The sequence below is a fragment of the Nicotiana tomentosiformis genome, chromosome 12 (genome assembly GCF_000390325.3).
Source record: "Nicotiana tomentosiformis chromosome 12, ASM39032v3, whole genome shotgun sequence".
In the NCBI taxonomy this organism is placed as follows: domain Eukaryota; kingdom Viridiplantae; phylum Streptophyta; class Magnoliopsida; order Solanales; family Solanaceae; genus Nicotiana; species Nicotiana tomentosiformis.
Genome location: NC_090823.1, coordinates 102,893,098 through 102,965,186, shown reverse-complemented (window position 1 = coordinate 102,965,186; position 72,089 = coordinate 102,893,098). Strand labels below are relative to the sequence as shown.

General features: G+C 39.5%; 5 protein-coding genes across 7 annotated transcripts; 2 read left to right on the top strand and 3 right to left on the bottom strand.

The window, feature by feature from the left end:
* Positions 1-16,596: 16,596 nt before the first annotated feature.
* On the top strand, positions 16,597-23,472 carry LOC104098421 (cell division control protein 2 homolog A-like). The gene is made up of 9 exons (XM_009605146.4): positions 16,597-16,737; positions 17,789-17,819; positions 17,904-18,088; positions 20,387-20,507; positions 20,751-20,924; positions 21,317-21,480; positions 22,181-22,268; positions 22,372-22,425; positions 23,072-23,472. The coding sequence occupies exons 2-9, from the start codon at positions 17,811-17,813 to the stop codon at positions 23,159-23,161; spliced, it is 885 nt and encodes a 294-aa protein (XP_009603441.1). The 5' UTR covers positions 16,597-16,737; positions 17,789-17,810; the 3' UTR covers positions 23,162-23,472.
* Positions 23,473-24,308: 836 nt separating this feature from the next.
* LOC104098420 (tryptophan--tRNA ligase, chloroplastic/mitochondrial) lies at positions 24,309-36,510 on the bottom strand. Of its 3 annotated transcripts, XM_033656699.2 has the most exons (16): positions 36,337-36,510; positions 36,096-36,245; positions 34,824-34,911; positions 33,051-33,092; positions 31,481-31,570; positions 31,277-31,399; positions 29,911-29,982; positions 29,562-29,674; positions 29,406-29,427; positions 29,243-29,308; positions 29,060-29,116; positions 27,439-27,485; positions 27,138-27,219; positions 25,893-25,982; positions 24,674-24,806; positions 24,309-24,603 (listed from the first exon to the last, which is right to left on the bottom strand). In XM_033656699.2, coding segments are annotated over exons 1-16 (1,245 nt in total). In that variant the 5' UTR covers positions 36,405-36,510; the 3' UTR covers positions 24,309-24,601. The 3 variants fall into 3 exon arrangements, with proteins under 3 accessions (XP_033512590.1, XP_009603436.1, XP_009603437.1); XM_009605141.4 differs by having other exon boundaries at positions 24,309-24,806; positions 36,337-36,509; XM_009605142.4 differs by having other exon boundaries at positions 24,309-24,806; positions 36,096-36,242; positions 36,337-36,509.
* Positions 36,511-41,383: 4,873 nt separating this feature from the next.
* LOC138903147 (uncharacterized) lies at positions 41,384-44,369 on the bottom strand. Its single transcript, XM_070191068.1, has 3 exons — positions 44,243-44,369; positions 41,648-41,863; positions 41,384-41,538 (listed from the first exon to the last, which is right to left on the bottom strand). The coding sequence occupies exons 1-3, from the start codon at positions 44,367-44,369 to the stop codon at positions 41,384-41,386; spliced, it is 498 nt and encodes a 165-aa protein (XP_070047169.1).
* A 7,899-nt stretch (positions 44,370-52,268) lies between these two features.
* On the top strand, positions 52,269-52,664 carry LOC138903146 (uncharacterized). Its single transcript, XM_070191067.1, has one exon. It carries the CDS (start codon positions 52,269-52,271, stop codon positions 52,662-52,664), a length of 396 nt encoding a protein of 131 aa, XP_070047168.1.
* Positions 52,665-59,425: 6,761 nt separating this feature from the next.
* Positions 59,426-61,986, bottom strand: LOC138903145 (zinc finger BED domain-containing protein RICESLEEPER 2-like). Its single transcript, XM_070191066.1, has 6 exons — positions 61,951-61,986; positions 61,043-61,104; positions 60,670-60,911; positions 60,357-60,507; positions 59,780-60,204; positions 59,426-59,517 (listed from the first exon to the last, which is right to left on the bottom strand). Exons 1-6 carry the CDS (start codon positions 61,984-61,986, stop codon positions 59,426-59,428), a joined length of 1,008 nt encoding a protein of 335 aa, XP_070047167.1.
* Positions 61,987-72,089: the final 10,103 nt, after the last annotated feature.

Sequence of the window (72,089 nt, the reverse complement as noted above, 5' to 3'; positions counted from 1 at the left end):
TATGGTGCAGAAGCTCTAATCCAGGTGGAAGTAGGGGAACCAAACTTACGGTTTTTCCGAGCAAACGAAGAAGCAAATAATGAGGCATTGCTGGTGAAGCTGGATCTACTCGATGAACGCAGGGACTTGTCATATGTGAGGATGGTGACTTAGAAGCTAAGGATGGAGAGATACTATAATCGGAGGGCCAATCTTTGGTATTTCAAAGTAGGAGGACTAGTCTTGAGAAATGTGACACAGAGCACTCGGGAAGTCAATGCTAGGAAGCTGGGTCCAACATGGGAAGGTCCCTACAGGGTTTTAGCTATCACCGGTAAAGGATAGTACGAGTTGGAAAATCAAGATGGAGTCAAATTGCCCAGCAATTGGAACGTGACTCACCTCAAAAGGTATTACTGCTGATGGATGGTTAAATAATCTTTGGCCCGATGGCAAGTTCCTAATGGGAAACAAAACTTGACATCGAACCAAAGACTATTTAATCGTTCACGAGTTGTTTCCACCAACGAAGCAAGACTTCTAGTGTTCTAATTTGCATACTTCGCATTCGAACACTAGGGGAATAGTATCAAATACGGAAACAAGAATACCACGAAAAATGGGGATTGCGAACCGGGAACGATAATGGCTCATCTGGACCAGGGACTGCATGGTCAGCACCACAGAAATAAGTTGTACATGTTAGACACGTGTATTGATAGTGCCTTGTTTTAGCAAAGGAATGCTTATGTACTTTTAAAGATAGAAGGAACAAAATAAAGTCCTTTATTTTTATCTTGTTTCTTGTCCAAACGATGAGTTGATTTTATCATTTGAAAGTTAACAAAAACTTCAAATGCTTGTGTCGGAATAAACAGAAAACGTCCTCTTCAAGAGCACCATAAACATAATAGGTCCTTCTCTTATGAAACCTCATAGTAAAGTGTTGATTCCGGAAGAATTTATACCCAGAATCAAAAGCTATCAGATGAAAATGTGCTCGAAGCTCTAACTAATTCAATGCAAAGAAAATATATCTTGCACAACACTTAAACAGAATTCTCATTTATTTATAAAAGTGCCAAACTCGACGAAAAGTTTGGCATAAATACAAAAGTACAAGAAAAACAACAAAAGGAAAAATCGAAGCATTATCACCGTTGGATCCCGGGGGTAGAGAGCCCCCCCTCCCCCCCAGTGGAAGAGGGAGGATCAGCTGCCGGTTCGGAGCCTGGACCTTCATCATCATTCTCTTAAATTTCATCCTCGATTTCTGAATACTCAGAACCGATGCTCGAAGAGTCAGTTGTAGCAAGCTAAGCAGGGAGACATTCTCGGGCAGTTAGCTCCAGTTCTCGGGCCTTGGTGATGCAATCATCAATATCAACGATGCCCGCTTTAGCCTCTTCCAAGGTTTTTCTCCCCCATATGATATATAGCATACGTTTTCTTAAACACGAGGGAATCCCTTTGGTACTGGAGCTTTGCCTTAAGTCTGTCAACCTCGGCCTGAAGGTTGTCCCTCTCGGATCTCATGGCACTGAGGCTAGGATCAATATCACAGGTTGTAGATAGATGAATTCGGTTTTTCTCCATATTTCTTGAATCTATCCTCCAACATGGCCCTCTTCTCCTTGGCGGCATTGGCCTCCTCGGTTTTAGAGCTCAAGATTGCCTTAAGTTATTCACTTGTTCCTCGAAGGCAGACTCGCGCTCGGTAACAACAAGCACAGTATCTTGAAGCTTAGCCCACTTAGTGTCACGACCCAAAACCCCAACTAGTCGTGATGACACCTAACCCAACCCGCTAGGTAAGCCAATTAACAGTTATCCAATTTAATGAGATTTATTAAGAGAAGAAATGATAATACAATTGCTTTTATACAAGAATTTCCCAAGGACTAGTAATACAAATCATGAGCTTCTAAGATTTAGAATTTACAAAGCTGGTATGAAATAAAGTACATCTGTTTGAAATATACAGGAACAGATTAAAATTCTAAAGTTACCAAGATCAAGAGGCAGCTATGACCGAAACGCAGGTACATCTTCAAATCCAGCTCCCGCCGTGCACAGTAACATCAACATCCAACATATGCACGCAAGGTGCAGAAGTGTAGTATGAGTACAGCCGACCCCATGTACTCAATAAGTAACAAACCTAACCTTAGGTTGAAAGTAGTGACGAGCTAGGACAAGGGTCAGAGTCCAACTCCAATAACCAGCCACAGTTCATAACAATATAATAAAAATGGTATAAGAAAATAACTCAGAGATAAGATGTTCAACTCGTTCATAGTTACGGAAAATAGGCATGGTTTTCAAGTACAATAGTAAATTCCAAATCTTCCACCGAAAACACCAAAAACCATATGAGTAAGCTCGAAAACTGTGATTTTTCCCAAAAACCTTTCAACAATAAATAAGATGTTTCATTTTTCATATAGCATGAGTAAAGTACATCTCTATGCCTATATGTCAATACGCAGGTGAAATCATGAATGTCACCAAAACCGGGTAGTAGAAGGAAATACATCTCTATGCATGTATCTCAAGTACGCATGTCAAATGCAATGTATCTCGGTGATGAACTCATGTACTCACACTCTCAGAGTACTCAATCTCACTGTCTCGTATTCTCACTCTTCGTGCTCAATACTCAGCACACTCAGTCACCTAGTACTGTATAGGGCAGATCCAGCCCAATGCGAATGAACCAAAATGCAAATAAAACAGGGCAGATCCTGCCCAATGCAAATGAACCAGGGCAGATCCAGCCCAAATGTAAATGATTGCTAGCAATTGCACCCAATGTGGATATGCAGACTCCGGAGGGGCCAATCTAGCCCAAGCACTATAAAAGCCAAATCTTGGCATGAATCAATAAAGCCTGCTGCAACGTGCAGCCTGATCCCATAAAAATATCACTCACAACAGGCCCTCGGCCTCACTCAGTCATCAATCTCTCCAGTCTCTCGGGCTCACAACACTCATGCTAAGCAGCCCAAATCAATGATATGAGATGTGACAATATACAATAACAAAGACTGAGATATGATATGTAATGATGAATGCGACTGAGTGCATAATTGCAATTAATCAAATAACTTATCAACAAAGAAAGACCATTGTGGGTCCCAGTAGTACCAGTATATAGCCTAAACGTGATTTCTAATATGAATCACAGCTCAAGTGCCCTAACACATAGAGTATAGTAAAAATGTTCAGAAAAGATAGTTATATAGTTCCATGGAATCGACTAAATCACCATTCACACGATGCACGCCCACACACCCGTCATCTAGCATGCGCGTCACCTCGACATCAATCACATAACACGTAATTTGAGGTTTCATACCCTCAGCACCAAGTTTAAAAGTGTTACTTACCTCGAGCAAGCCAAATCCAATATCGAGCAAGCCAAATGAAAGTCAAACCCGAGCCCGCACCTCGGAACCCGATGAAGTTTATACAATCCGACAACTCATTCAATTACGAGTCCAATCATACTAGTTTCATTCAAATCTGACTCCAAATCGGTGTTCGAAACTCAAAAACTCACTCTATGAAACTTTAGGCACCCCCCCCCCCCCAATTTCTCTTTAAAATTCATCAACCAATTGCCAAAAATGAAGATAGATTCACGAAATATAATCAAAACCGAGTATAGAAAACTTACCCCAATCCTTGTGATCAAATTTGTCTCCAACATCGCTTCACTCCGAGCCCCAAATCTCAAAATATAATAAAAGAACCAAAAACCTCAATTTTTATAGCTTCTGCCCAGAAATTCCGCATATGCGGTCACACTGTCGCATCCGCGACCCCCGCTTCTCTGATAAGATTCTTCGCTTCTGCAAAAACAGATTGGCCCAGTACCCTTCGCACCTGCGGTAACAAAACTCCGCTTTTGCGAAGACCTTCGCACCTGCGTTTCCAATTCATCTCACCTGCGCTAAATTCTCCGCTTATATGATCTTCCTCACCCAACCTCTTCTCGCTTCTGCGACCAATTGTCCGCATCTGCGGACTTGCATCTGCATCCATTCTTCCGTAGATGCGGAGGCACCAGAACGAGCATACCTTCAGCAATGCAATATGAAACGAAAATGATCTGAACCTCGTCCGAAACTCATCCGGGCCACTCGGGACCCCGTCCAATATACCAACAAGTCCCATAACATAACACGGACCTACTCGAGGCCTCAAATAACACACAACAACAACAACAAAATGACAAATCGCACCTCAATTCGAACGCAAATGAACTTTGAACTTTCAACTTTCAAAACTCGCGCCGAAACATATCAAATCAACCCGAAATGAACTCAAATTTTGCACATATGTCCCAAATGACATAATGCAGCTATTCAAATTCTCAGAACTACAATTCGAATCTGATATCCTCAAAGTCAACTCTCGGTCAAACTTATAAACTTTTCCAAACCTTCAAATTCTAATTTTAGCCAATTTATGCTGAAACCTTCTAGAAACATCCAAATACTAATTCGGGCATACGCCCGAGTCCAAAATCACCATCCGGACCTAACGGAACCATCAAAACTACAATCCTAGGTAAATACTAAAAAGTAAAACTTGGTCAACTCTTCCAACCTAAAGCTTAAATCATGAAATTCATTCTTCCAAATCGATTCTGAATAGCCTGAAAACCTAAACTGACAATTCACACAAGTCATAATATATCATACGGAGCTACTCACGCCATCAAACTACTGAGCGAAGTGCAAATATTCAAAACTACAGGTCGGGTCGTTACACTTAGCCTTCGCATCTTGAAGTTGTGCATGCAATTGAGTGGCTTCTTGGTTGTGGGCCATCACTTCTTGCTCACTTTGCGTCAATCGGGACACAAGCTCTCCTGCCTCAGCAGCTTTTGCCTCCAACACCGGAAGGCGCGCAATAAATTGGTCCCTTTCGGCCAACAATTGATACCACTCGGAGGCGAGCCCTTGCTTATCAAGGATCAATTTCTACAGGCCTTCGAAAGCAAGGAAGTTGGTATGTAAAAAAGGAATATCAAGGTTAGAAATCTCATTACAGCAGAAAAATAGAAAACAAATTATGAGAAAGCAAGTACAGTACCGCTGTCGCATTATGCACTGCATTGTTCAACAAACACTCCCCCGAAAGGGAGCGTATTTCCTTCCTATCTTTCTCTAAAGGCAGCGGCTTCAGGTAATTAGCAAGCTCCACCGGCCTAGACAGCAGATGGCACTCTTTCGAGACCGAAAGAGTAGCACTCCTCCTCCCTTGGGGATCTGGGGAAGGGGGTGAGTAATTGTTATGGTTGTTAATCGGACGACCTGGTCCGGGATGGACACGAAAAAAAATAGCCCATCCGGTTAGTGGTCCGGGCTGGTAACGGGTTGGGAAAATACGGGTTAATTATGACCCGTACGGGTTCAGGCTTAACGGGTCCGGACCGGGTCGGGTTACTTATTTGTTTTTTTAGTTTATTATATTTTTTTTATTCAATGTTATTGATACTTAAGTGTTTGCAAACTTTTAAGGCTTAGAATTAAACTTTAAAGTTTTAAATTTGAAATTTGAATTTTAAAATTTTAAAATTAAAAGTAAGTGACTACAAAAAATTACTTAATAAGACCAATATGTAAGGATCAAACTACGAAGGATTTCATTTTATATTTTCACTCAATAATAAATAATACTTCAAATTAATTTGCAAGTTCTATTTTGATTTGTTTATTTTTGAACTTATAAAAAATAAGAAAGAGTACATCACATGCTTTGCATCATTTTTGTAAGTTCATCCATGTCAACATGAGGTTCTTAATTTTTGGCATTGCTTGAATCGGAACCATAAACTATTATATCTCCAATCTCTTGGTCCTCTGTTTCATCTAACTCTCCACGCCCTTGATTTTGCCATTTTGATCTTATCCAATCTCTGAAGCACACTAAAATTTCCAAAGCATTGCTGCCCAATGAATGACGGGTATCTCCTAGTTGCTGTCTTGCTTGGCTAAATGCGCTCTCTGATGCGACTGATGAAATCGGCATATTTAGCACGTCTCCATGGCCGAAAGAACAGGAAATTGATTTGAGTTGCTCCTCTACCAACCCAGTGGTAGAAATTCCTTTGTGCGGGGCTCTGGTGACTTTTGCAAGTAGAATTGGAGTTCATCAATATTCCTGCTACTGGTTTGTTGATGCTCTCCTAGTGTAGACCAAATCAAATAATCTTCAACACTATCATTATCCTCCAAAACACCAGATGCAGATGTTGAAACTGAACTTGAAGGAATATTTGCATCTACAGCAGCAGAAGCATCAACAATGTTAGCATAATAATTAGATAAAGTTTGTAAATGTTTGTGTAGATCAGAAATACAAGTTTCAATATCAGGGGTTTCAGTTGGTCCAATATCCATATAAACATATAAAGTGATGGTTAACCATTTTGATAGAAGGGTTTAAAATAGCACCAATTAGGTAAATAGGGAGAATTGGATAGAAATATTTCCTAAATTTATCTAGCATAGATTCAACAACATAAATATATCCTTCTTTCGTCTTCAAATTATGGAGTAAAAGAGAAATTTCAGCAATATAAACTAAACCATTTGCAATAGTAGGATAATAAGCTCCAAAAAACTCAAGTGTAGCCACATAAAAATTTTGTAAAAAATTTACAACATCTGCAATGATATCCTAAGTTCTAGATGTTAACAAACGGTTAGGATCGGTACAAATGAGAATTAGCAACTTCAGTTATAGGCATTTTATATTTATGAAAACATCTTAAGAGTAAATAAGTATAATTCCACCTAGTAACTATTTCTTCAGGCATGAGTCTTGGTTTTAGTCCATACTCTTAAATGCATTTAATCTAGCACTTCTATTATTTCCTTGAATTACACCAACAGTTCTTCTAACTAAAGTGATCTCATCTCTAAATAATTCAAGGTTGCTCTTCATAATTAAATTATAAATATGACATGCACACCTAACATGAAATATTTCAGGAAGTGGAGGGTGTTAATGCAATTTTAATATTGTAATAGCAGAATTGTTGTTAGAAGCATTATCAAATGACATACACAACTTTTTTCTGAAAAATTGTAAAATATAGCAACTTTATGGATAGTATTATTTATAAATGCACCAGTATGACTTTGATCTTCATCATATTTAAAAGCAATAATACGTTTTTGCATACAAAAATTATCATCTATCCAATGATATGTAACAGTCAAATAATCATTTCCATTAACAGCACGACCAATATCAAAAGTAAGAGAAACTCTACAAGAAAGACTGACGAACAAATAACGGATATATATCTCATATTGTCCAAAAAGCCGAAATATATCAGCTCTACAAGTAATTCTAGGAATACCTTTAAACAAAGGGTTATAAATTCTTTGAATATAAGTAACAAAATATGGTGAAGCAGCAAAACTAAAAGGTAAACAACCTAAAACAATCATTTTAGCTAATTCTTTCTGATCTTTCGCTATATCGTATTTACCCATTAAACCGCCAGTACCCGGGTTAAGTTTTTGTTTCCCACCTTCCTCATCAGCACCCCATGCAGTAGGATGGTTATCTACCATGTGCCTAGGAAGTTGACCCGTTCCCCCTTGCTTACCTCCGGTCTCATGTTTATAAACTTCCTTACAAATTTGACATCTTACCTAATTTTTTTCTTCTTCTAGTCTTTCAAAAAAATTCCAACACTTACTTCTTAATTTTTGATTCCTCTTAATAGGGAGGGGAGGCCTACCTGTATTACCACGACCTCCACCCCTAGTATTTTGAGTTTGACTAGCATTACCAGGTGTAGCTGGTGGTGTTTCAAGATTATCAAGTGATTGAATATCATCTAAATTATCATCTATACCATAATTTTTTTGAAGTTTCTCATAATCTACATTTAAATTTTAAGGTAAACTTTCAGAAATATGTGTAAAGCTACTAGAAGAACCAACACCACCTCTTGATCTTTTAGGAGTTTTACTCTTACTACTACCATCCCTACTAGTACACTCTTTTTGGCTGCTCTAAATATATCCATTATGAAAATTAAATTAAGAAATTAAATTAATAATTTTAAATAATAAAATAAAAATATACACCAAAGAAGAGAAAGAGATGGAACGAGTGTACCGGGATTCCAGATGCCGCACTAAATTTGATATCACACTTCAGTTGATATTTGATGATATTGAATATTGATACCACACTTCACTTGAATACTTGATATTTGATAAGTATAGTTTTATTGTGACTAAAGTAAATATTTGATGAAACTTGAAATAATAAGTAATTGAGAATTTAAGAGCAATAAGCAATATTATCAAGAGAGAATTGAGAGAGAATTGAGAGAGAATTAGAGTAGTATGTGTAACGACCCGACTGGTCATTTTGATCTCTAACACGTCGTTCGGCGGTTTGAGGCCTTGATTAGCTTCACTTCATGTTTTATGACTTGTAAGCGTAGTCGGAATCGAATTTCGGGAAGTTTAGAGTTGATTCGGATGAAAAATTCTAATTTCGGAAGCTTTAAGTTGAAAGAATTGACTAAGGTTTGACTTTTGAGTAAACAACCTCGGAAACAGGATTTGAAGGTTCCAATAGGTTCGTATGATGATTTCGAACTTAGGCGTATGTTCGGGTTGAGTATCGGGTCGCCCGGGAGCATTTTGACGCTTATTATGGATAGGTGGCATTTTGAAGGCTTTAGAATTTTCTAAGTTTTGTTTGAGGTAGATTTTGGTGTTATCGATGTCCGTTTGGGGTTCCGAGCTTTGGAATAGGTTCGTATCGTGATTTGTGATTTGCACGCAAAGTTTGGCGTCATTCTAGACTGTTTTGATATGGTTCGAACGCGTTCATCGAAGTTTGGAAGTTTAAACAAAGGTTTCGATTGTCAATTCATAGTTTTGATGATGTTTGATGTGATTTCAGGCCTTAAGCAAGTCCGTGTTATATTATGGGACTTGTTGGCAAGTTCGGGCAGGGTCCCGGGAGCCTCGGGTGTGTTTCGAATGAGTCGCAGATCACTTTGGAGCTTTGTTATATTGCTGAAGGGCCTGAGTACTGGTGCAATCGCACCTGCGGAAAAAGGGCTGCAGATACGACGCTGCAGAAGCGGCCAGGCAAGCGCATGAGCGGATTTTGGTTAGGCAGAGCTGGGATCGCAAATGTGGTCATTTTTCCGCAGAAGCGGAATCGCACTTGCGGAGGGGGCAACGTAGAAGTGAGGGCGCAGATGCACAACAGGCACCACATATGCGGCATGCGACCTGGCCTGGGTTCTCGCAGGTGCGAGATTGAAACCGCAGAAGCGGCTGTCGCATAAGTGACCAGGGAACCACAGATGTCACGACCCAGAATCCACTAAAGGTCGTGATGGCGCCTAACACCGCCGTCACGCAAGCCAACGGTGATTGATCAACTTGTTTACTCATTTTATTACTTTGAAATCATAATTTTCATTAATTAAATAGTATAAAATAGAATTTACAGGGTAAATAATAATATTTACACGAATTTCAATAATGAACAACCCGTAGGAACCCCCAAAACCTAGTGTCACAAGTATACGAGCATCCACTAGGAAATATAACAAAATACAACATTTGTATGTAATACCAATTAGACAAGAGAATATAATTAACTCTGATGGAGACTCTGGAGACTGCGGATCATAACATGGAATGCAGCTCACAGTAAAGTCCCCGCAATAGTCGCGCCTTTACGCCCCAAAGACTACCAGACATATATGTACCTGCACAGTAAGTGCAACAAGTGTAGCATGAGTACGTAAATCAATGCGTACCCAGTAAGTATCTAGCCTAATCCCAGAGAACTAGTGACGAGGGGTCGACATCGACACTTACTAGTGGTCCAATTAGAAAGATACAGTAGAAGTATACAGATGTGAGGCAGAGTAAATAAACGAAATAACAAGTATAAATACGTGGTAAAATCATACTCTCAGCTAGTAGTTACCTCCTCAATCGGAGTATATATATAATGGACCTCACCAGATATGTCGTCACAATTCAAATCAGGAAAACTCACAGATATACTGGCTTCTTTCCAAATATTACGCACGATTTCATAAGGGTATTTTACAGAAATGCCGAGGTGTACGGCCCGATCCCATCATAATGTGTGCACTGCCGAGGGTCGAACGACACGAACCATAGATACATCTTTACATTGCTGAGGCGAGCGACCCACTCCCTTGAGAGTGTGATACATAATCTTGCCAAGGCGAACGACCCGATCCCATCATAATGTGCATGCTACCGAGGGTCGAACAGCTCGAACCATAGATATATCTATTATACTGCCGAAGCGAATGGCCCGATCCCATTAGAATAAGAAGCTTTAATGGGTCCTTGACCCTACTCACGAATATACGTGTGAGATATAAATTTTTAAGGAAAACGCATAGCACGAGAAAGTTTGTAAGAGGAGTACAATTATTCCGCAACTAATCATGAAGCCCGTCAAATCTCTACAATAGCAAGTCTATCACTCTACGCAAATCTAATCTCAAGTCGTAACGTAAAATAAAAGAATTTAATATGCAATGGACAAATTAAATAGTACAGTTATAGCATGGCGGGAACCTAAGTCTACCCGGACATAACATGAATCAAGCTACGCACGGACTCTCGTTACCTCGTGCGTACGTAGCCCCCGCAACAAGTAGCACATAACAAATACATAACCTAGGGGTAGTTTCCCCTTCACAGAGTTAGACATGAGACTTACCTCGCTCCGAAGTTCCATAATCGACTCTGACGCCACTCCAACAACTCAAATCGATGCTTGTCTCTCCAAAACTAGTCAAATAATATGCAAATCCATAAATATATACCCCATTACCCATAATTAATCAATTTATAACAATCCCAACTCCACTCGAAAAGTGGATAAAGTCAAACCATCGGGCCCACGTGCCTGGATTTCAAACGTTTTCGAAGATAATCATTACCCATAACACCACGAACTCAAATACATAATCTATTCTTAATTCCGTATCCGATTTTGTGATCAAAATCCAAAAATACCAAATTCTAGGTTTTCTACCAAAATCCCACAATTTCTATAATTTTTCATGCATTTACCAGCCCACATTCATATATTTAACTTAGAACTTGTAGAAATTACTTACCTCATGATTGGCGATGAAAATGACGCTCCAAATCTCTCCAAGGCCGGCTCCCATGGAATAAATGAAATGAAAATGAGCCAAACCCTCTCACTTAAACAAGCCCTCTGCCCAGCGATCATCGCACCTGCGGCCAAAAGTTCCGCTTCTGCAGTCCCCCCTTCAGCCCTCCTGCCTTTGTATTTGCTCACCAAACTCCGCCTCTGCGGAGTCGCACCTGCGACCAAGGATTCGCTTCTGCGGAAACAACGAACCCACACCCCCTCGTACCTGCGTACCCCTTTCCCGCATCTGTGATCTCGTAGGTGCGGCACAAACCTCGCACAGGCGCATCCAACCATCCTCACTCCCTACCGCTTCTGTGACCCCTGGGCCTCTTCTGCGGTCTGCATCTGCGGCCATAACCTCGCAGGTGCTATCGCACCAGAAGCCTTAAGCTTCAGCAGTTCCTCCAAGTCCAAACTCGATCCATTTCCAATCTAATTCAAACTTAAGAATTTCTTAAACTTCCAAAATGCCAACCTTCCATAATAGGCGCCAAAATACTCCGGACCACCCGGTACTCAATCTAGAAATACGCCCAAGTCCGAAATCATCATATGAACCTATTAGAAACTTCAAATCCTGATTCCGAGGTCGTTTACTCAAAAGTCAAACCTTAGTCAATTCTTCCAACTTAAAACTTTCAAACTTAGAATTTTCTATCTGAATCAACTCTGAACTTTCCGAAATTCAATTCCGACCACACGTACAAGTCATAATACTTGAAGTGAAACTACGCTAGGACTCAAACCGCTGAACGACACGCTAGATCTCAAAACGACCTATCGGGTCGTTATAGCAGATGCGAGGAAGCGCTGGGCAGACTTGGTTTTATACGGGAATTGGGCCCATTTTCTTTCATTTTCACTTGGTTGGGGCGATTTTTGGAGAGCTTAAAGGGGAGATATTCATTATCTATTGCAAGGTAAGTAATTCCCGCATAATGTAAGTTATTCTATAAGGATTTAACATGAAAATTTATGGAAAATTGTGGGATTTTGAAGAAAATCTAGAATTTGATATTTTTAGATTTTGACCATGAAATTGGACATGGAATTTGGAATAAATTATATATTTGAGTTCGTGGTGTTATGGGTAAAGTTTATCTTTGAAAAAGTTCGAAATCCGGGCACGTGGCCCGAGGGTTGACTTTATTGACTTTTAGAGCGGGGTTGGAGATTGTTATGAATTGATTTATATGCATTGGGGTATATTTTGATTGAGTTACACATTGTTTGACTAGTTTCGGATTGTTTGGCTTGAATTGAAGAGTTAGAGAGGCGTTGGAGCCGGTTATGGAACTTCGGAGCGAGGTAAGTCTCCTCTCTAACCTTGTGAGGGGGAAACTACCCCCTAGGTGATGTAATTGCTATGTGATACTAGTTGTGGGTGCTACGTACGCACCAGGTGACGAGAGTCCGTACGTAGCTAAAGCATGTTTATGTCTGGGTAGACTTAGGACCTTATCATGTAATATTTGAATTATTTGAACTCATTCGGCTAGGTTAATTACTTGAACTTATAATTGAAATTGATTTAGAAATAAATATATGTATACTAGGCCGAGCCTTATCACCTTGAGTTATTGGCTAGTTATTTGAGAAATGGTAAAGATTATATTCACTTTGTGCTCATGTACTGTATTGTAAGCACGTGTCTCGTGATTCGATAACTTTCTTCCTTTCTTGTGGAGCGGGCCGAACGCCTCGACAGTATAATAGATGCATCTATGGTTCGTGTCGCTCGACCCTCGATTGTGTACACATTATTCTGGATCGAGCTGAACAACCTCTGCATAATCGTGCATTATATCGCTTGTAGTCCGAACATTCACGAGATTATCCTTTCACTGATGCCCTGCATTTTACATGGTATTCCTTATCTGGTTGTTACTGGTACTTGATACATCTAAGTTGATGAGGTAGAACACAAGACTGAGAAATTCATATTTTAAAAGAAATATTTGGAAGATTAGGTAACTTACAGATTTATCCTATTATGGTTGTGTGCTACACATATGCTTATTGTTTTATTATATTGCTTGCTGGACCTCTAGTAAGTATCGATGTCGACCCCTCGTCACTACTTCTCCGGGGTTAGGCTAGATACTTACTAGGTATGCGTTAATTTACGTACTCATGTTGCACTTCTGTACTAAATGTACAGGATCTGACAGGTTCATTTGGTGATCATTTTGGCACATAGGCGCACCTGTTGAAGAGACTTTATGTGTGTTGTATTCCAGGTTACGCATCACAGTCCATGTAGTCTCCATCGTACTATTTATTTTATCTTGTCTCATTTACATCCTAGACAGATGTTTTATTATTATTGTACTCCCTAGTAAATACGCATGCACTTGTGATACCATATTTTGGGATATACTGGTTGATGCTTACGGTTCTGTATATTATCATCGCCTTTTATTTTTTCTTATAAACTACAAATTTTGTACGTCCCCGTGGATTTAAAAGTGTAAATTCCCTTCCTTATTAAAATTTATGATTTCAAAATTAATAAACTGAATAATTGAATTGATCAATCACTGTTGTCTTACTTGACGACGGCGTTAGGCACCATCATGACCTGTAGTGGGATTTTGGGTCGTGACAGTAAGAGAGCAAATTGTGAAAAAAATGAAGAAGAAGGGGGGCTATTTATAGTTTTTAAAAGGTTAAAATTATAATTTATCAATTATTAGGGGTGGGGGGACTATTTTCTTAAGGGGGTAGGCCGAAATGGCCAAATTTGCAAAAAATGGTCATTTTCTAACGGTCATTTTTGAATTTGACCGTTGGCAACAGTCAAAAAATTTTAAAAAAAAAATCAACGGTAACTAGGTTGGACCGGGTTGTAGCCCGGTAAAAACTCGGTAGTGGGTAACCGGTCTAACCGGGTTCCGGGGCACCGGTTACCAAAATATGTTCATTCCCGTCCGGCTCCCCGCCAACCCTCCCCAAACCGTCCCACCCCCCTAGCGTACCGGTCTGAACCGGGTCGAACGGGGCTATCAGTGGGTTGGCCTGACCCGATTAACATGTATAGTAATTGTGCCCCAAATTCCCGTGGTCAAGAGATCGGGGAGGAGAAGCACCCCCTCTCAAACGTCTGTTGCCGGTGGAGAAGACATAGTGGGTGTTGGTGACGAAGGTGTAGATGGTGTAAAGGGGCGTGAAGTTGTTGGCGTTGAAGGTTGAGAAGCAGCTGCAGCGGGAGCAACATTGATTATTGGTTGCTCAGTATTCGAAGGCAGAAGAGGCCCGGGGTCCGAGCTCCTTGGACCAGAAACAGCAACGGGGACAGGATAACGGAAATTAACATTATCTACGAGATCCATCTCGACCTAAAGTGCTTGGGCCTCTTCTACGGTCGAGTTTTTGAAGCACTCCCGGCTGAGCATCCAGTTGAGCTAATGAAGTTATTCTTTTTCTTTTGAGGGAAGCCATTTCATCACTGGCCTCTCCATCTTCCACAACAACCACTGTGGTCGGCTTGGTTGATGTGGCCTTTATTTTCTTATTTTTATCCCCAGCTGAGGAAGAACGTCGCATTTTTGGTTGCTTGTTCCCTGGTTGGGGATTCCGAGAGGAAGCACCTCCACCGAAAGCAGATCCGTAGGCACTATTTCGAGCAAGGGCACTTTGTATCGCCCTCGCGGCCTCCGCGGGGTCAGCCAAAATATCAACCTCGGGGTAGGTGACAGAGCCCTACGGGAGTCCTGAATCAAGCAAAAAATGGAGTTAGCAAAGGTTACTTGTGCTCGTACAAAGACTAAAGGAAGAAGGACTCGGTTTACCATGGTTCTTGGGCTTCCACCCATATTTGGGGACCATTTCCTTCCACCGATAGGTTTTCAGTGTTGTAATATCCAGAATCTTCTGAACCCACTGATCTAGGCCTTGAACTCGTGGTGGTTCCCACCGGGCAGCTGGAATAACAGAGGCAAAAAGGTCAACAATAACGGAAAATAATCTTTTTACGAAGGAAAGAGATGAATAAATTACAAACTTACGAGAGCGGCTCCACGGTTCAAGAAAAGATGGAGTTGTGGCCGGGATGATATTCCTGGTAGCGATGATGACAAATCACTTCATCTATCTAAGGTCACTGTCATCATCCACGCTTGTGAGAAGGGCGTGGTGGCCATGTTTGCTAAAATTTATTACTCCCTCACAGAAGATTTTGGGGGAGTAGAGATTCATCATATGTGCCAGGGTTAGGGTTTTCCCATTCTCCGTGCACAACTGGCGTAGGCAAGCCACCGTTATCTATATAGATGGGCCTACTTATGCCAAGAAGACATGGTACCGGTGGCAAAACTCCAAAATCACGGGGTCGAGCCCTTTGCTCGTCCCCAAGGAAAACAGACCCAAGGTGAAGGGATATGTATAGACATACGTAAAACCTTCCTTGGTGAAGGTAACCCACTCTATCACATCCGGAGCAAGGATATCAAGGTTTGGGCAGTTGCAGTCCTCCTTCATAGCAGGAATACTAGAAGGGCGAATAGAGGAAGGGTACCTGCTAACGACCCAAGTCCGTAGGGACACGGATGGAAATTTCTCTTGGAAGTCATTGGCATTGCTCATGTATTTGGGTATGATGGTGCTTACCGTGGGAAGCTCAGAATCAACGTCAGCCTCTTTGTCTTTGTTTCTCTTCGGGCCTCCACCGAAGAGAAGACCAGAGTTTCAATAGAGGAAGCCTTGGTAGTAAAAAAGGTGGTAAAGTTTTTTAGTGAAAGTTAGAGAAGATGAAAGTTTTCTAAGTAGGAGGAGGTTGAATGTAGAGAAAATGATAAACTTATGAAAGTTTTGGAGGTGAAAGAGGTAAAGTGATGAGTATAAGTAAAGATATAGACGGCAAAAATCGTGATCATGATTACCTCGAGAACCGACAAAAATATTATTGAATCATAGGGCAACACGTGTTCGGTATATCAAATGCAAGAAGACGTGCGTCTTTTTAAGTGTCTGAGACTGTTCATAAGATTTTCCGCTAAGAAAGAAGAAAATATATATCTATGTTATATCTAAAGTGAAGTAGTATCAAAATATTAAATTGATTGACAAGTTAATAAAAAGTCACATTAGTAAATGTATAGTACTAAGTACTTGCTAATTTAATAAAGAATAAATAAGGAACAAACAATTTATTTGATTACTATATAATGTGTATCCTTTAATTTTGTATAAATTTTATTATATTTGTGCACACTATATTAAATAATAAAATAACAACTAAAAGTTATTAAAATAATATGATATAATAAATCATAATTTTATAAGATTAATATTCTATTAAATTGTGATTGTAACATTAGTATAGTTCAAAACACACATTCAAATTAATTTGAGGTAGAATATGCTCGGTGAAATATCCTTTTTCTGCTCCCGCTAACAAAGTAAAGCTGACTGTAAGTCCACTAAAAAGTGTTCCCAGTGGTACATCTACAGTTACCCCGTCTCAGCCAGTGCTACTGCGACTTCTCATCTCCAATTCTGCGCATCACAACGCTGATTTCGTCCTCTCTTCCTATTCAGGTGAGTCACAATTGTTTCCCCTCTTTACCCCTACTCACATTTTCCAAATTACATCTCCTTTTTGTGTTAATTTCCAAAAAATTGGAGTTACTTGCTGCTGATAGCTGTGCCTGTTGATTCTCGGGGGGGGGGGGGGGGGGTGGAGTTGGGGTTTTTAGAGCTGATTATCTATTTAAGTAAAGTGGAGATCTCTATTTTGATTTGTAATATATGTTAAGATGGTTTTCTAGTGGAACATTAATTGGTGTTGCTTGAATTGAAATGGCTGGCTAGACACCAAAGTATGAAATGAGTGCAAAATATTTTTCCTCTTTATTTTATAACTGCAAGTATTATCCGGTAGTATTCAGTTTTTTCTGTGAATATGCCATTTGAAAATCTTGCTCGGTTCTGCATTGAATTTAAAATGTACTAAAATGTTTCTCCTTAGTGTAGTGTACATGGTCTTTGGGTATTTTTCACTTGTTGTCAATTGTTATTACTATTATTTTTTGATAACCAAGAATCCCGAGTTGCTGACAACCCCAATTAGCCCACATGTTTGAAATTCAGGAGAGTAGGCCCTGTCCCTCTACTTTGCTCCCACTTAAATTCCAGGCTTCACAACAGTGGAAGTTTTTGTTGAAGTGTGTGACTATCTCATTTAAGAGTTTAAGCTATTAGAGAGAATACACATTTAATTACTTAATCGTCTTCAACATACCCCCTCACATGCGGGCTTTATTCATTTTCCCGAGCTAAACACGTGAAAATTCTTTGTAATAATAGGTGGCGGTGAGACTTGAACCCAGGACCTATCTGCCGTTATACCATGTTAAAGTGTGTGACCTCTATCTAAAAGTTGAAGCTATTAAAGAGAACTCACTTTTAACTATTTAATTATGTTTTCAACAGTTTCAAACTGAACGCTAATCCAAATTTAAAAGAATAGGACAACAGTTACTGCTCTTGATCATAGTCAAAAAGACGTAAAAGATATCCTTGACAAATTCTTTCTTACTACCTCTTTTCATCTGAGTTACTCTTTTGTTCCTCTTGCTTTGCCTTTCAGGAGTCCGTCCAGCTTGACCTAGATGGACCAGGTAAATGAGTTCTCATCTGTATTATTAGTTTCTTTTTGTTTTACCTGATGCTTATTTGGATAGTGATATTGGGGGTAATTGCAGTATGAAAAAGTCGAAAAGATTGGTGAAGGAACTTATGGTGTAGTATACAAAGCTCGTGATCGTGTAACAAATGAAACTATTGCACTGAAGAAAATTCGGCTGGAGCAGGAAGATGAGGGTGTGCCGAGCACGGCTATTAGAGAGATCTCCCTCTTGAAAGAGATGCAGCATGTAAACATCGTGAGGTATACTGTAGATATATGGTCTTTGTATACTACTTATGAAATGATTACATATGGATGCGATTGCAGTGAGAGTGATTGAGGCTGTATTTTCTATTTCCTGTGGTTATTCGATAAATGTACTGTAGATTATATGGTTTATGCATACTTCTAATTCCCCTCCATATCAGTTCACGCAGGGCCTTTGCTATTATAGTATCTTGGCAACAGTAAACTATTAATTTGCTCTCTAGCGTTGTCCGTCTTCCTTTTACTCCTTGCTCCGCTGTAGAAGAATCATTTTTGAGTATCAAGCTTCTGAAATTCTACTATATGGAGTCCATATGTGGAAGATGTTTTTCCTTCTACCCTGGGGATTGGGGCAGGATTTAACTGAACATATTTACTGCTTCGGAGGCTTCTCATGGGATGTACCAGTTCTTACTGTGGAAAACTCGACCCCTTTATATTCTGCGCTTCTTCAAGTCTATTTGGGATGCATAAGGGCTGTTACCGTTATGGATATAGACCTATATTTTGATACATCTTGTAGTAGGGATGATAAAACCATATCATTACTTAGATTCTGGATAATTGGAAACTTCAACAACTAAACGTTTTAGATTGAATTACTATAAAAGTTATGCATCTATGTAATGCAAGCTTGTTTCCATATATATGCGTGTTAGATTGCACCCAAGGTTGTGATCAATGAAGTGGGTTGAGAACCGGGAGGTCTTAAGTTCAAATCTCTGCGGAAGCAAAAAACACTAGGTGATTTCTTCCCATCTGTCCGAACCTTGATGGATAGAGTTACCCGGTACTTGTGCTAGTGGGAGATAGCATCTACCCCGTGGAATTAGTCGAGTGCGGGCAATTTGGCTTGGACACCATGGTTATATATATATATATATATATATATATATATATATATAGAGAGAGAGAGAGAGAGAGAGAGAGAGAGAGAGATACATTTAGGGTTGTGCAATAATTTGTAACTTTTGCTGGAGGTGGAATGGTTAGAGACAATTTGTAATTTAAGGAACCTATTAATCATTCCTTGGTTTGAAAGTATAAAGTTCTTTTAGAACTATTTAAGCTCATAGTAGCTAGAAGATGAGACCACCCCAAGGGTGTGGCCTAGTGGTCAATGAAGTGGGGTAAGAACCATGGTCTCAGGTTCACATCCCAGCGGAGGATTTCTTCCCATATGTCAAAGCCTTGGTGGACAAAATTACCTAGTACCTGTTGCTAGTGGGAGGTAGCTGATATCCTATGGAATTAGTTGAGGTGCGCGCAAGCTGGCCCGGGCATAAAAAAAAGTAGCCAAAATTCGAGACATCTTCTGAACTTCCCATCTATTGTTTGTATGAGCTAGCTGGCGGACCTACTTATTGACTAGTGGGTGCGTGAGCACCCATTGTTTTTTACCCAAGCACTAGGTTTTATATAAGGAACGAGTATTAACATACAAGTAGATTGACCAAGCACCTCTTCCATGACTAGCAACAATTCAATACTCAAGATTAAAGGCCGTTGAGCACTCACAACTGAAAGTTCTAGGTTCGCCACTGGATTTAGGGGATGACGAATTCGACTTCTAAGCACACATCAGATAGCCACACCTATGTCCATGTAACAAAAATACTCACAGCTGGTGAGGGGTGATCATTCCTTTAGCCACTCCTCGGACATGTGCACTCACAAAATCTAAAGCACAAGTAGCACGGAAGGAGCTTGCGAGTTAGTAAGGTTGAAACCTTGAGCAAAAGATAGGCAGCATATATTGATGCTAACCTTTGAACGACTATGGCGCTATGGTCGTCATCCAGGAGGACTCAATTGTGTTTGACGGCAACACGAGATGATGTGAATCTCACATGGATGAGCATCTTGGATGCAAGGAAGTGTGCATTCTTTTCCCAAATTTGTTTTGGACATGATCATGGGCACTGAATTATACTGAAAAGACCTAACATAGAGTTGGTTGGTTTGTGTTCAATGGGATCATGAGTATAGCACTGAATAATTGTGTCATTACAATATGTAGAGTTTGCCAATGACATTTGCAATGTGTGAGGTGCGCATGTAGTATTATATGAAGAGATTTGCGCCCTTATGGGGTTAGTGAGTTCAGGAGGGCTGCTTTCTTTTTTTTTTTTTTTTTTTTTGGCTGATTGAGTCAAAAGGAATTGAAGACTAGAGAGCAGATCCTAACGTGTACATATTTGTAACTTGGATGCCAGTATCGAAATTTTCTTTTATCGATGGGAAAGCTACTTTTGAATTTTGTAAGAAGGTTTTCTTCTTATCTGGTTACAGGTTGCAAGATGTGGTGCACAGTGAGAAGCGATTATATCTAGTCTTTGAATATCTCGACTTGGATTTGAAGAAGCATATGGATTCATGTCCAGAGTTCTCTAAGGATCCACGTCTTGTAAAAGTGAGTAAAAACTGGATGATCATTTGGAGGTGTTCTCATTATGTGTTATCTGCTTGATGAATTGTGTAACTCTACTTAACATCTTTGTGGAAGAGGGAGGGAGAGGCACCCTGACCATAAATACTTAAATTTAAGATTGTTTGATTATGTGAATAGAGAAAGTATCACTATCTAATGATTTTTCCCAAGTTCACAGGCTTCTTGTTCACCGTCATCAATTAAGCAATCTCTCCTATTCTGCAGATGTTTTTGTATCAAATACTCCGTGGTATTGCTTATTGTCATTCTCATAGAGTTCTTCACCGAGATCTGAAGCCTCAGAACTTGCTGATAGATAAGCGTACGAATGCTTTAAAGCTTGCAGACTTTGGATTGGCTAGAGCTTTTGGTATTCCTGTCAGAGCTTTCACTCATGAGGTATGCACATAGTGTTTAGCTCTCTGAAACTCTCATTGTGCCTTCTCTTAAATTTTCACTGTTGTCTAATGTTCCATAGGAGTTAGGACAGACGAGAAAAAAGTTATGAGCTGTAAGCATAAACTTTTCTTACATCTAATGTCTTTCTTCAAGATATGATACATAATATCTATACGAACAACTTTTTCTCTTCAGAGTTTTCTTTACTTGTTATAACTTAAGTTGACTGTTAGTTGATAAAGATAAAGAGCTTGATCAGGGGTCTGTCCCCAATCATTTAAGATACTCTTTTATCTTTTGTACTTCCTGCTCTAACCCATCATTAATTGGACCAAGGATATCTATCTAACTGTTGTTTTATTGGCTCTTTAATAGTTAATTTTTTGGTTCAGGTGGTGACCTTATGGTACAGGGCACCAGAAATACTGCTAGGAGCACGCAACTACTCTACTCCTGTTGATGTTTGGTCAGTTGGCTGCATATTTGCTGAGATGGTGAACCAGCGGCCCCTGTTTCCGGGTGACTCCGAGATTGACGAACTTTTCAAGATTTTCAGGTTTTAATATACATAACAAATTTTTTTGTTACCTTTCTCAGAAAAAGTGTTCATAACCAATTCTTACTGATAAGAAAAATATGCATCACTACTTCTTTCATGAAAGCATTATTTCTTATGAAAAGAACATATCCAAAAATACTTTGATAATGGAAGTGTTTCTCCTTGTCTAAAAATTCCCTTCTCATCCTTGTAACGACCCTTCTTAGAAAAAAAAATAGGCATGGAACATCCTTCTGGCCTCTGTTATGCATCACGATCAAAATAATTAGGACTCAAAAAGCAGGCAAAATGTAGGGTGCATGGGCAAGACTCATGGTTCAGAATACTGTAAACTTCACTGTCGGATGGCCTGTGATGTCAATTTCCTCATGCTGATATGCGTATCAAATAATTTATTCTATTAACTTTCCATATCAATTTTTTTTTATTCTATTTACTTACCCTTCTAGGGGGGATAAGGAGGTTCATATGTTGGTCCTTGTAAAAGAAAAAGAAGGTTCATATATTGGCTTCATGAAGTTTATGACCGAAATGTCAGTGTTAACATGTTCTATATTAATTTCATCAAACTGTATAAAGCATATGCTAGACCGAGGTTTCTTGAATCAAGGAATGTCAGCATTTTATTTCCTTGTACTTCATGATTGTTGAATATTTCCAATGATGTCATGATTCTCTACTTTTTCCGTCTATGAAGAGTAATAGGTACTCCAAATGAGGATACATGGCCTGGAGTGACTTCTCTGCCTGATTATAAATCTGCTTTCCCAAAATGGCCACCTAAGGTAATTTAGGTTTCTCTGTGGTTTCTTTCCTAACAATTTGACTCCTGCTAGACTGAGGATAACATCGTACGGATTATTTAAATGGTACCCTTTGAACTTGCAGGACTTGGCAACTGTAGTCCCAAATCTTGATGCACCAGGTCTTGATCTCATTGGTGTAAGTTACGTTATAAATGATATCTGTATCTTATGAACATGAAAGTTAATAATGTCTTGAATGAAGCTCCAGCTTTTGCGATTGATTCCTAATGAGAAAGATATTTTAGTGAAAGACATAAAAAGCATCTACAATTAACTGCTATGTGAATCTCTGCCTGTGAAATTGCAACATCAGTGGACAGTTGAAGGACATTGAACCATTAACAGCAGCAAAAGACTGACAATTAGTTTTCTTAAAGAAAAAGGGTGTTCCAATTGTTGTGCTTGTGTTACATGTTTTTCTTTTTAATTGGTTCATGATCTGCATTCTTATACTTTTTTCAGTCTCTTTAGTCTTGTTTCCTTTCTTTGCGTGTCTCTTTTCTTTTCCTTCTGATTTTCCCTTTTTATTTGGAGGACGTCGGGAGGTGGGTTGTTATGACGCAGTTTGTTTCTATGCGCATTAGAAATTTTCATGTTTTCAATTCAATTAATTACTTCGGAACTTCTCTTTTCATTAGGATTATGAGTAGGTCTTTACGTGTGGACAATGAGTAGTGTTTGATGACCAGATGATATGATATGATATGATATTTTAGACTTCAATCTATTGCGCTGATCTATGTGGTCCAATTACTCAATGTCCTGGCTTATTGATGTTTCAGAAAATGCTTTGCCTGGATCCCAGCAAGAGAATCACTGCCCGGAGCGCCCTTGAGCATGACTACTTCAAAGATATTGGTTTTGTTCCGTGATTCTTTGTACCTTCATCCCGAGTGTTGATGTATATTTGGGTGTGTTATCTACAAGGTTTTGTTCTTAATTTGTGCAATCTTTAGGCTTTCCATTCCTTTTTTTTTTCTTCTAATTATATTTTCCTCCAAAGTGATCCAGTCCTTATTAGAGTGGTCCTGGCACAGCCTTCATGAATATTCTTGTTCCAGTTTCGGTGTACCATGGACATGTTGAAGCATAGTTTCAGTGCAATTTCCTTTTGGTTGTATTTTGTGGTTCTGGATACTGTTTTGTTACATTAATTTTATTTTGGGGTGCTATTAATGTTGTCTATAGTTCTCTCTGGGATTAAACTGACTTTATTTACTGGAGTCTTTGGTTATCCCAAAGCGTCATTCCTGAGAATGCAAGCTAATATTGCTCAAGAGCACTCTCACAATTAGGGTAGGAGGTCGTTATCAAATATAATTACTCAACGTCAGTCATCACCGATCCACCAAGAAGCAATACTAAGGAATTGAGGCACTGGGATTCTAACTAGTAATTAAATGCAATTAAGAAAAAGAAGCACTTAATTACTAAAAGCAAACGAGTAAAGGCTAAGAATTAAACAAGGATCACTTGACGATAACTTAATGAAAAAAACAACTATGATAAAAGAGGCACTGGGATTCTAAATATGTCCAAATTGGAGTATACAAAAACGGAAGAAGCAGCAGAGACAACTTCACTAAAACCTTAACCAAGTATTAAGTCCAGATGAACACAAACTTGGGTGAGCACAAAAAATGGAAGACCTTGCTGGTTCATAACAATGATTAGTGTCATCTGCATGTTCCAAGTCCAAGAAAACAAAGGAAAGACTTTCTTACACCAACTTATTGCATTAGTTCTGCAAGCAGTTATTAACGGATTTCTATATGCCAAAAACAACAACAAACGCAGTTTAATCTCATACATGGGGTCTGGGAAGGGTAGTGTGTACGCAGCCTTACCCCTACCTTATAAAGGCAGAGAAGTAGTTTCCGATAGATTCTATATGCCAAAAACATTACGGAAAAACTATTTCTCCTGCATAGCTTCATATAGTAAGTGTGCAAAGCTAAAAGCAACTTGCAACATAAAATTTGCTTCCAAAACTCTTAAGTAAAATGAGTAGAAAAAGGGGGAGTATAAAAATTAGTTATACATTGTGAATAAACAAAAATGGCAAAATCAGCAGTACATCCTCCATTAAGATCTACAAAAATGCACTAATGTATAAAGAAAGAAATCAAATGTAACAACAAATTCACGAGATAAGGGGTAGCTCACTTGGTGAGTGAGCTCTCTGCCTACCAAGAGCAGTAATGGTTCAAACCCCATCAATAGTGTAGCATGCCCGCCTTAAAAATATCACATTTCTTTGCACCTCACAAATTGACAGGCAAATCCAGGAATCTAAGGGAAATATACATTGTTCGTAAGTTATTTTTAAAAGTTGCTATCTCATTGACCTCTGCGATTGGGTTCATGCAGCATTGGTTATGCTCATCTCCTCAAGAATCCCATTGCCTGGTAGACATTATTGACAGTAACATCGGCTACATCTGCTGCTTTTCTGGCTCCCTCTGCCAAGACTCCATCCAAGTAACTCGTGTCGGATACAATTTCCTCATAGCGTGCCTGAAAAGTACAAACCAAAAGGAATTATGCAGAAGTGTCTTTGAAGGAATAAAACATTGGAGAGATATCATCTTTGACTTCCGATTGTACGATAAGAATCAGAGACAGGAAGATGCCGTTCTCTGAGCTTGAACTTATTCCGTTTTAAACAGAAATTTAAACTGCAAGAAAACCGAACAAAAAGAACTTCACAGAAAATTAAAAGAAAAAGGCTAAGGAAGAAACTATAACCCTATATTTGAAAGAGAAGTGGATTGAAATAAAAAAGATGCTCGAGAGGAAAATGAAGAGTTAGAACACAATAGGGTTGGATTGTCACCAGTTGATACCGAGATGCAAAATACTAGCAAGGTATATTGTCAAAAAAAGGATAGCAGCAAATTCAAACATAAAAATAGATGCAAACATATGCATGACTCCAAAGCTTGGAATCTATGAAAATATGTCCACCAGAGGCCTTCCATTACATTTTCTAGATCATAGAAGCAAGTAAAAAATGAAGCAAAAGCTGAAGTCAAACAAGTTTTTAAAAGCCACCCGCAACTTGATCAGTTTTCCCATAAATGTTCCAGTTATTCACCTAATTCATGAGGCTGTGACAACTGAACTCTTCGTTTCCTTACCCACTGATAGGTGGATACTTATAAGTAGAATAACTTTCATTAAATAAAGTAATGGTTAACAATATGATAAAATTTATCTTCCAAGGATCATGAAGCACAGTCCAGATTTCTTTTTCCTTCCAGGAAATGGATACTTGAGACTAATCATAAGAATAACTATTTATTTTTTTAACATTCAACCATGGACAGCATACTGAAAGGAAAGCAAAATTAGAGCTTTATGCACACTTTCACCTACAGGACCAACAGCACAGAAAGAAGTCTCTAACTAGAGCAAGAGAGTGCAACAGATATGGACCAACCATCACATTAGCAAATAAATGACCAGTAGGCCTCCTAGTGTTCATTTTGGCTGTCTTGCTATAGAGAAAAGTCCTCAAGTTAGAATTTGGCAGATTGACAAAATTGAACTTTCACTCAAATATACAAGTAGCTCAGTAGGCATCACATGCGAAAGAAGAACCTGGATAGGGTGTAGATGATCAACTAAAGCATCTGTAAGCACGAGTTTGAACGTTCCCCAATTCATATCTCTGCATTCTTCTGCAACCTCCTGTGGCATCAAGGCATTGAGAATTAACTTCTCCAATATTGCTTGGACAATGGAACCAATTAAGCACCCCTCAAAATCAACCACTCAAAAGAAGAAGAAAAAAAAAAGAAATTTAGCTATTTTATATGACACACTTTGCCAGACCTTTAATGTGAAGTTTATTGAGTTGCATGTTATAGCACCAAGCATCATGTGTTCACGCAGGGTTCAAGGAAGGGCCGGCATATCAAGAGGGTGTGATGTAGGCAGCTCACATCGCAAAAATCAGTGGTTGATTCCATGGTTTGAACCCGTAAGCTATAGGTCACATAAAAACAACTTTACCATTGCTCCAAGGCTCCCCTTCATTAAACGGCAACCCGGTGCCAAATGACCAACTCTAGGCATGCGAGAGGGTGCTACAATGTCCTACATTGGTTAAGATAACCCGTTCCTGTCTCTTCATATGGTTTTGGGCAATTATCACTTTAAGTGCTAGTTTTAAGCTTGAGTTAGGCCCAATGTTAATGTTCTTAATATACATAAGCTATAGAATAGGAAGGAACACAAAAAATACATAATTACAAATGAACAAATTTTCCTAATGGATCTTAACTAATCCTTAGCAATAATGAATTTCCCCAATTGATGTGACAATATTCTTAGCATATTCTTAAAAGTTAAAAAGCCAGTTTAAAGAGAGCACCAACTTATGATGTTGATTTAAATTGTCAAATAAATTTAAGTTGTTAATAATGTTGAAAGTTTTTCAAACATAAAAATTGTGTCCTTAAATTAGGATATAACTGATAAAAAAGTGCAGCTGATACACTAAGCTCCCGCTATGCACGGAGTCCTGGGAGGGATATAACTTATACAAATTTTAAAATTCCAATATCCAATTAATTTAGTATACTAAAAAAATTGTATCGACTCTCTCAATTGTAAATGGCACCAAGGAATTGGCTTGATTTCCTAATTCTTTGGGTTGTAGTTAACAGCACAAGGAACTGTAATATGAGTGAGAAGAACCATAGAAAAATATATTGAGCAAAAGTAGTAACATTTACATGATAAAATCAATCTGCCACCCATAAAAGAATAGGCATACATAATACTGGTGAAACGAAAGGATAATGTACACAAATTAATAGCATTAGATATGAAGCCATTCACCTGCTTGGTCTTGCCTGTAACTAGCTGATAAATAGAAAGAAGATTGTTACATTCAGGTCTTTCCGGATTGTCAAACTCCATGCTGTATATTGGCAAATAAAACAACAGAAAAAATTATAACACACCACAAGAAAGTAAAGCCATTGAGACAAATATTTATGCCAAAGGACGTATGTCACATGCCTTGTCAAGGTCTAGCCTTTAGAGCAGCTTTTTCTTTTAAAAAGAAAATTAAAGTCTCGATGGAGAAAATAAAATAAAATTCTACAAGCCTCCGCACCAGAAGTGATTAGATGCTTACCCAGGAAACGAATCAGTCTTGCACCGTTTTATTTTATTTGCTATTACCTATGAAAAGAACAAAAAATCCCACATTAAGCATGAAACAGGTTTAATGTTCAATACATGATAATTACCCCAGCCAAGCTTTATTTCGATATCACAAGGTCATCACCACTAAAGATTTATTAAAAATGCATACAACTCCACACCTAGAACCCTACTCCAACAGAACACTTTTTCTTTTGATTAGATAAACTATCCTACTCCAGCAAAACACGTATTTTGACATGATACAAGTATTGAATAAGAATTTAAACTGTAATTGTTACAACAACAACAACAACAACCCAGTTTAATCCCATAAGTGGGGTCTGAGGAGGGTAGTGTGTACGTAGACCTTACCCCTACACTATAAAGGTAGAGAGGTTGTTTCCGATAGACCCTCGGCTCAAGGAACAGTAAAAAAAAAACCACAAGCAATAGCAGCAACAATGTAATAGGGTAATGGAAGCGAATGACACAACAAGTAATAAAAAACCAGGAATAAGAGGAATAAGAGAATACAAGAATTGTACTAGTACTACTGGCAAGTCTAGGAGAAACTCACAACTACCTGTCAACCTACCACCTTAATCCTCGAACCTCCACACCTTCCTATCGTGGGTCATCCGGTAAGGTGAAGCTTAAACTGTAATTGTTAATCTAAAAGAATTGACATGAGATTATTGGTTTTTTCTTAAAAAAAAGATCATTGTTTTAATTTTGATTTCTTAAGGTCAAACTAGAAGATATAGTGTGGTGAGATGAAAGAAAGTATTGTTTAACTTTTTACCGTGCATAAATGTGGTTAACTTTCCTTTTTAGGAAATACCGAAATAGATGTTAATTTGGGATAAAGCTGGACATTCAACTAAAGAGAAATAATCCCAATATGGTCACATGTGGATGTCAACTCTTAGTCCAATTGCTTCAACTGTTAATAAAGCCACTACCATCGCAGTGAGCATCTAGTACCTCTGCATGCCCAAGGCCGGACACCTGGAGCGCAGACAACATAATGTCTGCGCGTAATAATGGTTAAACCAAGAATAAGGATGACTTTGACTTTGATACCATGTTTAGAAAAATGAACCTTGAACGCAACGAAACTCCAACAGCTAGCTGTTTAGGTTGGGTTAGACCAAGGTCCATCTTTCTTGACACTAGACCCTGAAATGCACCATTGCTCTTGAGTCTTGACATTCTTTTACTAATTGTAACTTTTCAGTTATTTTTATCAAAAACCAATAAATGGACATGGTCTTGACATTCTTTTACTAATAGTAACTTTCAGATATTTTTATCAAAGACCAATAAATGGACATGGATATGTGGAGTAAGCCAAATATAAACAGAGAGGAAAAGAGAGTGAAAAAGTATTTATGATGAACTTAGACATGGAATTGCAGATTCCAAAGTCTAGAAAGTGTGTATAAGTCTTTTTCTCTTTCCTTCTTACAATAACACATTCAGAATATGATTAGCCAATTCAAGCTTTTTATCATTTTAAAATGCATAAACCCACGTTCCAAAAGTGATATACATAACAGATGCTTCTAAAAGCAAAAAATAGATGCCCAAAAAAAACTAATTTTACTTACATCTTTTGAATCTAGCAAATTGATTCTCGACTGATCAGATGGTGCTGACTTCGACATCTGTCCAACGAACTCCATTAGAAAAATATATTGGAAAGAAGCACTATTTTTAGAAGTGTCCGTGCAGAAGAAAAGAAGAAGAAAATGAAACAAATAAAAGCTGCTTGACCTTAAGAGATTTCAAACCTTGGAAAGACCATCAGTAAGGGACATGATTCGAGCCCCAGCGGGTGGAATAAGAGGTTCAGGAACCTACATTGACAAAAGCATACTGATAAGCATTCTTCACCTATACAAATAGCATGTACAGAAGTGAAGGGTATCAACCAGGCTTCAGTTGAGAATCCACCTTGAAGATTGAACCGCCTCTCCTGTTACAGAGAAAAAACAAAGTGATTTTCTTTTGACAAGTTGAAATATAATCAACTCGAAAAAGTCAAACAACAAGATGGCAAGTATCCAAATATATGTATTTAGAGCATAACATGACTGCCTTATGACTTACCCTCCCAGTTTCTTCCACTTCCTTCCTCCATATAAATAGTTAACACGCTCAGCCAGCTCTCGTGTCAACTCCAGGTGTTGCTTCTGATCCTCTCCAACAGGGACAAAATCAGACTGCCGAAGGATACTTTGATACATCAGATCCACAGACATTCACACACACTTTCAAGATTAGAGTTGGCGGAAAATTGTGCTGGGAACTGCAGTGGCATTTGAGCAATCTTCCCAAGGATACCCCAAGATATAATGGTAATCAAAATACTGAATGCAACAAGTCAAGCTTCTTGTTCATAAAAAATAAATTCGAGACATTTTAACTAGGGTTAGTGAAGTGTGGAGCTGGAACCCACCTGGTACAGAAGAATATCAGCAGCCATTAGCACAGGATAGGTTAGAAGGGCAACACCCACATTTTCATCCCCCTGCATAGGGAAATAAATATAAAAAACGCCTGGTAGAGACACTGAAAAAACAGTCCGGTATAAGAAAGAGCCAAAGGTTTAAGTGTGAAAGCAAAGAGTTATGATGTTACTGTAACAGATGGGGATAAACCAGCAACCAGTCTGGATTTTTATGTCATTCCGGAAAAAAGGTTTAGAAGAATTCACCTAAATAGCCGTCTATCCAACTGCTCGAAAAACATTGTATCCGGCCGAATATTTGTGCAAAAATCCAAAAGGTTTATTCCATTTTCTTGGTTCCGATTTCAAGCATTAATTATATGGACCAGATATTTCAGCAATTGTAAGAAGTCTTAATGTCAGAAATGAGAAAAGTAAGAATCCCAAAGCAGACATACATGTTTCTGCTGGAGATAGGGGGTCCAAAGGTATACCCATTAAAAGCATGCTAGTTAATAATATTTCAAAGCATGCTAGTTAATAATATTTCAAAGCATGCTTGTTAATAATATCTTCAAGCATTCATGCTCTAAGGGGTATTCATACTGGGTTATGGAACTTACAGAAAATTTGGCCTATCAATACAGTTGAGATCTTCACATCATATTATAGGCTCTTCTGTTGCTCGGCAAAGACATCTTAACATTTATTCCATATTCATAAGAGATGTTACAATCAAAATGATATTTGTTTAATGTTGTTTATAGAAACAGAAAAAATATCAAACCTGATCTTGACTACTAACTGCATAAAATAGAAGAAACTGGTCTATAAAATAGAAAGGAGATCGGGTAACTAAAATAAGTGTGTTAAAGAACAAGATTTTATGAGGCACTAAAGGTTGTAAGTTCAAGAGGCAAGCAGCAAACTCATGTTGAGCAACAGTGTAGTTCTTCGGACAAAGCAGGCATCATGCTCGCATGAATACATTTATGTGGAGCCTAATGACATCAATGGCACTTGTAAATATAGTCAAAGAAAGATCAACGAATTATCTTTTGCCAGTCATAGAAGTTCTGCCCAGTTTGTGTATTTAAACTTGATAGCAAATCTACCTACTATTATTATTTATCCAAAACATTCTCTGGTTGAGTTCATACTTCTGAATTATTGCACCTCTAAAGTGTAGTTCAATATCCACTTTTTCCACATGCAGCATCAAATCACAGTTTACAGATGATATGGTTGAAATAAAATTCCTCCAAAGATTTGGTGAATTAAATCTGTATAAACTGTTAAATCCTAAAAAGCAGAAATTAAGGTATTGAAAAAACGACAGGCAATGGAGAGAGGGCTGCATACAGCAACGACGCACCGCCTTCCGTGATTTCTCTTTAAATTGAATCATCCTGTTGAGCCAACCAATAGGTGTTGCAGAACTCAAAAGCCACATCAACTCTACATGAGCACGGACATGAGACTGCACAAAGACTGAAGCCTGGAAGCGAAGTCGCAATAATCACAATGCAAGGGATAGGCCACAATGTAATATATATGTTAGAGAAAATAAAGAGCAGACCTTAGAAGGATCCACACCACATGCTAAATAAATAGCTGCTGTATCCCTTGTTGACCTTAGCAATTGTTGTGCGTCAAATGGCAAAGTTATCTGGAAAAATCTGAAACAATATTACCTTCACCAGCTTTTATTTATTTCCTTATCCTCACACGCAGTGGTAGGGGGTACAGCCAGGAATTTTGGGGATAGATTTGCCATATGTGCATAAGCAAGTGAATGGGGTATCAGCATGGCATAATGTTCTCAGTTGGAGCACTAAAAACAAACGGGGCCATTTACTCTTATTTTCAACTAGTCACAAGTCCTACTCAATTGGAAGAAGAAAAATTTATTAGTCCTACCATAGTTTCACACCTATGGACCGGTGCATCTGCATGACCAAACGATCTCAAGCGAACTTGTCCCATTTTATCCTCAATATGTGCTACTTGCACCTTCTGCCGAATGCGTCCATTTTTAATCTTATCAAATCATTTGTGACAGCACATCCATCTTACCATCCACATTTCTTCAACCCTCATTTTGTGGATATGTTGGACTTAGCAGTCCAATATTCACTATATATAACATAGCCGGTCTTGTAGCTCTTCTATAGAACTTACCTTTTACTCTGGTAGGCATCATTTTATCACATAACACTACTGTAACACTTCTCCATTTCAACCATCCAATTTTAATCCTATGAGTAGCATCTTCATCTATTATTTCATTCTCTTGAAACAAGCCTAAATATCTAAATTGTTTGCATTTTGGCACCGCAATCCCATTTAGTCTCACCTCAACTTCGCTCTTCTCATGCTGACTAAACTTGCATTGCATGTACTCAGTTTTACTACTACTTATCCTAAAACCCTTACTCTCTAAGGTGTTTCTCCATAGCTCAAGCTTTTGGTTGACAACCTCGCTAATTTCATCAATTAGCACAATATTATAAGCAAAGCATACACCCATGGGACCTCATCTTGAATTGTGTTGGTTAGCTCATCCATAACTAGGGCAAATAAGTAGGGGCCCAATGCAGAACCCTGGTCTAAACCCACTGTTATGGGAAACTCCTTTGTATCTCCTACTATTGTTTTCATGCTAGTGAAAGCTCCTTCATATGTGTCCTTTACGATATTCATATATTTAATATGAATTCCTTTCTTCTCCATCACCCACCAAAGGACTTGCCGCTGTGGTATTCGATCATATGTTGTCTCTAGGAAAAGGGAGGTCCCTACTAGGATTTGAGTTAATAAAGCCTGAGAATCTGGATTGCCATTCAAAATCCTAGATGAACTGACTTCCAATTGTGAGTATCTGGACGATGATGAAAGATCTAGGAACTTTACTTTTAAAACTTCCTTGGCAGAAATAAGGTTAGCAAATTAAGCAGATAATCACAATGATATTCCAAAACTAAGAGAGTACAGAGTAACTGATTAAATTTATATAAAGGAGGGTGAGTCATACAACTATTACTTGATAATGCAAGTTCATATATATCTTCCACAATGTAAAATAGCACGAGAAAATTCCAAAGAAACAACATATGACTAGGGAATAGTCTGGCAAATTTGAACTATACCGCATGAAGGTCCACAATGAAGAAGAATGTCTCATGTGTATCCTGAAAAGAGCAACCTCATCAGTGAAAGAGTAAGTCAAATCTAAATTGAAATTTCTGTAAACGAAAATATAACAATATTTCTCATACAAATAGAAAAAAGATTAGTAGCAAATCTGTTTTCTTTTACATGTAAAAATGATCGTAAATCTCTTAACATGTCTTATATGTACAGCCGCTGTAATTTCCAATCAACTGAGCTAGCATTAAGGGATTCAAGAATTTCTTTAAAAATAGGCCATTCAATTGAGTATCTGAATAATCAGAAGGAAGAACCCAGACAAAATGAGGAACCCATAGCAGCAGTGTTGTGAAAAGGGCTCGCTTCAGCGCTTTAAGCGTGAAGCGAAGTGAGGCGGCCACTGTGTCGCTTCTGTAAGGTGAAGCGTAGCAGGTAGGTTGAAGCGTCCGCTTTTGCCAAAAAAGCGAGAAGCGAGAAGCGACGGAAGCGCTCGCTTTTGTCTTTTAAGTCACTGATAAATGAAAAAGCTCAGTCTTTTTTTACAAAATCAGCGGGCAGCAGAGCAAGCAGCGACTAGGGTTTCAATTTTCAAGCCCATGTATGTTTTCTTCTTCTTCTTCTTTTTCTCATTCTCTTCTTCTTCTTCTTCGGTGCTTAAAATAGCAGCGAAATGCTGCCAATTTTTTTTCCCATTCAGTTCTTCTTTTTCTCATTCCCTTCTTCTTCTTCTCATTCTCTTCTTCTTCTTCTTCTTCTTCTTCTTCGTCTTCTTCTTCTTCTTCTTCTTATTTTCGTTTCAGTCCTTAAAACTGCAGCGAAATGCTGCCATTTTTTTTTTCCTTCAGTTTTTCATCTTTTGTTCTTAGTCTCACTGCCAATTTTTTTAGTATTGACAGTTACATGTGTTGTATGCAGTTACATGTGTTGTATGCAGTTACATGTGTAACATGTGTTGTCTATGCAGTATTTATTTTAATATTTTTCTTAATTCCGCTTCACTTCAAAAAAGCGAGCGCTTCGTTCCTCGCTTCACGCTTTAAGTGAAAAGGGGCTTGTCGCTTTTCCTCGCTTCACGCTCTTCACAACACTGCATAACATCAACTGTCTTATCATCAAACTGTGTCAGCAATTGGAATTCACCATTCCATTCAAAAACCTGATTGAGGCATCGACATCCACACAAAATGCAGAGAAACCCAAAGAGATAGGCAGATATTTGATCTATAACGAGTTGATCAACGTGCTAGTGTGTCCGTTGGAAGCCCTACACATTGATTGTCACACCTTGATAGCCAATCCACAGTAACATATTGCGGAAAAGATGTTGAAGAATGATGACTAAGAAGTGTGGATTCAACAAGGTTAATTCAACAGATTTCCCAGGCTGATATTGGCTCCATTGTGAAACAGATCTCATGTGGAAATGATAACCAAACTAGTCTTAGAAATTCGAATGTCTTAGATTGATGTTATATAAATTTCCATTATGGTGTAAATGAATTTGACTACACTGAGACAAATCCGCAAACTTTGTGAACACAAAAAGTTCTTGATTAAAAGCTAAAGGTGGAAATCTCAAGCACCATTCAACAGGCTACATCATAGGAAGCACTTACACCTTCGCTTCAGATTGCAAAACAAAACATTAATAGGATATTAAGCAATTTTAAACATAAAGAGAAATTTAATTGCTTGGATTATGTTGTAGCTAAGTTAAAAATTCTTTGACACAGACTCTATTCCCACATAAACTATAAGAAAAAGAAGCCAACCTGCAAGCGTATCCAGTTCTTTATGGCACCAAGATAATTTCCCAAATGTATCAATCCTGTAGGCTGAACACCGGAGACTATTCTCTTCCTGTTTAAAGAAAAGAAGAACAAAAGTAAAACATTCCAATCATGAGAATCATATACTATCATAGTGATCTAAAGTTTCAAATATAACCAGCTAAGCCTGTAGTGTTACACATAAATGTGTTTACTTCAAAATCACTCACATGCCTCTTGGTACCATAAACCACAAGCAATATATTTCTCCATATCTTGGTGCATGCCCAACAACTACATAACTTCTTGATGAAGATGTTCATTCTTAGTACTTTTCATTTCCACGAGTTAAACTAGGTTTAAAATAGATTGAAAAAATAAACTTAACAGCCAAAAGCTTCTACTTTCCGAAGTACCGATATATGGAACCACATAATATGAGTATACAATGCAACAAGACCAAAAGTTAAGAATAAGACATGTAAATCATACAAAACAATGTAAAAGTGTAATTATTACTCATGTAAGAAACCAGCTATTAGCATTGTGGAGCAGCATAACCATTAAAATTCAAAACCAATCACTGATTTTTGTGGATTAATATTATCTCTGGTTAAAAAGGCCAAAGACTATCCAAAAATTACTGTGAATAGTAAATGGAGGGGGGAAATCGACTGTTGTAAATTTACTAGTATACTAACAATGACAGGCACAAGTCAACTCAAAATCACCAAAAAGTAACAAAATTAACCTTAAGCTCTCCGGACAAGTTCCTCAAGATGGATAAACAAGTTATGTTGTCCAGGAAAAATGATCAAAGCACTTGCATCCAAGGGTGTGGCCTAGCGGTGAGGTCTCAGGCTCAAATCTCAGCGGAGGAAAAAAAAATACTAGGTGATTTATTCCCACTACCGGCTTGATGGGCAGAGTTACCTGGTACATGTTATAGTGAGAGGTACAGGTGTACCATAGAATAGTCAAGGTGCATGCAAGCTTACATTACATGGACACCACAATCATAAAAATGATTAAAGCACGGCTAATTTGAAAATTCACACATTAACCAAGAGCTGTAAAAATGAATCAACTAGCCCATTAATTAACAAGCTGTCAAATTGAAATCATCAAACAATGCAGAGAAATTTTCTTTTTTTTTTTCTTGTTCAGTAAATATTTCATCTTTCTGAGTTGCATTACACGAAGCAGCGAGTAAATCACAATCGAGTAGACATTGATAAAAAGAGTTATAGTAGCAAAAATTGCGAGCTGCATTACTTTACAGGGCTTGAAGAAGACTCAGAATTAACAGGTTCAGAGACAGCTACACTGCAAAGGCACCGAAAATCTCGACCGGCTTGTAAATTATGTTGACGAATTAGCTGTGGTCTTCTCAAGTATTTACCTAAACTTAATCCGCGTGACCTGCTAAGTATTGATAAAAACAGAGCTAAAATTGAAGATAGTGAATGGAGAAAAGGAAAATTAACAGCTAAACAGAGGAGAGAGAGATGAATACGTGGAAGAGGCGAAGCGAGGAGCAGAATAAGTGACCATACTGAAATGAGAGAGTAGAGAACGGCCCATTGCTGCTGCTTTTTTTTGAGGTCTGCAAGTTGGAACGCAGTTTGGATGAGATGGTGATTATGGGGAAACGGGAAAAGGGATATACAAGTCGCATTTTGTGAGTTGCGAGGTCTAGTGTGATTTACACCTTAAAGTTGCACTGATTTCTATGAACTTAGGAGTGTTTCTAATTTAACCGACTCAATAGAACGAGTATATTAATTAGGAGTGTTAAAATCGAACTTGAAAATCGAACCAAATATAAAAGTCAAATTAAATCGATTAAAAATTCGGATTAGGTTTACTTTGATTTAGTTTGGTATTGAATAAAAAAATTCGAATCAATCCGACATATAAATATATAATTTTTATATATACGTTTAAAATTTTATATAGAATTATTTTTAGAAAATATCTAAAAATATTTGGGATTCTCTAATGAGATGTAATATTTAATAGAACTATAAAGTGCATTCATATTTATTTAACACCTCGACTCAATAGAATAAGTATTAATTAGGGGTGTTAAAACCGAACCTGAAAACCGTACCAAACAGAAAAGTCAAATCAAATCGATTAAAAAACCTCATTAGGTTTGGTTTGATATAGTTTGGTATTGAGTAAAAAAATTCGAACCAATCCGATATATAAATATATAATTTTTATATATATGTTTAAAATTTTATATATAATTATTTTTTAGAAAATGTCTAGAAATATTTGGGATTCTCTAATGAGATGTAATATTTAATAGAATTATAAAGTGCATTCATATTTATTTTCGTTAAATAATGAGTTGTATCATCACTTTCTTATCAAGTGCTATTGAAATGCGTCAATCTTCTTGTTTTTTCATATTCATATGTCAAAATCTGTTAAATTCTTATACCTTTTTCGAATTTGAAATGGTAGTTCGATAATTTTTAAAATTAAATAGAACATATCATTATTTTTGTTTCATATTGATTTTATTCTTAATTATTAAATTCGGTTAACTTCGAAAGCATACATCAACGAAAAATTATTGTTAGATGACTAAGAAAATAATATCATGTGTTACTAAAAAAATCTCCAATAAAAATATTTTAATAGATCATATGTTTGTTAGTTTTTTCAATTTCTACTAAACATATATTCACTTATCAAAACGTTATCTATAACTTTAACGAAGTAAGATTGAAATAATATTCATGTAACAAAAAAATCTGAAAAACCTGAAAAAGCCGACAAAGCCGAACCAATCCAAACCGATATAGTTGGTTTGGCTTGGTTTTGATAAAAACTTAACCAACCCGGTCCATGTACACCCCTAGTATTAATAAACACCTCTAACCATTGAACAGGCTTATGTGGCAATAATATATGTGACATGGCAATAGTGTGTGCATATCACGCAAATCAGACGTGTGAAAGCAATTTGCTTGAGTAATTAAAAAAGAAAACAAAAGACAAAAAGTAAAAAAGAATTCAAAAATTCACAAGTACCCACCCAACACCCCATCTCCCCATCCCATTCCTCTTTCTTTTCTTATTTTCCCCCGACATCACGTGCCCTTTTGTTTCTGTTTTATTTTCTTTTCATTTTCATCTCCATTAGAGGCTTTGGAACTCTTCACTATACAACAATGGTGCACCTATTCTCTATAAAAAAATACTTCAAATAAACCAATAATATGGCTTCCCAAACATCACAATATCTCCTAGACCTACTAACCGATGTCTCATTCCCCATTAAAACTGCTGAAAATATGTACAAAAACACATCATCCTTAGGAATCAAAATAGACATCCATTTTTCTTCATTAAAGGCTTTATGGAAGAAAAAAAAATCGTATACGGGTAAAATCGGGGATAATGCACACCCCGATTTTCCGATGAAAAAAACGGAAGAAGGGCACGAACACACGAGGTTGAAATCGAGGTTGGGAACCTTTCGTACCGAGACCCATGAAAGGTGAACAATGTGCTCATCGTCGGGCATGATAAAGCAACGCTCCCCGGACCCGAAACGAGATCTAAGATCTCGGGAAATATGGCAATGGTTATGTATGACTAACCGGATATCACGACGCATATCTTGTCCGATGTGTGTTACGGATAAGTAATTAACAAGAAAGAATTTTTTTACCTTTTTAGACTTGTACTAGGGATAAAACTCTTCTACTATATAAAGGGGAAGTTTTATTTCATAACACATATTTTAACACGCAAACCAAGACAATACAAATTTATTTTTTTGCTTTTTAGCTATTGAAAAGTTCTTACTTTATTGTTTGTTCTTCATTCACAATTGGCTTCGAACCAAGGGTCTAATCAAGGGCTAAACTACTGTTCAACCTAAGTTTGAGTTGGACCGTAACATTACAATTGGTTTGATTATACATTTTGTCTTTAACTCATTTATCTAATATTCTTGATTATTTGTGTTGAATCAATCCATATATCATCTCTGCCTCAGTGGGCGAAATCATCAACGTATACCAACTGATCAGGTGGTGGTGCGTATATAACATTGTAACCTTTCCCCATACCCCATATACATATAATATATACTTATACAATATCATCTGGTCATGGGTCAATGTACATGTATAAATATGCCTTCGGATAAACTTTCTCGGAATGTCATAAGATCAATATGCCTTCGGATAAACTTTATCAACTACATATTTTTCTCAGACCCATGAACAGAAGATATAATGATAAGACACATGGGGAATCAAGAACATAGGCACCCCTAGTGCTTCTATGAATATAGGCATTTATAAAAGTTGTGTGTTTGCTCGTTTCATTTGTATCGTAGGGATTATGCCAAAAGGAAAGAGGGAATAGCCTTAACACACCTGAGCCGATTCTCTTGATAGTTCTCTAACACACATCAATCGCGACAAAATACGTAACGGTGGTGTCGAAGTAGGAAAAAATCTGTATAATTTCCTTGAGAAGGTTATACCGTGCTCCCTTAGATTTTCAAGTCACGCTGCTTATAGCATTTTTGTGGGTCGTATGAATTTTTTTATGGCTTTCCATCCGTTACTTTGCAAAATATAAACATCTCAGTTAATGATGTAGGAAGGTTTCTTTATCACAGTGGGTTGTGGGGGGGGGGCACTTACATGTTGATTACTTTGCCAAAGAATCTCCTAAATATGCCAATTAGCTCCATATACCAAAGAGTCACTATTAGGCTTGATCAATACTCCCACTTGTTGCCACATGGATATGGTATCTCCACTAATTTCTTACGCACAAATTCCTAATTAGCTTGTTAATCTCCCACTAAAATCATTAATTAACCCATTACTCACATAATTAAGTATTAACTTAATTTACTTAAAAATACTAATCACTTTCAATATACTATATACACCTTACTATCATGGCCATGCGGTATATTGTATGGCACTTGTCCATAAATAAGGGGTATTATAGCTTGGACCATATTTTATCCCAAATTATCAAACTTCAACGAAACTCATTTTCTTAGTTTTTTTTTTATCCTCTTACTTTCACGGAACTTACTTATCACTTGTTATAAATAACATAAATACCTATATCCTCAAAAATAATCTCATTCCAGAGCTTACATTGATTAACTTACGACGAAACTTTAACGTACGAAAATGCAAAATGTAACATCCTTCTCCCCTTAGAAACATTCGTCCTCGAATGTTTAACTCCCCGAGATCTATATAAATTTTGGCAGAGTCTCCTTTATAACAGTACTACTACCAACCCTCCTCATAGCAAACTCAATAACACAATACCACATAAGGCCACAATCATCAATAATGAGAATGGCTTCACACAACCAAAGACGGTAACTAACATAAAAATCCATACACGCACCTAAAGGTTGTGATGTCTCGGTCTGATCCCCCTCTGGAAGCGAAAATAAGTAAGGATACCTAGACTCCATATCTTTTTAAGCTTCTCAATTCATCTCTTCCACATTATTGTTTCTCCAAAGTACTTTAACCGAAGCTACATCCTTAGTTCTCAATCTTCGAACATGTCTATCTAGTATAGCAATGAGAGCTTCCTCATATGATAGTTGCTCTGAACATCGTCAACTGACACGACTATGGAAGGATCTCTGATACACTTATAGAGCATAGACACATGAAAGACTGGATGTACAAACTCTAAGTCAGAAGGCAAGTCTAACTCATATACTACTGGCTTACCTTACGTATGATCTTATATGGTCCAATGTACCAAGGGCTAAGTTTTCCTTTCTTACCGAACCTCATAACGCCTTTCATCGGTGATACCTTTAGGAATACCTAGTCGTCAACCTAAAACTCAAAGTTTCATTGTCGATTATCCGCATAAGACTTCTGACGGCTTTGAGATGCTAATATCCTTTCCTGTATAAGCCTAATCTTCTCGATTGCCTGTTGTATCAACTCTGGTCCTACTAACTTAGTTTCCCCAACATCGAACTATCCGATATGTGACGTACACTTCCATCCGTAAAAAGCTTCGTATGGAGCCATCTGAATACTAGAATGATAGTTATTATTATATGCGAACTCAACAAGCAGAAAATGATCATCCCGACTATCCTTGAAGTCTATCACACAAGCCCGTAACATATCCTTAAGTGTCTGAATAGTACGCTCAGCCTGTCTGTCTGTCTAGGGATAAAATATTGTACTAAGATTTACCTGAGTCCCCAATCCTTTTTGGAAGAACCTCTAGAAATTAGCTGTAAACTGAGAACCTCTATCCGAGATAATAGATATAGGGACACCATGAAGTCGTACTACCTCCTTAATGTAAAGCCTTGCATAATCCTCTACGGAATATGTAGTCCTAACAGGCAGAAAATGGGTTGATTTTATAAGTCTATCAACAATCACCCATATAGAATTGAACTTACGATGGGTACGAGGTAAGCCTATGATGAAATCCATATTATTTACTTCCTACTTCCAAGTCGGAATCTTTATATCCTGCAATAATCCATAGGGTTTTTGATGCTCAATCTTAACCTGCTAACAGTTAGGGCATTGAGCAACAAACTTTGCTATATCCTTTTTCATTCCGTCCCACCAATATATTTCCCTAATATCATGATACATCTTTGTTACTCCTGGATGGACAGAATAACGAGAATAGTGAGTCTCTCCCATAACCTGTCGGTGCAACCCTGCAATATTAGGACACATAATCGTTCTCGATATCTTAGGACCCCATCTCCTGTAATCTCAAATGGTGTCTTCTCCTTCTGAGGGGTTGTATCCCTGTAATGAGCTAACATGGGGTCCTTGTACTGCATTCCTTCACTTCGGTTACTAAAGAGGATATTGTCGTGTCCTGAATAGTAACTCCGGTATCACTTGGGTCCAGTAATCGAACTCCAAGAATAGCTAGCTGATGAATCTCATGGGTTATCCTACTCTTATCTGGCTGTAAATATGACAGGCTACCCATAGATCTACGGCTAAGGGCATCGGCTACTATATTCGCCTTCCCTGGATGGTATAAAATATCAGCGTCATAGTCTTTCAGTAGCTCTAACCATCTCCTCTAACAAAAATTTAATTTCTTTTGCTTGAAGATATACTGAAGGCTCTTATGATCCGTATAGATATCAATATGAATATCATATAAATAGTGCCTCCACATCTTTAGTGCATGAATCACCGTAGCTAACTCTAAATCGTGGGTTGGGTAATTCTTTTTGTACTTTCTTAGTTGTCTAAAAGCATAAGTGACAACCTTACCATGCTGCATCAATACATAACCCAATCCAACGCCCGAAGTGTCACAATAAATAGCACAGCTATCAGTTTCCTCTGAGAGTGTTAAAACTTGTGCTGAAGTTAATCTATCCTTCAATGTCTGGAAACTCCGCTCGCAAGCATCATTCCACTGAAACTTAGCTCCCTTCTAAGCCAACTTTGTCAATGGTGTCGAAATAGAAGAAAATCACTTTACAAATATCCTGTAATAACTTGCCAAACCGAGGAAGCTACGAACCTCCGTCGGTGTCGTGGGTGTAGGCCAAGTCTTCACTGCCTCAATCTTTTGTGTATCAACCCGGATACCCTCACCTGAAATAAAATGCCCAAGGAAAGCTACAGAATTCAACCAGAATTCACATTTAGAGAATTTTGCATACAACTTCCCTTTTTTGTAGAACTCTGAGCACAGTACGCAAATGATCTGCATGCTCAGTCTCTGAACGGGAATAAACCAATATATCATCGATAAATATAATCACGAACAGATCTAGAAAGGGTCTGAACACATGGTTCATCAAGTCCATGAATATTGCTGGGGCATTGGTCAAACTGAATGACATAACACGAAACTCAAAGTGCCAGCATTTGGTCCTGAATGCTGTCTTCAGAATATCTTTCTCCTTAACCCTTACCTAATAGTACCCAGACCTCAAGTCTATCTTCGAGAAACACTTGGCACCCTGCAAATGATCAAATAAATCATCAATCCTCAAGAGCGGGTACTTATTCTTGATTGTCACCTTATTCAACTATTTGTAATCAATACACATCCGTAAGGAATAATCTTTCTTCCTCACAAATAACATAGGTGTTCCCCACGGTGATGTATTAGGTTTGATAAAGCCTTTTTCAAGCAAGTCCCTTAGTTTTTCTTTCAACTCTCTCAGCTCTGCAGGTACCATTCTATAAGGAGGAATAAATATTGGCTGAGTATCTGGTAATATGTCAATAGCAAACTCAATCTCTCGCTCTGGCGGAAGACCCGTAAGCTCATCGGGAAACTCATTAACCACAGGGATAGACTGAACGGTTGGTGATTCTACTTTCACATCCTGTACCAAAACTAAGTGATAAAAATATAGCCTTTTTGATCATCTTCCTTGCCTTGAGATAGGAAATAAACCTACCTCTCGGTGATGTCGTACCTTTTCACTCCAAAACAGGCTCCACAGGGAACTGGAATCGAACCATCTTTGATCTACATTCAACGTTATCATAACAAGAAACCAACCAATCCACACCCATTATAACAACAAATTCTACCATATCTAACTCAATTAGGTCTGCTACTGTAGAATGACTATGAACTACTACTATACAATCTCTATATACCCGCCTAGCTATCACTGGATCCCCAACAAGTTTGGACACCTCAAAAGGTTTAATCAACTCAGGTTCTATCCCAAACTTACTAGCAACCAATAGAGTGACATACGATAAGGTGGAACCTGGATAAATCAATGCATATACATCATATAAGGAGACTGATAATATACCTGTAACAACATCAGGTGACGACTCTTAATCCTATCGACCTGCTAATGCATAAATGCGGTTCTGAGGACCGCTCGAGCTAGATGCTCCACCTCTAGCTCTACCATGGCCGATTGGTGCTTGTGAACCTTGCCTAGAGGGGCGTATTGATGATGATGAACTAGCTACAGATCCTACTGCTGAACTATACTTGCACCACCTCTCATCGGACAATCTCTCATAACGTGGCCTAGATAACCACAAGTATAACAAACACCCAACTACATAAGGCACTGTCTGGCATGCTGCTTACCACACTGAGCACATCGTGGCAAGGGCGGCCTCATATGACTTGACTCACCCCTATACCCCTAGGCCCTAAATATGTGGTACGATCAAATCTCTTACTAACAAACTGAAGGGTGCGCTAGCCGATTGCTGAGCTAAATACCTCAGGTATTATTGTCCCTGACCACCTCAAAACTCACCAGAAGGACCCGAAGATATCGCTCTCTTACTTTGGTCCTTATCATGCACGATCGGCCCTCTACTTCGGCTTATTCTCCTCTACACCCTGAGCGTATTACTGAATACGAGAAATATCCATGCCCGGCTGAAGTGAGACCGACATACAGTCATTAAGCAGGTGTGGATCCAATCCCATCACGAACTGGTGAACCTGATCCTCCATCATAGCTACAATAGTGAGAGCATACCTAGCCAAAGAATCAAACTGAAGGTTGTACTCTCGAACACTCATATTACCATGTCGAAGGGTCAAGAACCTATCAACTCTGGCCCGTCTAAGCTCTGGTGGCAAATAATGACGAAGAAAATCCTATGTAAACTCCTGCCATACCGTTGGAGGGGCATCCTCACCTCTGGACAACTCTTAAGACTCGTACCAATTAAATGTAACATCCTAAAATCTATAGGAAGCTAGCTCAGTTAACTCAGTCGCAGTGGCCTTCATTACCCTCAAAGTCCTCTGCATCCTATCGATAAATACCCGAGGGTCCTCATTTGGATCTGCTCCAGTAAATACCGGAGGGTCCAAATTAATGAAATCATGAACCCTCGCACTGATGGCCCTATATGCATGACCAATACCTACCTCCTGACGCCGAGCCTGTGTGGGTACTAATCAAGTCAATATATGAATAACATCTCTCATCTCTTGACCCGATGCATCTGGCTGAGGAGCTATACAAGGACAGGCGCTGGAGCTGGTGCCCCTCAGAGTTCCTCTGGAGAGGGCGGGGTATGTGAAGTTTGAGATGGAATCTCACTATGAGACTCTCCCCGAGCCCTGGTAACTCGTGGCGCTTGACTAGTAGTCTCATCAGCCACGGACTTACCCTTCTGGATGGTCATAGCCTGTAAGCATTGCTGAAAGCATAACACATCGTTAGGAAAATGAATTCTTATATCGCACGATCTAAGATAAGAAGTAAGGATGACATACTATATGTCCTATAGCCTCCTGTTTATAAATGTGGTGCACAACACACTCATAAACAAGACTCTACTAGACACGGTATGTAGACAACCCTAGGACAGATCGGTTCTGATACCACTTTTATCACGACCCAAACCGATGGGCCATGAAGAGTGCCCGAGTCCTACCTGTCGAACACCCTTAAGCATGTGTCTAAGATATAAACATAAATTAAGGGTCGGTCATGTATAACGTCTATCAATAAATTGCTGAATTACGTGAATAACATACATGAGGAAAACATGCCCAAAAGACATATATACATATACATGCGGAATATGGTAGGGCGAGCCGACAAGGCTGCTATAGACAACTATATATCCAAAACTAGAAGCCGACAAGGCTACACACTATCCAACTATACATGACTGTCTACAAACCTCTAATAGAGTGTACAACTGTATAAAGGATGGGACTGGGGGACGTCGTACCCATATCTATATACAAAAATAACGTACCAAAATTAATAGCAGCTCCGGATCAAGTGGAGCACACCAACTCTTGCTGAGCTAGAATCCTAAAAGGGGGACCGTCAGCATGTCTATATGTACCTGCGGGCATGAAATGCAGGCCCCAGGAAATAGGGGCATCAGTACGAATAATGTACCGAGAATGTAAGGCATGAAAATAAGTACATAAAAGACAAAAGAAACATGGAGTAAAGGAATCCGCCTGTAAGTCTAAATAACTTTGTGATTTCTAAAATATTTACAATGTCATACATGTGCGTATAAATATCATATCATGCATAGGTATATGCGTACATAACTTCATCAAGCCTCTGAGGGCATCCCATCATATCATCTCGTCCTCAGTGGGCGAAATCATCAATGTATACCAACTGATCAGGTGGTGGTATGTATATAACAATGTAACCTTTCCCCATACCCCATATACATATAATATGTGCGTATATAACGTCATCTGGTCATGGGTCAATGTACATGTGTAAATGAATGCAATGCATAAGAAGTAAGTTAATAAGATTTCTCGGAATGTCATAAGATCAATATGCCTTCAGATAAACTTTATCAACTACGTATTTTTCTGAGACCCATGAACAGAAGATATAATAATAAGACACATGGGGAATCAAGAACATAGGCACCTCTAGTGCTTCTATGAATATAGGCATTTATGAAAGTTGTGTGTTTGCTCGTTTTATTTGTATCATAAGGATCATGGCAAAAGGAAAGAAGGAATAGCCTTAACGTACTTGAGCCGATTCTCTTGACAATTTCTCTAACAGACATCAATCGCGACAAAACACGTAGCGATGGGATCGAAGTAGGGAAAATCTGTATGATTTCCTTGAGAAAGGTTATACTGTGCTCCCTTAGAATTTCAAGTCACGCTACTTATAGATTTTTTGTGGGTCGTATGAATTCTTTAGTGGCTTTCCATCCATTACTTTGCAAAATATAAACATCTCACTTAATTATGTAGGAATATTTCTTTGTCATAGTGGATTGTGGGACCCACTTTATGTGGATTACTTTGCCAAATAATCCTCTAAATATGCCACCTAGCTCCATATATCAAAGAGTCACTATTAGGCTTGATTAATACTCCCATTTGCTGCCACATGGAGATGGTATCTCCGCTAATTTCTTATGCACAAATTCCTAATTCCCTTGTTAATCTCCCACTAAAATCATTAATTAACTCATTACCCACATAATTAAGTATTATCTTAATTTACTTAAAATACTAATCACTTTTAACATATTTTATATACCTTACTATCATGGTCATGTGGTACATTGTATGGTACTAGTCCATAAATACGTAGTATTATAGCTTAGACCGTATTTTATCCCAAATTGTCAAACTTTAACGAAACTCATTTTCTTCGATTTATTTTTATCCTCTAACCTTCACGGAACTTACTCATCACCTGCTATAAATAGCATAAATACCTATATCCTCAAAAATAATCTCATTCTCGAGCTTACGTTGATTAACTTACGATGAAATTTTAACGTACAAAAATGTGAAATATAACAAGTTTGGCGCCCACCGTGGGGCTAAGGATAATAGTGGTGATTTGATACAAATATCCATAACACGCTATATTTTATGCTTATTCTTTAAAGTCTTAATTTCAAGTCAGTTTAAAAATGTCAAATTCTCAATTTGCCCACTTGAACGTTGACGCTGAGTTTGGCCATCATGGTGAAAAATAACAATCTGGTGCTAGCAATGAGGTACCTCCTACTGATCCCAACGGAGTCTCAGTTGTCGATCTGGTCGATGCTAACTACAGGTGGCCATCGACGTGAACTTGCCAACTGATACAGAAAATAGTGTTTGTGGGGGACCCCGTCCAACAGCTCGAGAAGCACCCGTAGGCGAAGGTGATGGGATAAGCCAGCGGTTAATCTTCGAAATGTTGCAGGCTCATCAGGCGGCGATAGCGCAACGGTAGAATCAAAGCCACGCCCCCAGCAGAGTTGAGCATGAACAGTCCTGGGAAAACATCCGAAGAAATGAGAAGATCACCAAGAGACCGGGTGAAGCTGAGCCCGGGGTCAATCTCGAAATAATGAGAATGATAGAAGCATTAACTAAGCGGGGGTGGAATCAGGTGAAAAGAAAATTGAGGCCAATGACAAAAAGGTGGAAACATACAATTCCAAGGTCGATCAAATCCCAGAAGCACCCCCGATATTAATCGAGCTGGATTCCAAGAAGTTTATCTAGAAGTCTTTCCCTCCAATCGACACCGAAGTCGATCCCAAAGAGATTTTGTATGCCCGATATCCCAAAATACAACGGAACCATGGATCCGAATGAGCATGTGACCTCATATATATGCACGATCAAAGGGAACGACTTAGAAGATGATAAAATCGAGTTAGTATTACTGAAAAAGTTTGGGAAAACTTTGTCCAAAGGAGCAATGATATAGTATCACAACTTACCCTCAAATTTCATTGACTCGTTTCTATGCTTGCAGATGCTTTTGTGAAGGCCCATGACGGGGCCATCAAGGTCAAGACCAGAAAGTTGAACCTTTTCAAGGTTAAGCAAAGAGACAACGAGATGCTCAGGGAATTCGTATCGAGGTTCCAGATAGAATGGATGTACTTGCCTCCGGCCGCAGATGATTGGGTCGTTCAGGCGTTTACTCACGGACTTAATCCCCGAAGCTCCTTAGCAGCTAAACCAAAACTTAGTAGAGTACCCGGCGGTAACTTGGGATGACGTCCACAATAGGTACCAGTCAAAGATTAGAGTCGAGGATGACCAACTCGGAGGTCCTTCTGGGTCAGTTTATCCCATCATGGCCGAAGACCAGTCTAAGAGAGCCGTCGATCATGAGCCAAGGCCGGTCCGGGATCGTTACCAACCATACAACACAGATTGAATAGGAAATGGGTCCAGGCATCACCCCACAAAGAATGAAAAGAGAGGCGATTGAGGGCCCGGTAGCCGAGGTCTGATGAGCAAAAATGGTTTCGACACGCCACTCGGGGTAGGGAAGCACCAAGATTATCAGAGTATAACTTTAACGTTGATGCTGCCAGTATCGTATCAGCCATCGGGTGCATCAAGGAGACCAAGTGGCCCCGACCATTGCAATCCAACCCTAACCAAAGATATCCTAACTTGATGTGCAAGTATCACGACACTCATGGCCACAAGACCGAGGATTGCCGACAATTGAGAGAAGAAGTTGCGTGGTTGTTCAATAACGGGCACCTCTGATAATTTCTGAGTGATCGAGCCAAAAACCACTTCAGGAACAGGGACGCCAGTAAACAGGCCGAACAAGAGGAGCCTCAGCACGTCATCAACATGATCATTAGAGGGGTCGATGTCCCTCAAGGGCCAATGATAAAGCGCACTAAAGTATCTATCACAAGGGAAAAATGCACTCGTAATTATATCCTGGAAGGAACTATTTCATTCAGCGATGAGGATGCTGAAGGCATCATACAACCACACAATGATGCACTGGTAATATCCGTACTTATCAATAAATCTCAAGTTAAACGTGTGTTGATTGATCCAAGTAGCTCGACCAAAATCATCAGATCGAGGGTCGTAGAGCATATGGGGTTACAAGACCAAATAGTGCCGACGGCTCGGGTGTTGAATGAATTTAACATGGTATGTGAAACCACTAAATGGGAGATAATCCTGCCGGTGAACACCACCGAGATGATCCAAGAGACAAAGTTCTACGTGATAAAAAAGGACATGAGGTACAACGCCATATTCGAAAGGCCGTGGGTTCACAACATGAGGGCGGTACCCTCGACCTTGCACCAAGCACTGAAATTACCCATGATGGAAGGAGTCAAGAAGTTCTACGGGGAGCAGCCAGTTGTAAAAGAGATGTTCGCAGTAGACGAGGTAATCCCGGTGCCCTCGGTTTCTGTTACACCCTATATTTTCGTACGTAAAACTGCGTCGTGAGAAAACTAATGTAGGACCCAAAAATGATATCATCTTTAAAAATATATAAAGCAAGTTAATCATGTTACCTCTGAAGTTACAAATATTGAAGATTATGAACAACAAGTACAAAGAGGGTTAGAGGGTTCAGAAGCTAAAGGAATTGAAAAAATAATGTTTCGTCAAAAGCCAACAAGTTGGGAATGTTATAGCATGTACTTTTGGGGTGAGACCAGGATATTTTACATGATAAGGAGGTTATGTTATGAGTTATGTTATTTGTATTATAGTCGTATGTTATATTTTGAAGTCAAGCGAGTGGTGGAATAAAAGTCAATGAAAGTCATCACAAGTTACGTTCATAAGTTTTACTGAAACTTTGGGTCAAATGTAACTGCGATTTTCTCCTAATATACTTAGATTTATGGGGTGTTCCACCCATAAAATTAAATATCTATGAGTCTACTTTCCAACGCATTAAACCGTTTGTCAATACGATATTGGAGTAGAGAGATATGGGCACTTTTGCGAGATTGCGCAGACTGTCACTTACTTGCTTAAACGAGAATCCAAAACTGGGCCAGTTCGGGTCGTCCAAAACTGGGCCAGTTCGGGTCCTTCAAAGAGGCCTTTTTAAAGGTCTATCCCCTTCATTTATTAGGATGATAATAGGGCAAAATAACCAGACTTAATCTCTGCAAAAAGCCTCCCAAAAATTTCCCACAAACCCCAATTGATTTTCTCTCCCTTTCAAGTTCTAATTAGAGGTAAAACCTAGAGTTTGAAGAACCAAGATAGGAGCTAAGTTATCCAAAAAACAAGGTAAGTTTACTATTCTCTTTCATCCATTATTTACTGTTATAGATGCATAGTAAGTTGTTCTATATTTGTAAGAACTCACGGGACGGTGATTGAAAGCCGTGAGTTTGAGTTATTCACTTATAGCGAACTGTTTTGTGGATTGTTTTGTGGATTGTTTGGTGTTGATGTTGGGCTGCGTGAGTTACTATTGTTTTTTGGAGTTTTGGAGGAGGAAGGGTGTGGAGAAACACCACATAAATGCAGGATGTTGGGCTGGTCGTTCGTCGTAACATTTTCTGGTTGTTGACACTACTACGGTGGTCATTTTGTGTATGAAGAGATTGGGGTGTGTTGGGCTGTTTTGTAGTAGTTATGACGAACTTGTCGGCCCAACTTTATATTAATATTTAGTTAGCACTAGTTTCCATTCAGTTTTATATTTTGCTTTACAAATTATCGTGCAAGGTGGCCCCATGGCCAAATTATGACATTATATGTTTAGAGTTCCTTAGTCGCAATTTGGTACGCTAGGTTAGGTGAGGCACCGGGTGCCGGTCTCGCTCCCAGGTTCGGGGCGTGACAAACTTGGTATCAGAGTAGTTCTGTCCTAGGGAGTCTACAAGTTGTGTCTAGTAGGGTCTTGTTTATAGATGTGTTGTGCACCACATTATATAAGCAGGGAACTATAGGGCATTTAGGAGTTGGTTACCCTTCTTTCAAATCTAAATCGTGTTGTAGAACTGAGTTATAGGAAATTTGAGTTAAACTTATGTGTTGGTGTTTGCATACACAGATGAGGGTGACTAGGAAGACTACTGCTAGCCAGAGGGGAGATACAACAACAGGTGAGGGGACCAGCAGGGTACCACAGTAGATGGGTCCTAGTCTGAGTCCCAAGGTGAAACCCCTACTTAGCCATTACCGGCTCCTCCACCACCTGAGGAGATTCCTAGGGATACCGCATATCCAGTTCCCCCTCCACTTCCACCACTTCTACCAGATCAGGATTTGAGGAGTGCGGTGCATTTGTTGATACAATTGGTAGCTACCCAGCAATAAGCTAGGGCATCAGCTAGTGCAGGATCTTCTGAGGGGTCTGGGAGTTCAAGGGTCCGAGAGTTTATTGCTTTGAGTCCCCCATAATTCATGGGGACAAATAAGAGGGAGGACGATTTCATAGATCAACTTCACAGGATCTTTCGGGTTATGCATGCCACAGAGAAAGAGGTAGTTGAGCTAGCAACTTTTCGACTCCGAGATATAGCCATCCTTTGGTACGAGGGATGAGAGAGGTCTAGGGCACGTGATGCACCTCCAGCTAGTTAGGAGAATTTTTCAGATGCCTTCCTTGACCAATACTTACCACGGGAGATCCGACAGGCTCGGGTCAATCAGTTTCTAGCCCTCAAGCAGGGCAATATGAGTGTTCGAGAGTATAGTCTCCATTTTCACTCATTAGCCAAATATGAACCATCCATAGTTACTATTATGCATGACAGGATCCACAGGTTTATAGCAGGGTTAGCCCCCGAGTTGACCGAGGCATGTGCCACAGCTGCATTGCATGATAATATAGATATCTCCCGGATTTAGGCATTTGCTCAGAATATTGAAAAGGGTAGGCATCGACAGCAGGGTACAGAGAGGACTGAGCAAGGGCAACGTAAGAGGATGAGATTTCCCAGGACACAGGAACAGTCTCAGGGTAGTTACAGGCCCCAGTACTACGGACGGCCACCTAGGACTCCGCCATCTCAGTTGTAAGGTTACAGGTATGACCGTTATACTCCATAAGGACCAGGTGAGAGCTCACGAGCGTCAGTTTTGCAGCGACAGCGAGGTTCAAGGCAGACATGGTCATTTCCGCTGCGGTGTGACATCTGTGGTAGAGGACACTTAGGCCAATACTGAGTAGGTTCTGATGCTTGTTATACATGTGGGCATCTGGGGCATATGATGCGAGATTGTCCAAATAGAGATTCTGGGGGTATGGCACAACCAGCAAGTTCAGCAACAAGATCATCTATGTTCGTGCATCCTTCAGGGCGCAAGTCTCAGTCTTCGGCTGACAGAGGTCGAGGCAGAGGTAGAGGTTCCAGTTCATGTGTTAATCAGAACCATATCTATGCTTTAGCGGGTCGACAGGACCAGGAGTCTTCACCAGACGTTGTGACAGTTATATTGACCATTTGCTCTCATGATGCTTATGCCTTGATAGACTTAAGGTCTACATTATCATATATTACCCTATTTGGCGCGGGGAAGTTTGGTATAGTTCTTGAAATACTAAGTAATCCTTTTGCGGTATCTACACTGGTCGGGGAATCGATTATTGCTAGACGGGTTTACTGAGGTTGTACGGTGACAGTTTATAGTCGTCAGACCTCAGCCAACCTAGTTGAGCTAGAGATGACGGATTTTGATGCTATCATGGGCATGGACTGGTTGGCAGCTTGCTATGCCACAATTGATTGCCTAGCAAAGGCATCCATATTTCATTTTCCGGGTGAGGCAGTCCTTAAATGGGTAGGTAATACAGCGACACCCAGAGGTAGGTTTATTTCCTATCTGAAGGCTAGGAAAATGATTGCAAAAGGGTACATTTATCATATTGTGCGAGTTAGAGATGCAGATGTTGAGATACCTACACTTCAGTCTATTCATGTAGTCAAAGAGTATGCAGATGTGTTTCCAGATGAGCTTCCAAGTATTCCTCCAGAGCGAGAGATTGATTTTAGCATCGATTTGCTTCCAGAAACTCAACCAATATCCATCTCTCCGTATAGAATGGCACATGCCGAATTAAAGGAGTTGAAGGAGCAGTTAAAAGATTTGTTGGAGAAAGGTTTCATCAGGCCCAATACCTCACCTTGGGGTGCACCGATACTCTTTGTGCGGAAGAAAGACGGCTCATTGAGGATGTGTATCAATTATAGGCAGCTGAACAAGGTAACTATTAAGAATAAGTATCCACTTCCAAGGATCGATGACTTGTTTGATCAGTTGCAGGGGGCTAGATTCTTTTCAAAGATAGATTTGAGATCGGGATACCACCAGGTCAGAGTTTGGGAGAAAGATATTCCGAAGACAGCCTTCAGGACCTGATATGGCCACTTCAAGTTCCTTGTCATGTCCTTCGGGTTGACGAATGCACCCGCCGTATTTATGTACTTGATGAATAGCCTATTCCGACCATTTTTAGATCTGTTCGTGATAGTATTTATTGATGATATTCTGGTCTATTCAAGTTCAGAGGACGAGCATTTGAGCACTTTTGAGAGGTACTCCAAACCCTCTGTGATCATAAGTTGTATGCTAAGTTTTCTAAATGTGAGTTCTGGTTGAAGTCTGTAGCATTCTTGGGGCATATTGTATCCGATGAAGGTATAAAGGTAGACACTCAGAAGATTGAGGCCGTGAAATCTTGGCCTAGACCTACCACTCCGACAGAGGTTCGCAGCTTTTTAGGCTTAGCAGGATACTACCGGAGGTTCTAGAGGGTTTTTCTTCCCTTTCTGCACCATTGATAAAGTTGATGCAGAAATCAACTAAGTTTCAGTGGACAGAGGCTTGCGAGTGGAGTTTCCAAGAACTTAAGAACGGGTTGACCTCAGCGCCAGTTCTAACACTTCCAGAGGGTCCAGAGGGTTATGCCGTGTATTGTGATGCCTCATGTGTCGGGTTAGGATGTGTCCTGATGCAACATGGGAAGGTAATTGCGTATGCTTCAAGGCAGTTAAAGAAGCACGAGAAGAATTATCCAACCCACGACCTCAAGTTAGTTACGGTTGTTCATGCACTTAAGATATGGCAACATTATTTATATGATGTTCATGTTGATGTATTTACAAATCATAAAAGTTTGCAATATATATTCAAGCAAAAAGAGTTGAATTTGCGACAGAGGCGATGGCTTGAGTTATTGAAAGATTACAATGTTAACATTCTCTACCATCCAGGGAAAGCTAATGTTGTAGCAGACGCCTTAAGTCGCCGATCTATGGGTAGCTTAGCACATGTAAAGATCGAGAAAAGACAATTAACTAGAGAGATTCATCAATTGGCTTGTTTGGGGGTTCGGTTAGTAGATTCCGACTATGGTGGAGTTGTACTCCAAAACAGTGCAAAATAATCTCTCATAGCTAAAGTCAAGGAAAGGCAGTACGAGGACCCAAAGTTGGCCGAGTTGAGGGAGCGAGTTTCACAGCAGAAGAATCCATTGTTAGAGCTCAAGAGAGATGGGGTTCTCAGATACAAGGGTCGTCTGTGTGTTCCAGATGTAGCAGGGCTACGAGACAGGATTATGTAAGAGGCACATTATTCGTGGTACTCCATTCATCCTGGGTCGACAAAGATGTATCATGACATTAAGGACGTATACTGGTGGAAAGATATGAAGAAAAACATTGCTGAGTTTGTCGCCCAGTGTCCTAGTTTCCAACAGGTGAAGGCAGAGCATCAGAAGCCCGGAGGGATAATGCAGACTATAGAGATCCCAACGTGGAAATGGGAGGCGATAAACATGGACTTTGTCACGAGTTTACCTCGTTCTCATTGTAAGTTCGATTCTATATGTGTGATAGTCGATAGGCTCACAAAATCAGCTCATTTCCTATCGGTCAAATCTACATATACAGTAGAGATTATGCAAAGTTATATATTAAGGAGATAGTGCGGCTACACGGAGTACCATTATCTATTATATCTGATCATGAGGCCCAGTTTACAACACTTTTTTGGAGGTCATTTCAGAGAGGTCTAGGGACTCAGGTGAATCTCAACACAACTTTTCATCCACAGACTGATGGACAAGCCGAGCGTACAATTCAAATGCTCGAGGATATGTTACGAGCATGTGTGTTGGATTTTAAAAGAAGTTGGGATAAACATCTATATCTTGTCGAGTTTGCATATAATAACAGTTACCACTCCAGTATCCAGATGGCTCCATACGAGGCTTTGTATGGGCGTAAGTGCAGATCTCCTATAGGGTGGTTTGATGTTGGAGAATCTCGGTTACATTGGCCAGACCTAGTTCAGCAGGCCGTAGAGAAAGTAAAGCTTATCCGGGAGCGACTGTTGACAGCTCAGAGTCGCCAGAAGTCATATTCTGACGTGCGGCGATGAGACTTAAAGTTCAAGTTCAATGACTGGGTATTCTTAAAGGTATCCCCCATGAAGGGCGTGATGAGGTTTGGCAAGAAAGGCAAGCTTAGCCCACGGTATATTGGGCCTTATAGGATCATTCTAAGAGTAGGCCAAGTAGCTTATGAGTTAGAATTGCCCTCAGAATTGGAGTCAGTCCATCCGGTTTTTCACGTATCTATACTACGGAAGTGCATTGGCGATCCTACTAGAGCGGTGCCCACAGATGATGTACAAATTACGGAGGACTTGTCATACTAGGAAATTCCAGTTGCCATCCTAGACCGACAAATCCGCAAGCTACCAAATAAAGAGGTAGCCTCCGTGAACGTTTTATGGAGAAGCAAGAATATGGAAGAGATGACATGGGAAGTGGAGGAAGAAATGAATTATAAATACCCCCACCTATTTCAAACTAAAGATATGGCTCGATATGGGATACTACAACATAACTCTTTTCAGGCTAGTAGGTCATTAGGTAAGCTCTTATTTCCTGACTTTCAGTATTTATGATTTACGACTGTTTGAGGCAAAGTGCTGTTATTTATAGACATTGGCCATGTGTGGCATGCATAGTGTATTTTCTGACTGCATGCAGGTTGGTTATAGTCTAGTGTATGGAGGAAACTCAGACAAACTTTTTCCAAAGTCTCTAAAAGTAAACATTCGAGGACGAATGTTCCCAAGGGGGGAATGATGTTACACCCTACATTTTCGTACGTAAAATTGAGTCGTGAGCAAACTAATGTAGGACCCAAAAATGAGATCATCTTTGAAAATATATAAAGCAAGTTAATCATGTTACCTCGAAGTTACAAATATTGAACATCATGAACAATAAGTACAAAGAGGGTTGGAGGGTTCAGAAGCTAAAGGAATTGAAAAAAATAATGTTTCGTCGAAAGCCGACAAATTGGGAATGTTATAGCATGTATTTTTGGGTAAGACCAGGGTGTTTAACATGATAATGAGGTTATTTTATGATTTATGTTATTTGTATGATAGTCGTGTGTTATGTTTTAAAGTCAAGCGAGTGGTGGAACAAAAGTCGATGAAAGTCATCACAAGTTACGTTCATAAGTTTTACTGAAACTTTGGGTCAAATATAACTGTGATTGTATCCCAATATACTTAGAGTTATAGGGTGTTCCACACATAAAATTAAATATCTATGAGTTTATTTTCCTACGCATTAAACCATTTGTCAATACGATATTGGAGTAGAGAGATATGGGCATTTTTGCGAGACTGTGCATAATGTCACCTACTTGCTTAAATGAGAATCCAAAACTGGGCCAGTTCGGGTCATCCAAAACTAGGCCAGTTCGGGTCGTTCAAAGAGGCCTTTTTAAAGTCTTATCCCCTTCATTTATTAGGATAATAATAGGGCAAAATAACTAGACTTAATCTCTGCAAAAATCCTCCCAAATATTTTCCACAAACTCCAATTGATTTTCTCTCCCTTTCAAGTTCTAATTGGAGGTAAAGCCTAGAGTTTGAAGAACCAAGATAGAAGCTGAGTTATACAACAAATAAGGTAAGTTTACTGCTCTCTTTCATCCATCATTTACTGCTGTAGATGCATAGTAAGTTGTTCTATATTTGTAAGAACTCACGGGACGGTGATCGGAAGCCGTGAGTTCGAGTTATTCACTTGTAGCAAACTGTTTTGTGGATTGTTTTGTGGACTGTTTGGTGTTGTTGTTGGGCTCTGTGAGTTACTATTGTTTTGTGGAGTTTTGGATGAGGAAGGGTGTGGAGAAACACCACATAAATGCAGGATGTTGGGCTAGTCGTTCGTCGTAATATTTTCTGGTTGTTGACACTACTACGGTGGTCGTTTTGTGTATGAAGAGATTGGGGTGTGTTGGGCTATTTTGTAGTAGTTATGATGGCCTTGTCGGCCCATCTTTATATTAATGTTTAGTCAGCGCTAGTTTCCATTCAATTTTATATTTTGCTTCACAAATTATCTTGCAAGGTGCCCCCATGGCCAAATTATGACATTATATGTTTAGAGTTCCTTAGTCGCAATTTGGTACGCTAGGTTAGGTGAGGCACCGAGTGCCGGTCTTGCTCCCAAGTTCAGGGCGTGACAGTTTCGACATCAAGGAACACGGAGCCGACAAGAAAGAAAGATATTAAATAGCAATCAATGATGCCGGTCTCGGTTGAACCAGAGGAACGAAGAATAGACGAGGAGGATGATTACGAGGTTCTGAGATCGTTCATAGCTCCTGATGATCGATGTGACAGCCGGGCATGAGATACTCAGTTTTCTCGATGCCTATTCAGGGTACAACCAAATTCGGATGGATCCAGGTGATCAATAAAAAACCTCTTTTATCACTAAATTTGGCACCTACTATTATAATGTAATGTCGTTCGGATTAAAGAACATCGGTGCCACCTATCAATGCCTAGTAAACCGGATGTTCGAACAACAGATAGGGAAATCAATGGAAGTTTATATTGACAACATGTTAGTCTAGTCTCGACGAGTAGAGGACCATTTGGAGTATTTGTAGGAGACCTCGACATACTAAAGAAATACAATATGAAGCTGAACCCAGAGAATTGCGCATTCTGGGTCGGATCGGGAAAATTCCTCGAGTTCATGGTATCCAATCGAGGGATCGAGATCAACCCGGACAAAATCAAAGTCATAGAGGACATCAACATGGTGGACAACGTCAAGGCCGTTCAAAGGCTGACCGGGCGTATAGTCGCCCTAGGTCAGTTCATATCGAGGTCCTTGGACAAAAGCCATCGATTCTTCTCATTGTTAAAGAAGAAGAATAACTTTTCCTGGACCCCAGAATTCCAGCAAGCTTTGAAAGAACTCAAATGGTACCTATCGAGTTCACCCCTACTGCATACTTTGAAGGCGGACGAACAGATGTACCTTTACTTGGCAGCTTCCGAGGTAGCAGTAAGTGGAGTCTTTTAGTCTGGGAAGAGGAAGGTACGAAATTTCCTATTTACTATGTTAGTAGAACTCTAAGCGAGGACGAAACAAGGTATCCTCACCTGAAAAAATTGGTGCTCGCTTTGTTAAGTGCCTCCATAGAGCTAAAGGCGTAATTTCAATGCCACCCCATATGTGTCGAAACCTCTTACCCACTGAGGAACATCATGCACAAACCCGAGCTCTCGGTTCGGTTAGCCAAATGGGATGTCGAAATCAGTGGGTACATGTCACGATCCGACATTCTCACCTTCAGAACCGTGATGGCGCCTAACATTTCACTTGCTAGGAAATCCAACGTTAGAATATAATTAGCCATTTTAACAAAATTTTAAATTACTTAATACCAAGTAAACAAATGCGAAAATAATGTCTGAAATAATCCATAATAATCGCGATATCTAAATACCATCCCAGAACTGGAGTCACAAGTACACGTAGGGGTGAGCATCGGTCGGTTCGATTTGGTTATAAATATTATCGGTTTAGCATATCGGTTATCGGTTTATAAATTTGATAAACTGATAACCGAACCAATAAGATATCGGTTATCGGGTATCGGTTAATTGGTTATCGATCATTATCATTTTGGTTATCGGTTTACCCGATAAGATAACTCAATCTAGAGTTAAGCAAAAAAGATAAGACAATTCACTGGAGTTAAGCAAAAAAAAGAGAAGAATTTGCATATAGTATACTACCCATTTCTGCGTTTTGTCCGGTGGCCACAACTGGAATAGTACTAATTATTCAAAAACAATTTTCCAAATACATTTTAATAATAATACAGAGTAGTAGTAATTTCATCTTAAAATTAACAAGTCCAAACATATAGTACTAACAGTTCAAATTCAAGTTAATAAGATAACAACTACTTAATCCTTATAGGTTTCACCAAATTGCGCTCCAAACAACGCCCAACATGCCTCATTAAGGACTTAGTACCACTTTGTTGTGCATTGTAATGAAAAACAAGTTGACAATGACTACATCTTACTTTTCACCATCCATCATCACCTTCTTCAATCCTTTCATAGTAACCCCAAACATGTGAGGTAGTTTTGTGACCACGAAGTCGAGGCATGATTACACCTATTAAACATAAAAAGAAAAAATATTAAGTCAAATAAATTCTTAGCAATGCATAGTTGCATACTATAGAAGTTGAATAATGAACTTATCAAAGTTTCAACTCATAACTATCAAAGATTCTACACATTATCATCGCAAGGTTCTTTTTCAAGTTTGGCAAAATCTAAAGAGAATAATATATATTAACAAGTCAAACAACAAAAATATTAAATAAACTATTTATAAAAATAATATACAACCAAACAAATTAAAATATTATCACCTTGTTCTAGTTGTTCGAGAACATCTAAATCTTCCTCAACACTTACTGGAAGTGGCTCACTCTGAAGCCAATCTTGAAGGCACATTAGAACTTCCACCAATTTAGGAGTCAATGAACTCCTAAACGAATCAAGAATACGCCCTCCGGTGCAAAATGCACATTCGGATGCCACACTTGAAATAGGAATAGCTAAAACATCTCGAGCCATCTCAGCAAGAATGGGAAATCTAGGTGAGTTTACTTTCCACCAAAGCAATATATTAGAGTCTGCTATTTCATTTTCTACTTCATCTGTAAGATACTTTTTCAATTCTGATTTAAAATCTACACCTCCAATCCCAGCTTTATGTCTTTTTAATTCTTCAAAGAAAGATCCAAAAGCCCCTTCAGTTTGGACAGTAATAATACTCGCCAAAAGCGATGAACTTGAAGTTCATATTGTGTCCAATGAAGAGTTAAATAAGCCTGAAGAAGTTCGACTACCTTTATCTTTTGAATGAGACTTTACATACTTATCAAACAATGAAGTAACGTATGTTTGCACTTCTTTTGCTATAATTGGCCCCTTTCTTCAAACATCTTGGCAAGTGCAAAATTAACATAATCAAATTTGTACCGAGAATCCAAAACACATGAAATGAAAATCATCTTATTCATTTTTTCTGGATCACCCCAATACTTATCAAATTTCTCCTTCATCCTTTTTGCCATTGAACCCAAAAGAACATCTTCATTTGATATCAATAAATGGCAATTTCACAAATTTCAAGAAAAATGATGATTTGATATGACATAAAGTGACCCAAATATCTTTAAAGTAAGCTTATAAAATATTTCAAGAAATTTTGTCAATTTCTTTACATCCTCCCAATCAATACTCAAAAGCATACCTGCGGGACTTCCATCTATAATATCAACAAACTCAAGATGATGTGACAGGCCAATATCATGATCAGCATAATCTAAAAGTGTACTCTCATATTCAATAGCCCTGTTCAACATCAAGTATGTGGAATTCCACCTTGTAGGAATATCCAAACACAAAGATTTCTTAACAAGATTTTCTTCTTCACAACATTCCTGAAACTTTTTCCACCTACTAGGAGACTGTCTAATATATCTCACTGCTTGCCTAATACATTCAATAGACACACAAAAACATTAAAGTGAATGAATTTAAGCAAGAACTTGAACATCCACTTAAAAATTCCACAAATAAAAAGATTTATCTGACATAATAAATAATTAGTCCAATATTATTACCTCCAAACAGTCGAAGATAAACTGTCCAAGATAAATTGGATATTATTTGTCAAATGCCTAACCTGAAAAAAGAAACTGGCAGTAGGTATAAGCTGCACAACATGAGCTCTCAAAATAAAGAAACGAAAATAAAGAAATAAAGAATCTTTAACAATCAAAAATCCCTATATGAAGATGAAATTTGTCATAGAAATTAAAAGCCTAATGTATAAGACTAAAGACTTACACTAGGAGTAACTAGTAAGGTCTATGAAGAATGAAGATGTAGCAACTGAAGATTGAAGAATGCGGGTGAGAAAGAATAGGAAAGAATGAAGTGAATCCCTAGCATATGTATATACTTAAGGGTAATGTAGTAATTTCATTAATTTTTATTGGGTTATCGGTTAACTCATTAACAAAATTAGCAAACCGAGGCCCGAACCGATAACCCAATAGTGAAAGCAATTCTAAATTGTTACCGAACCGTTAACCCAATAACCCAATATCAATAACCCAATAAATAATTAACAGTTCGGGTTATCGGTTTTACCCGATATATGCCCAGCTCTAAGTGCACGAGCTTTTAGAATGATATAAATTAGGGTCTGAATAAAATAAAGTTGTCTGAAAGCAAACACATAGCTAAAATAAAGTAGACGGAGACTTCAGAATTGCGGACGTTGTGCAGTTATACCTCAAGTCTCCTCTGGGTTGCTAAATTCCGAGCAAGTCTATGGTACGCCACTAGGATCAACTCCGAAATCTGCACAAGATGTGCAGAGTGTAGTATCAGTACAACCGACCCCATGTACTGGTAAGTGCCGAGCCTAATCTCGATGAAGTAGTGAAGAGGCTAAGGCATGTCACTTATATTAATCTGTACGCAATAATAATAATAACAACAATAATAGAAATAAAACACGTACCTTTTTTTCAATAATTGAACCCAACTCGGCAGTCATAACCAATTATTATTTCAATCAGTTTCCGTTGCGGCGTGCAACCCGATCCCACAATATATTCACATTCAATTTTGTTGAGGCGTGCAACCCGATCCTCCAATATATTCATTTCAATCAATTCTATTGCGGCGTGCAACCCTCCCCAACAATATAATTCCTCAATAAATTTTCGTTGCAACGTGCAACCCGCTCCAACAATATAAACTTTAAATAAATTTGTTGCAGCGTGCAACCCGATCCCCCAATATAAACTTTAAATAACTCTGTTGCGGCGTGCAACCCGATCTCCCAATATATTTATTTTTATTTCTGTTGCGGTGTGCAACCCGATTCCCCCATATATTTTAACAACTCTTAAATGTAATAAAAATACTCCAATAAATACCACGTTCAATGAGAAACTATTAAGCATCAAGGCATACAATAATTATAATTCATTTATGAAACAAACAATGATAAGTAACTATTAATAATGGAAATCAGGGAGAAAATAGACAGTATAATATTTAATATGCTAAATGTCAAGTAGCAATTAAGACACATAAATCAAATAAGCATGTGACAATTATTACAGGAATTCAAGAATTAATATTGTTGGAGCGGGTTGCACGCCGCAACAGAATTGATTGAAATGAATATATTGGAGGATCGGGTTGCACGCCGCAATAAAATTAAATGTGAATATATTGTGGGATCGAGTTGCACGACGCAACGGAAACTAATTGAAATAATAATTGGTTATGACTGCCGAGTTGGCTTTAATTGTTGAAAAAAAAGATACATGTTTTATTTCTATTATTGTTGTTGTTATTATTATTATTATTATTACGTACAGATTAATATAAGTGACTTGCCTTAGCCTGGTCACTACTTCGTCGGGGTTAGGCTCGGCACTTACCAGTACATGGGGTCGGTTGTACGTATACTACACTCTGCACTTCTTGTGCAGATTTCAGAGCTGGTCCCAATGTCCTACCATAAACTTGCTCGGAATTCAGCTACCCAGAGGAGACTTGAGGTATAACTGCACAACGTCCGTAGTTCTAAAGTCCCCGTCTACTTTATTTTAGCTCTGTGTTTCTCAGACAGATTTATTTTATTCAGACCCTAATTTATATCATTCTAGAAGATCGTGCACTTGTGACTCCAGTTCTGGGATGGTATATAGATATCGTGATTATTATGGATTATTTCAGACATTATTTCCGCATTTGTTTCCTTGGTATTAATTAATTTAAAATTTTATTAAAATGGCTAATTATATTCTAACGTTGGCTTGCCTAGCAAGTAAAATATTAGGCGCCATCACGATTTCGAGGTGGAAATTTTGGGTCGTGATAGTTGGTATCAGAGCACTAGGTTACATAGGTCTCATGAGTCACGAGCAAACTCAGTAGAGTCTGAAGGATCGGTACAGAGACGCATGTACTTACTTTCAGAGGCTATAAAGTTTAGGAGCAATATCACTTCTGTCTTATCCTGTCGTGTGATTTTATTCTATCATCGATGATTGAACCATTCTATTCTTATTCTCTCGCATATGGCGAGGACACGTAATACATCTACCGACGGACAGTGACTAAAGCCCCCGATGGTAACTATGGCCAGAGGTAGTGGTAGAGGTCGAGGCCGAGGTAGAGGTAGAGCTCAGTCTAGAGCTCGGGCAGAAGCACCTATTGTAGAACCTCAGGTGGATCTTCAGGGGCAGGTTCTAGTTCAAAATGTACCAGTTGGACCAGTTCAGGTCCCGAATGGATTCATAGCTACTCCAGTGCTTCAGGACGCTCTAGTCCGTTTGGTGAGTCTTATGGAGGGTGTGGCCCATAATGGAACATTTCCAGTGGAACCAGCCAACTCACAGGCTGGGGGAGGAGCACAAACTCCCACTACTACCGCTCTGGAGCAGACGGCTCCCCAGAATCAGGCCCCAGCAGTCCCGCCAATTGGGGTAGTTCAGCCAGTTATTGCGGAACAGGCCGGTGATAGGCCCGCCATTTCTTCTGAGGCCTTATTAAGACTGGATAAGCTTACTAAGCTTTTTCCATTTCACTTCAGTGGTACACCTTCTGAGGACCCACAAGATTATCTTGATCGCTGCCATGAGGTGCTGCGGAACATGGGTATAGTTGAGACCAATAGGGTCGATTTTGCTGTATTTCAGATGATGGGTTCCACCAAGAGGTGGTGGAGAGATTATATATTGACCAGACCAGTTGGATCGCCTGCATTAACCTAAGAGCAGTTTTCACGGCTATTTCTAGAGAAATTCCTCCCTATTACATTGAGAGAGGATTACCGCATGCAATTTGAGCGTCTACAACAGGGCAGTATGATTGTTACTCAGTATGAGTCCCGTTTTATGGATTTAGCCCGTCATGCTCTCCTTTTACTACCTACTGAGGGAGAGAGAGTGAGGAGGTTTAATGAGGGACTCACTCACCCTATCAGGCTTCAGATGGCCAAGGATATCGGAAGTGAGATTTCCTTTCACGCGGCTGCTAATGTCGCGAGGAGGATCGAGATGGTTCTTACACAAGAGAGAGGGCAGAGGTCTGATAAGAGGCCTCATCAGTTCGGTGGTTTCAGTGGTGCCTCGTCTGGAGGCAGGGGTAATTTTGGTAGGGGTCATCCTCCCAAACCGTTTCATTTAGCACTTCAGGCATCTCCCGGTGCTTTAGGGAGTCATGGTCCTATTATGCCTTACTCTGGACAGCCAGCATTTAGTGCACATTCAGCTCCTATCAGTGCACCACCACTCCAGAGTCACTACATCGGTTATCCATCCCGTTCGGGTCAGCTTCAGCTTCAACAGCCACGATATCGGGATGAGTGTTATAAGTGTGGGAACATTGGTCACATCAAGAGGTATTGCCCTAGGTTGTCGAGTAACAGATCTTGGCAGGATTCTCGTGCCATCATACCGGCACCGGTTACTTAACCGTCTGCTCAGCCAGCTAGAGGCAGGGGTCAGGCAGCTAAAGGTGGAGGTCAGGCCATTAGAGGTGGAGGTCAGACCGTTAGAGGTGGAGGCCAGCCAGTTAGAGGTCGTCCCAGGGATGCAGTTCAGAGTGGTGGGGGCCATCCCCGATTTTATGCTTTTCTAGCTAGGCCTGAGGTCGAGTCATCTGATGTTGTGATCACATGTATTATTCCAGTTTGCCATAGAAATGCTTCAATTCTATTTGATCCAGGATTTACTTATTCCTATATGTACTCCTATTTTGCTTCATATTTGGTTGTGCCTTGTGATTCTCTGAGTGCTTCTCTGTGTGTATCTATACCAGTGGGAGACTCTATTGTAGTATTTCATGTCTATCATTCATGTGTGGTTACTATTGGTAGTCTTAAGACTAGTGTGGATCTTCTACTTCTTGATATGGTAGATTTTGAAGTCATCTTAGGTATGGATTGGCTGTCACCTTATCATGCTATATTAGATTGTCATGCCAAGACAGTGACCCTAGCCATGTCGGGGTTACCTCGGTTAGAGTGGAAGGGAACTCCTGGTCATTCTGCCAGTAGGGTTATTTCTTATATGAAAGCTCGGCGTATGGTCGAGAAAGGGTGTCTAGCCTATTTGGCTTATATTCGCGATCCCAATGTGGATGTTCCTTCTATGGACTCAGTACCAGTTGTTCGTGAATTTCCAGAAGTATTTCATGCAAATTTGTCGGGGATGCAACCCAACAGAGATATTGACTTCTGTATTGATTTAGCTCCGGGCACTCAGCCCATTTCTATCCCACCATACCGCATAGCCCCGCTAGAGTTGAAAGAATTGAAGGAGTAGTTATAAGACTTGCTTGATCAGGGATTCATTAGACCCAGTGTCTCACCCTGGGGTGCAGCAGTATTATTTGTAAAGAAGAAAGATGGTTCAATGCGAATGTGTATAGATTATCTGCAGTTGAACAAGGCTACTATCAAGAACAAGTATCCACTGCCAAGAATTGATGACTTATTCGATCAGCTTCAGGGTGCCAAGGTGTTTTCTAAAATCGACTTGAGGTATGGTTACCATCAGTTGAAGATTAGGGCATCTGATGTCCCTAAGATAGCTTTTCGAACTCGGTATGGGCATTACGAATTCCTAGTGATGTTATTTGGGTTGACAAATGCCCCAGCAATATTTATGGATTTGATGAATCGGCTGTTCAAACCCTATTTGGATTCATTTGTTGTTGTATTCATTGATGATATCTTGATTTACTCCAGAAGTCGAGAGGAGCATGAGCAGCATCTTCGGAGTATGCTTCAGACTTTCAAGAATAATCAGTTATATGCCAAATTTTCAAAATGTGAATTTTGCTTAGACGAAGTTGCCTTTTTGGGGCATGTTGTATCGCCAGAAGGCATTAAGGTGGATCCTAAGAAGATTGAGGCTGTTCAGAATTGGCCTAGACATACTTCAGTTATAGAGATCCGGAGTTTCCTAGGTTTGGCAGGTCATTATCGTCGGTTCGTGGAAGGGTTTTCATCTATAGCAAGCCCATTGACCAGACTAACCCAGAAAGGTACCCCATCCAGATGGTCAGACGAGTGTGAGTTGAGCTTTCAGAAGCTCAAGACTACTTTGACTACGACGTCAATGTTGGTATTACCCATAGATTCAGGATCTTATACGGTGTACTATTATGCATCTCGCATTAGACTTGGTGCAGTATTGATGCAAGATGGCAGAGTGATTGCATATGCGTCGCGAAAGTTGAAAGTTCACGAGAAGAATTATCATGTTCATGACTTAGAATTGGCAGCCATACGCACTGAAGATTTGGAGGCATTCCCTCTACGGTGTCTCGTGTGAGGTATTTATTGATCACCGTAGCCTTCAATATCTGTTCAAACAAAAAGATCTTAACTTGAGGCAGATAAGATGGTTGGAGTTGTTGAAAGATTATGATATCACCATTTTGTATCACCCCAGAAAGGCCAATGTGGTGGCCGATGCTTTGAGTAGAAAGGTTGTGAGTATGGGCAGCCTTGCTTATATTCCGGTTGGTGAGAGACCGTTAGCTGTAGATGTCCAGACTTTGGCTAATCAGTTTGTGAGGTTAGATGTTTCAGTGTTGTTTGACGTGATATGAGACCCCGAGTAAGTCCATATTATGTTATGGGAGTTGTTGGTATATTCGGACGGGGTTCCAAGTACTCCGAGTGTGATTCGAATCAAAATCGAACAAGAATTTGACTTAAGCAAAATCTGAAAGTTTGTTGCTTCTGGTGCCTTCACTTATGCGAAGTCTGGGCCGCAGAAGCGAGCCATGCCTCGCAGAAGCAGACAGTCCATAGAAGCGGATGGCCTGTCGCAGAAGCGCGACCGCAGAAGCAGCCCATGCGTCGCAGAAGCGGGAAAGGGGGAAGGGGCAGCCTTGCGCAAAAGCGGACTCCTCTTCGCCGAAGCGAGTCCTCAGATGCGAAAAAAGCTGGGCAGAATACATAAAATCGGGTTTTTGCCATGTTTACTCATTTTTGAGTTTTGAGTCTAGAATTTTGGCGATTCCAAAGGGGTTTTCATGACTTTGAATTGGGTAAGTGTTCTATAACCAAAAGTGATTATATTTAATAAATCCATGTCTATATTCATTATTTATTTCGGATTTAGATGGAAAAAATTGGAATTTTTGTAAAACTTTCCAAAAACAAAAAATTAAGATTTGAATGTCCATTTGACATCGGAATTTGGTAATTTTTATATGGTTGGACTCATCTCGGAACGGGTGTTCGGATTTCGTCAGTTATTCCGAGATTCGAGACGCGGGCCCCACTAATAAGTTTTGAGATGAATTTCGGATTTTAATCCGGAAAATTAGTAAATTATATGGAATTAATTCTTACGATTTCTATTGAGTATATTGAATTATTTATGACTAGATTTGAGAATTTCGGACACGAATTTGCGAGGTTAGGTTCGACACTTACCAGTACATGGGGTAGGTTGTACTTATACTACACTCTGCACTTCTTGTGCAGATTTTGGAGTTGGTCCCATCGGCGTACCATAGACTTGCTCGGATTTTAGCTACCCAAAGGACACTTGAGGTATAACTGCACAGCGTCCGCAGTTCTGAAGTTTCCGTCTACTTTATTTTAGCTGTGTGTTTGCTTTCAGACAGCTTTATTTTATTCATACCCTAATTTGTATCATTCTAGAAGCTCGTGCACTTGTGACTCCAGTTCTGGGATGGTATTTAGATATCGTGATTATTATGGATTATTTCACACATTATTTCCGCATTTGTTTTCTTGGTATTAATTAATTTAAACTTTTGTTAAAATGACTAATTATATTCTAACGTTGGCTTGCCTATCAAGTGAAATGTTAGGCGCCATCATGGTTCCAAAGATGGGAATTTTGGGTCATGAGAGTACGATATCAAGTATCGACCCCGAACTGCCATAAAATCTCAAATTTTGGAAAACTTGTAGGGAAAGAAAAAGGCTAGCGAACCTCTTTCCAGGCGGTACAACACAAAGGGCGAAGCTCGAGTAGGTTACTTTGAGTGACCTTCATGGTGGGTGTTCCGGTGTTAACGAGTTTGAAAATAAGGTCAAGGATGAACAGTAGACAAAGACAATGGAAAGTGAATTAAGGCTGGTATAGTCGAGCTGGACTGCTTGATTCTAAGGTAGGTGACAAGCAGTTGTATCTGTATCAAGCCTACCATCTCTTCTCACGAAAGACTTTCCATCCCGTCTGACTTTGAGAAAGAAGAGTTTCTATTTAGATTAGTTTCTTAGTAAAAGATAAGGCAAGAAGCAAGTGTGTAGCAGCTGCGCAAAGTTGCGCCTTAACGCATCTGTTTTCTTGCTCGCGGAGCAAAAAGAAAAGCGTTATCGGATTTCCATCGACGACTTAAGCCTCTTTCTTAAGGGCCGCGATTCCATTCTTGCTCTTCGCATTCTATTCCATAAACAGACATATTTGATTCATCGACATTGATGTTAGAGGCTCTACCCCCACCCACCAGCCCTTTTATGGAGTTAGTGAACCAAGAGAAAAAATTTGTTAAAGATCTAGTGGTGTTACCCGAAGAGATAAATGAATAGCCATCGCTGTTAAGAACAAACGAGATTCAATGAGAATTTACGCGTAGCTTCTGGTTTTTGACATCAAAAAAGAAGGTTAGTCGAAAGGGAATCAGTGTTAACCTCGGGGACCCCTTCGGAAATCTGGACCCTTTTCATGGATGGTGCTTCGAACGCGAAGGGGTCCGGGATCAGCATCGTATTGAAACCGCCTCCGGGAAATGTAATTAGGCAATCTATCAGAACTGTGAAATTAACTAGAAATGAGGTCGAGTATGAGGCCTTGATTGCAGGTCTAGAATTGGCTAAAAGCCTTGGGGCTGAGGTGATCGAAGCTAAGTGAGACTCCCTCCTCGTGGTAAATCAAGTTAACGGGACATTCGAAGTAAAAGAAGAACAGATGCAAAAATACTGAGACAAATTACAGGTCACGCTACATCAATTCAGGGAATGGACCCTGCAACACGTACCCCGAGATTAGAACAGCGAAGTCGATGCTCTGGCTAACTTGGGGTCGTCAGTCGATGTCGATGAATTTAGTTCGGGAACAGTAGTGCAGCTCATGAAGTCGGTGATAGAAGAAGGTTACGCCGAAGTAAACTCAACGAGTTTAACTTGTGACTGGAGGAACAAGTACATAGACTACTTGAAGACTGGAAAATTGCCCTTGGATCCCAAAGAATCGAGGGCCATGCGTACCAAGGCCACCAGGTTTAGCTTGGTCGAAGAGGCGTTGTTCAGGAGAACCTTCGACGACCCGCTAGCCAGATGTTTGGGACCGGGAGAGACCGAATACACCTTGAGAGAAGTTCACGAAGGCACTTACGGGAACCATTCGGGGGTAGAATCTTTGGTTAGGAAACTAATTAGGGCGGACTATTACTGGACCAAAATGGAGAAAGATGCGAAGGACTTCGTACGGAAATGAGATGACTACCAGATACACGCCCCGATGATCCATCAACCGGGAGAAATGCTCTACTCGGTTCTATCCCTGTGGCTATTTATGAAGTTGGGAGTGGACATCGTTGGTCCCCTGCCGTGGGCACCCGATAAAGCTCAATTTACACTATTCATGACCGATTAGTTTTCCAAATGGGTCGAGGCTCAAGCATCTGAAAAGGTCCGGGAGAAAGAAGTCATTGACTTCATGTGTGACCACATAATATGTCGATTTGGGATACTGGATGAGGTCGTTTGCGATAATGGAAAACAATTCGTCGGAAGATTCAACAAACAAGACCATACTTCAAAAACTGAAATGTTGACCGATGCGAAAGGGAAATGGAAGGAGATCCTGCCCGAAGTCCTGTAGGCATATCGTACCACTTCAAAGTCTAGCACCGGGGCCACCCCATTTTCATTGGTCTACGGAGCCGAAGCCTTAATACCAGTCGAGGTGGGGGAACTGAGCCTCAGGTTCCAATATGCGATAGAAGAGCCAAATAGCGAGACCATGATCACGAGTCTGGAACTATTAGATGAAATGTGGTTGGTCTCCTTGGTCCGGTTGGTCACCCAGAAACAACGAATAAAAAGGTATTACAAGTGAAGAGCCAGCCTCCGACACTTTCAAGTCGGGGACTTGGTGTTAAGGAAAGTAACACCAGAAACCCGAATGGGGGGAATCTTAGAACGAACTAGAAAGAACCTTATTGATTTATCGGAATAACCAGTAAAGGCTCGTACAAACTCGAAGTAGGAAACGACGTACAACTACCGAACAACTGGAACGTGGCACACTTAAAGCGGTACTACTGCTAAGGTACGAACTCAATTACTCTTTAATCATGTTATAAATCGGACTAACGTTTGCAGGTAAATGGCCGAGGATGGATGTGGCTATTAGATCTGGAAGCACGTGTTGCACTTTTTTCCCCTTGAACCGGTTTTGTCCCAAAATTGGTTTTTTCGCAAGGTTTTTAACGAGGCAATAGTAAAACGTGCTAACTTAGATTCGAAGACCGATTTCAAACTGGAGTCAATGATCGCTCGCTTCAGATCAGCAGTATCTGAGCCCTCACGAGTTTGACCTCGAATATTAGGGGCCATTACACTCGGATTAAGGTCTTTAGAGAGGAAAAAAGATAACTTTGTATGCTAAAAGCTAAGCGTTGATGGTTAGGATTCATTGTAAGGTCCAAATGGTCGTATGAACCGTGCTCACTTAGTCCACTCTAGCCATGACACAAGTTTTTATGCGCTTTCGATCGTATACCTTGCATACTAAGAAATGAAAGAAATTTTTGCTTTGCTGTTACGTGTTTTTTCTTCTTCGTTCCCGGATCCTAGAGCCCACGGGCTACCCCTACTCGGGGACTGTCGCCCGAAGAAAAATCGGACGATCGGGGCTATCGAAAAGGCTACAACTACTCTAAAAATGGCTCGGAGATGTCCGAATCCCATAACCAAAAAGTAAGGCCTTTACAAAAATTTGAAACCTACTAAAAGATTACCCTCGACAAAAATATCGTCTAAAAACACTTAAGCATCTTGGGAACCTACAGTCTCACCAAGGGTCCAAAGCCTCAAGCAAATAAAGTTGCATCAAAGTCGGGCTTCGTTCGAACTTCCGAAAAATGAATTCCCCAGAACTATATTTGATTTTATGCTAAGGCACCAAAAATAGTACACGAATAAAAGTTGCAAGAAGATGCTTTAAACGTAAAGACACGATATTGCCAGAAAGGGAAAATTTCATATATATATATATATATATATTCCAAAATATATTTACAAAAGTCGGATAGATCGGCCTCAAAATAAACAAAAAAAATAATACATAAGGAAAAAGAAAAAAATTGAAAAAGTACTATGGCATCTACGCCTGGTCTTCATCGGGGCCCAACTCGTCACCAGAACCGTCGGAGCCCTAAGATCCCTCAGAGCCTTTCGAACCCTCGGAGCCTTCGACACACTCAGACTCGTAGAGATCCTTGGCCTTGGCCTCGAGCCTCTTAGCTTCATCGATCTCGTCCATTAGGTCAAAACCTCGGGCGTTGATCTCTTCGAGGGTATCTCTTCGAGACAGTCGCTACATGTATTCAGTCTTTGTCTTTAGGCGGATCTCGGCAGCC

Excerpts from the sequence above, each read along its gene's own strand:
- LOC104098421 (XM_009605146.4), top strand. Across the intron at positions 20,925-21,316 it reads TCAGAGCTTTCACTCATGAG|GTGGTGACCTTATGGTACAG; the intron begins GTATGCACATAG and ends TTTTTGGTTCAG. Across the intron at positions 22,269-22,371 it reads TCCCAAAATGGCCACCTAAG|GACTTGGCAACTGTAGTCCC; the intron begins GTAATTTAGGTT and ends TTGAACTTGCAG.
- LOC104098420 (XM_033656699.2), bottom strand. The coding sequence starts at position 36,404 with ATGGGCCGTTCTCTACTCTCTCATTTCAGTATGGTCACTTATTCTGCT. Across the intron at positions 29,675-29,910 it reads CTGATATTCTTCTGTACCAG|TCTGATTTTGTCCCTGTTGG; the intron begins GTGGGTTCCAGC and ends ATCCTTCGGCAG. Across the intron at positions 25,983-27,137 it reads TTACAGGCAAGACCAAGCAG|GAGGTTGCAGAAGAATGCAG; the intron begins GTGAATGGCTTC and ends TTGATGCCACAG.
- LOC138903147 (XM_070191068.1), bottom strand. The coding sequence starts at position 44,369 with ATGAGTGTTCGAGAGTACAACCTTCAGTTTGATTCTTTGGCTAGGTAT. Across the intron at positions 41,864-44,242 it reads TCCACACCTGCTTAATGACT|GGAAGGCGAATATAGTAGCC; the intron begins GTATGTCGGTCT and ends TATACCATCCAG. Across the intron at positions 41,539-41,647 it reads ATGCAGTACAAGGACCCCAT|GGTTGCACCGACAGGTTATG; the intron begins GTTAGCTCATTA and ends CTAATATTGCAG.
- LOC138903146 (XM_070191067.1), top strand. The coding sequence starts at position 52,269 with ATGCGAGATTGTCCAAATAGAGATTCTGGGGGTATGGCACAACCAGCA.
- LOC138903145 (XM_070191066.1), bottom strand. The coding sequence starts at position 61,986 with ATGACTGCCGAGTTGGGTTCAATTATTGAAAAAAAG. Across the intron at positions 61,105-61,950 it reads GTTCAATTATTGAAAAAAAG|GTTAGGCATTTGACAAATAA; the intron begins GTACGTGTTTTA and ends TTCTTTTTTCAG. Across the intron at positions 60,912-61,042 it reads TTATCTTCGACTGTTTGGAG|GCAAGCAGTGAGATATATTA; the intron begins GTAATAATATTG and ends TGAATGTATTAG.